The sequence below is a fragment of the Homarus americanus genome, unplaced genomic scaffold (assembly GCF_018991925.1).
Source record: "Homarus americanus isolate GMGI-L3 unplaced genomic scaffold, GMGI_Hamer_2.0 scaffold36188, whole genome shotgun sequence".
Classification (NCBI taxonomy): domain Eukaryota; kingdom Metazoa; phylum Arthropoda; class Malacostraca; order Decapoda; family Nephropidae; genus Homarus; species Homarus americanus.
The window spans coordinates 5,042,623-5,114,711 of record NW_024718183.1 but is presented as its reverse complement, the minus strand read 5'-3'; the positions used below and the strand labels follow the sequence as shown (position 1 = coordinate 5,114,711).

General features: G+C 41.0%; 3 protein-coding genes across 3 annotated transcripts; all 3 read left to right on the top strand.

Moving 5' to 3' along the window:
• The first annotated feature begins 21,507 nt into the window (after positions 1-21,507).
• LOC121859282 (axoneme-associated protein mst101(2)-like) lies at positions 21,508-28,335 on the top strand. The gene is made up of 4 exons (XM_042356057.1): positions 21,508-21,611; positions 22,177-22,307; positions 22,556-22,894; positions 27,947-28,335. The coding sequence occupies exons 1-4, from the start codon at positions 21,570-21,572 to the stop codon at positions 28,119-28,121; spliced, it is 687 nt and encodes a 228-aa protein (XP_042211991.1). The 5' UTR covers positions 21,508-21,569; the 3' UTR covers positions 28,122-28,335.
• A 5,752-nt stretch (positions 28,336-34,087) lies between these two features.
• LOC121859281 (nucleolin-like) lies at positions 34,088-36,736 on the top strand. The gene is made up of 4 exons (XM_042356056.1): positions 34,088-34,193; positions 35,021-35,151; positions 35,400-35,735; positions 36,360-36,736. The coding sequence occupies exons 1-4, from the start codon at positions 34,152-34,154 to the stop codon at positions 36,538-36,540; spliced, it is 690 nt and encodes a 229-aa protein (XP_042211990.1). The 5' UTR covers positions 34,088-34,151; the 3' UTR covers positions 36,541-36,736.
• Positions 36,737-40,481: 3,745 nt separating this feature from the next.
• Positions 40,482-59,978, top strand: LOC121859280. The gene is made up of 8 exons (XM_042356055.1): positions 40,482-40,525; positions 41,019-41,099; positions 46,380-46,533; positions 49,374-49,536; positions 53,063-53,238; positions 54,576-54,713; positions 55,680-55,871; positions 59,268-59,978. The coding sequence occupies exons 2-8, from the start codon at positions 41,020-41,022 to the stop codon at positions 59,391-59,393; spliced, it is 1,029 nt and encodes a 342-aa protein (XP_042211989.1). The 5' UTR covers positions 40,482-40,525; position 41,019; the 3' UTR covers positions 59,394-59,978.
• The last annotated feature ends 12,111 nt before the right edge of the window (positions 59,979-72,089 follow it).

The window sequence follows — 72,089 nt, the reverse complement described above, 5'->3', positions numbered from 1 at the left end:
ATCAACCTACACATCATCATCACACCTACACATCATCATCACACACCCTACACATCATCACACCCTACACATCATCACACACCTACACATCATCACACACTCACATCATCACACACTCTACACACATCATCACACACCCTACATCATCACACACTACACATCATCACACACCCCTACATCATCACACCTCTACACATCATCCACACCCTACACATCATCACACTCTACACATCATCACACACCCTACATCATCAACACTCTACATCATCACACACCCTACACATCATCACACACTCTACACATCATCACACACCCTACACATCATCACCCTACATCATCACACACTCTACATCATCACACCCTACATCATCACACACTCTACATCATCACACACTCTACACATCATCACACACTCATCATCACACACTCTACATCATCACACCTACACATCATCACACCCTACACATCATCACACACCCTACACACATCATCACACACCCTACACATCATCACACACCCTACATATCACACACCCTACACATCATCACACCTACATCACCACATACCCTACACATCATCACACACTACACACATCATCACACACCCTACACATCATCACACCCTACACATCATCACACACTCTACATCCACCACACCCTACACATCATCACACTCTACATCATCACACACCCTACACATCATCACACACTCTACACGCCCTCAATGGGAGATGGCCTGGATGGCTCTCGGCTACCGCTGCCGCCCTTTTGTTGGGAATAATCCCAACTTGTGAATGTACTCAGTAGAATATATTTTTCTTTTGAGTACATTCTGCTGCCACCTCAACCCCACGCCCCGCCCCCAAACCCCGCCGCCAACCCCTCCCACCTTCCTCAACCTAGCCTCCAACACGCCCCACCCCACCCACACCCACACACACACACACACACACCCCACCCCCAGCCTGCTCCTCCCCAACCCAGCCCCAATCCTGTCCCCACCTCGCCCTCCCTCCTATCTTGGGTCATCACCTTACAGCAGGCGTCACCTGACACGAAGCATCACCATAAATCATCCCCTGACACGAAGCATCATCATAAATCATCCCCTGACACGAGGCATCACCATAAGTCATCACCTGACACGAGGCATCACCATAAGTCATCACCTGACACGAGGCATCACCATAAGTCATCTCCTGACACGAAGCATCACCATAAATCATCACCTGACACGAGGCATCACCATAAGGGCAGGTCGAGTTGGTAGTAGTTAGTAGGCAGCTATCAAATAGGGAGGTACTACCGCCTGGGAAGATATTGGCAGCATAATGTGTTGTCTAATGGTAGACCCTGCTGCCATATGTGACCAAGTCCCAGGTTGATGATCTGACTTTCTGCCTCATTTACACACAATTGCAGGGTCTCAATTGTTTCTCTTACCATTGACAACACAACATACATATATTGTTTCTCACTTTTGATCTTTTTTTTTCATTTTTGTATTTATAGTTCTTTATTATTAATATTATTAATATTATTAATATTATAATTATTATTATTATTATTATTATTATTATTAATAATATTATTAATATTATTAATATTATAATTATTATTATTATTATTATTATTATTATTATTATTATTAATATTATTAATATTATAATTATTATTATTATTATTAATATTATTATTATTATTATTATTATTATTATTATTATTATTATTATTATTATTATTATTATTATTATTATTATTATTATTATTATTATTATTATTACATTTTGGCCCCCCAGGCCCCGATGTGGGTCAGTGACCTGTGCCCGGGTGGGCTAACCCCTGAAAAAAAAAAATACAGGTATAATCATCCACAGGAATTGAATAAGTGGGTGTGTAGTCTTGGCTGGCTGGCGTGGGCGTGGGCGTGGGCGGTGCAGGGCGTGGGCGTAGTCACCATTACCTACGAGCGGTACACGGCCGTCACCTCGCCCCTCAGTAATCAACTCTCCACACGGCTCGGCCTGTTGCTGGCTGGTAAGTACCTACACACCGTGTACCTCCACACCGTGTACTTCCACACCGTGTGTACCCTGACCGTACCACACGTGCACCACACTGTGTACCTCCACACCGTGCACTCCACACCGTGTACTCCACACCGTGTACCTCCACACCGTGTATCTCCCACACCGTGTACCTCCACACCGTGTATCTCCACACCGTGCAATTCCACACTGCGTACTCTGACAATCGTGTGTACCTCCACACCGTACTTCCCACACGTGTAATTTTTCCACAATGTACCACTGTGTACTTCCACATCCGTGTACTTCACACCGTGTACTCTCCACACTGTGTACCTCCACACCGTGTACCTCCACACCGTGTACCTCCACACCGTGTATCTCCACACTGTGCCTCCACAACGTGTACCCACACTGTATCTCCACACCGTGTACCCACACCGTGTAATTCCATACTGTGTAATTTCACGACGTACCTCCACACCGTATCTCCACACCGTGCAATTCCACACCATGTTCCCCACACCGTGTATTCTTTATGTTCACTACTCACTGAGCCATTGATAATACCATTGGTATTGCATAACGTAGCCTAGCTAACTTGGCCTTCACGTTCGGTTCTCCGGCCCTCTTACTCGGCCCCACCCGGCCTCTTACCGCCCCTCACCCGGCCCTCCTACCTGCCTCCCTGGCCTTCTTAACTGGCCCTCATACCTTCCCCACCTGCCCCTCTTTACTCAGCCCCACCTGGCCATCTTGCCTCCGCCCCACCTGGGCTATCTTGCCTGCTCCCCACCTGGCCCCTCTTACCTGCTCCCTACCTGGCCTCTTACCCGCCCCCACTCTAGCCCTCTTACCTGTCCCATCTGACCCCTTACCTTCCTCTCTCTTACCTAGCCCACTTCACCTGTCTCCACCCGGCCCACTTCATCTGCCCTCTTACTCCGCCCCACTGACCCTTACCTCCCTGTTCCAGCCTCTACCTGCCCTGACCTGGCCCACTTACCCGGCCCTCTTATCTGGCCCACCTGACCCTCTTACCTTCCCTACCTAGCCCACTTACCTGCCCCACCTGGCCCACTTACCTGGCCCTCTAACCTTCCCCACCTGGCCCTCTTACCTGCCCCACATGGCCCTCTTACCTTCCCCACCTGGCCCTCTTACTTGGTGGGTCGTGATGGTACTAACACCAGCTTGTATACAGGGTGGTCGTGGGTGTGTGGGGGCGTGGTGGGGGTGCTGGTGGCTGGTGGACTGCCTCACTCTATCCTGCAGCTCACGTGTCGCCCGGCTGCCCACACACGGAACGACGACTTCTTGGTGGCCCTTGTGTATGTTGTGTGCCCCTGTGGCCTCCTCTCATATACTACCCTAGGTAAGTGGCGAGTTGTGGTGGTAAGTGGTGTAGGTGTGGTGGTAAGTGGTGTAGGTGTGGTGGTAAGTGGTGTAGGTGTGGTGGTAAGTGGTGTAGGTGTGGTGGTAAGTGGCGAGTTGTGGTGTAGGTCTGGTGGTAAGTGGTAGGTGTGGTGGGTAAGTGGCAGGCCTGGTGGTAAGTGTAGGCCTGGTGGGTGTGGTGTGGTGTGGTGGGTGGTGTAGGTGTGGTGTGTGGTGCAAAGTGTGTGTGGTGGGGTGGTGTAGGTGTGGTGGCGAGTTGTGGTGGGTGGTGTGTGGCCTGTGTGGTGTAGGTGTGGTGGGGTAAGTGGTGTAGGTGTGGTGGTAAGTGTGTAGGTGTGTGTTAAGTGGTGTAGGCCTGTGGGTGGTGTAGGTGGGTGTGTGTGGTGGTGTGTGTAAGTAGTGCAGGCTCTGGTGGTAAGTGGTGTAGGTGTGTGGGTGGTGTAGGTGTGGTGGTAAGGGTGTAGGCCTGGTGGTAAGTGGTGTAGGCCTAGTGTGCGGTAGGTCTGGTGGTAAGTGTGCAGGCTTAGTGGCAAGTGGTGTAGGTCTAGTGGGTAAGTGGTGGTGGTAAGCGGTAAGTGTGTGGTGGTAAGTGGTGTAGGTCTGGTGGTAAGTGGGGTAGGTCTAGTGTGTGGTGTAGGTCTGTGTGGGGTGGTGTAGGTCTGGTGGTGCAAGTGGCCTAGTGGTAAGTGGTGTAGGCCTAGTGGGTAAGTGGTGTAGGTCTGGTGGTATGGTGTGTGTGGTGGGTAAGTGGTGTAGGTGTGGTGGTAAGTGGTGTAGGTGTGGTGGTATGGGTGGTGGTGTGGTGGTAAGTGGCGAGTTGTGGTGGTAAGCGGTGTAAGTGTGGTGGTAAGTGTTGTAGGTGTGGTGGTGAGTGGCGAGGTGTGGTGGTAAGTGGCGAGGAGCGGTTTTAAGTGGCAAGGTGTGGTGGTAAGTGGGATGGCTAACGTGTCCTGTGTAATAACAAGATCAATAGGACACCGTCAAAGTAATAGGACACCATCACCGTAATAGGACACCATCAAAGTAATAGGATACCATCACAATAATAGGACACCATCACAGTAATAGGACACCATCAAAGTATTAGGATACCATCACAATAATAGGACACCATCACAGTAATAGGACACCATCAAAGTATTAGGATACCATCACACATTAGGACACCATCACCGTAATAGGACACCATCAAAGTAATAGGATACCATCACAATAATAGGACACCATCACAGTAATAGGACACCATCAAAGTATTAGGATACCATCACAATAATAGGACACCATCACAGTAATAGGACACCATCAAAGTATTAGGATACCATCACAATAATAGGACACCATCACAGTAATAGGACACCATCAAAGTATTAGGATACCATCACAATAATAGGACACCATCACAGTAATAGGACACCATCACAGTAATAGGACACCATCACAATACAATAATAGGACATCAGCATGCAATAGGACACCACAGTAATAGGACACCATCACTATAATAGGACACCATCAAAGTATTAGGATACCATCACAATAATAGACACTAGCACAGTAATAGACACCATCACAGTAATAGGACACCATATCACTATGATAGGAAACCATCACTAAAATAGGACACCATCACTATAATAGGACACCAAAGTATTAGGATACTATTACAGTAATAGGGACACCATCACAGTAATAGGACACCATCACAGTATTAGGGACACTATCACAGTAATAGGACACCATCACTATAATAGACACCACTATAATAGGACACCATCACTATAATAGACACCATTTCCAGTAATAGGGACACCATCACTATAATAGGACACCATCTCAGTAATAGGACACCATCACTATAATAGACACCATCTCTTTAATAGGACACCATCACTATAATAGGACACCATTACAGTAATAGGGACACCATATCAAAGTATTAGGATTTATTACAGTAATAGGACACCATCACAGTAATAGGGACACCATCACTATAATAGGACACCATCACTATAATAGACACCATCACTATAATAGGACACCATCTCAGTAATAGGACACCATCACTAAAATAGGACACCATCACTATAATAGGACACCAAAGTATTAGGATACCATTACAGTAATAGGACACCATCACAGTAATAGGACACCATCACAGTAATAGGACACCATCACAGTAATAGGACACCATCACTATAATAGGACACCATCACTATAATAGGACACCATCACTATAATAGGACACCATCTCAGTAATAGGACACCATCACTATAATAGGACACCATTACAGTAATAGGACACCATCAAAGTATTAGGACCACCATTACAGTAATAGGACACCATCACAGTAATAGGACACCATCACAGTAATACGACACCATCACTATAATAGGACACCATCACTATAATAGGACACCATCAGTAATGGACACCATCACTATAATGGGACACCATTACGATAGGACACCACCATCAAAAGTGTTAGGATGCCATACAGTAATAGGACACACCATCACAGTAATAGGCTCATCACAGTAATACGACACCATCACAGTAATAGGACACCATCACTATAATAGGACACCATCACACTTCTCAATAGGACACCATCACTATAATAGGACACCATCTCAAAAGTAATAGGGACTACATCACTATAATAGGACACATCAGTAATAGGACACCATCATTATAATAGGACCCCATCATATAATGGTTTTACCATCTCAGTAATGGACTGTCCACTATAATAGGACACCATCTCAGTAATAGGACACCATCACAGTAATAGGACACCATCACTATGGTGGACCCATCACTATAATAGGACACCATCACTATAATAGGACACATCACTATAATGAGGACACTACATCCGATAGGACACCATTACTATGATAGGACGTATCTCAGTAATAGGACACCATCACTATAATAGGACCCATCACTATAATGGGACACACCACTATAATGGGACATCATGCAGTAATAGGACACCATCACTATAATACTGGGACCCATCACTGTAATAGGATACCATCACAGTAATAGAGACACGTCGTAGTAGGACACATTACTATAATAGGACACCACTATAATAGGACACATCACAGTAATAGGACACCATCACTATAATAGGACACCATCATTATAATAGGACACTGCATCACAGTAATAGGACACCGTCGTAGTAATGGGACACCATTACTATAATAGGACACCATCACACTATAATAGGACATCATCACTATAATAGGACACCATCACAGTAATAGGACGACACCATCACTATAATGGGACACCATCACGGTAATAGGACACCATCACTATAATAGGACACCATCGTTATAATAGGACACCATCACAGTAATAATAGGACACCATCACAGTAATAGGACACCATCACTATAATAGGACACCATCACAGTAATAGGACACCATCACTATAATAGGACACCATCTCAGTAATAGGACACCATCACTATAATAGGACCCATCACTATAATAGGACACCATCACAGTAATAGGACACCGTCGTAGTAATAGGACACCATTACTATAATAGGACACCATCACTATAATAGGACACCATCACAGTAATAGGACACCATCACTATAATAGGACACCATCATTATAATAGGACACCATCACAGTAATAGGACACCATCATAGTAATAGGACACCATCACTATAATAGGACACCATCACTATAATAGGACACCATCATAGTAATAGGACACCATCACTATAATAGGACACCATCACAGTAATAGACACTATCAATATAATAGACATTATCACAATAGGACACCATCACAGTAATACACCTTCACAGTAATAGGACACCATCGCTATAATAGGACACCATCATTATAATAGGACACCATCACAGTAATAGGACACCGTCATTATAATAGGACACCATCATTATAATAGGACACCATCATTATAATAGGACACCATCACTATAATAGGACACCATCACAGTAATAGGACACCGTCGTAGTAATATGACACCATCACTATAATAGGACACCATCATTATAATAGGACACCATCATTATAATAGGACACCATCACAGTAATAGGACACCGTCGTAGTAATATGACACCATCACAGTAATAGGACACCGTCGTAGTAATATGACACCATCACTATAATAGGACACCATCATTATAATAGGACACCATCATTATAATAGGACACCATCACAGTAATAGGACACCGTCGTAGTAATATGACACCATCACAGTAATAGGACACCATCATTATAATAGGACACCATCACAGTAATAGGACACCGTCGTAGTAATATGACACCATCACAGTTATAGGACACCATCACAGTAATAGGACACCGTCGTAGTAATATGACACCATCACAGTAATAGGACACCGTCGTAGTAATAGGACACCTTCACAGTAATAGGACACCATCATTATAATAGGACTCCATCGCAGTAATAGGACACCATCCCAGTAATAGGACACCATCACGGTATTGAATTGAAACAGTTTATTTAGCCATAAAAACACAGATACAGAGTGGATAATAATAACAATATTAACATGGCTGAGCCAGTTGAGAACCTGAGCTCTCTTTGAGGCACCTGATATATACTATACATTTATCTCAAGGAAGTATTATGTAACATTTAGTAACATCTGGAATAGTACAATAGCATGGTGGTAATAAGAACATCTCATAATGTTACCACGGTTATCACTTCAATATTTATTTATTTTATTTATTTATTATTATTTTTAATTTTTAGTTCATTTTATTTTTCAATTATAAGTATATACATAAATTACAGTGGAATTGAAAGATATAAGTATAATTAATGGAGGAGCAGTACAACCTGGGTCGTACAGTAATAAGGTTGAACAAGAGGACAGAGCTGTCAGGATTATGTCTAGTTGGCAAATATGTTTATTGCAATGGTAATTACTTATTTATTTACATGGTAATTTCCTATAAAACGGTTTTGATGGTACAATAAAAGCAGGTACTGTAAATATACTAGGTGTTACAAGAAATATTAATACTTCGACAATAGATATTCTTTAAGAGATGATTTAAAGGAAGGGAGCGTAGTCTTTGCTGGGATGGGTGGGGGTAAGTTGTTCCACACCTTCACACTGTGATATTTTATGAAGGTCTGGGACTGAGAGGAGCGCATGGGGGGTGGTCTTAGTAGCTCTGGGTGCCTTAAGTTGTATCTCTGATTATTCCGGAACTGGAAATAATTATTGTCAAGCAAGTGCTTGATATATTTGTAAACAAAGGGCTTGTGTTTTTGAAGAGCCAGAGGCCCCCCATAGTGTGTGACAGTGTATCAGGTGTTGGAAAACAAGATCATGATAGATTGCTTTCGGTGCTGTGAGAGTGAGTGACTGTCGAGTGATAGGACACCATCACAGAAATAAGACACCATCACAATAATAAGACACCATCACAGAGTAATAGGACACCATCACAGTAATAAGACACCATCACAATAATAAGACACCTTCACAGAGTAATAGGACACCATCACAGAGTCATAGGACACCATCACAGTAATAAGACACCATCACAATAATAAGACACCATCACAGAGTAATAGGACACCATCACAGTAATAAGACACCATCACAGTAATAAGACACCATCACAGAGTAATAGGACACCATCACAGTAATAGGACACCATCACAGTAATAAGACACCATCACAGAGTAAAAGGACACCATCACAGTAATAGGACACCATCACAGTAATAGGACACCACCACAATAATAAGACACCATCACAGAGTAAAAGGACACCATCACAGTAATAGGACACCATCACAGTAATAAGACACCATCACAATAATAAGACACCATCACAGAGTAAAAGGACACCATCACAGTAATAGGACACCATCACAGTAATAAGACACCATCACAATAATAAGACACCTTCACAGAGTAAAAGGACACCATCACAGTAATAGGACACCATCACAGTAATAGGACACCACCACAATAATAAGACACCATCACAGAGTAAAAGGACACCATCACAGTAATAGGACACCATCACAGTAATAAGACACCATCACAATAATAAGACACCATCACAGAGTAAAAGGACACCATCACAGTAATAGGACACCATCACAGTAATAAGACACCATCACAATAATAAGACACCTTCACAGAGTAAAAGGACACCATCACAGTAATAGGACACCATCACAGTAATAAGACACCATCACAATAATAAGACACCATCACAGAGTAAAAGGACACCATCACAGTAATAGGACACCACCACATAATCACAAACTATGACTGAACACATCAACTTCAGCATCTTCGGACATCATTATCACATTAATAGCACATCATCATTGCCAAGCACATTCACCTTTCAGTATTCATCTGGTTTCGGACAATAGCAGCCGCCAAGAGTCAGGGTCGCGTGGATACTTCATCTGTGGAGCACGACGCGGGCGGGGAGGTAGTTTCGGGCGTGGGCGTGGAATTGTGCAGGCGTGTGAGGTGTCCCTGTCACGTCGAGGTGGAGTTGGTGACCATCGCCCGCACCTCCACCGCCTTCTGTCCCTCCTGTGTCACCGACGGCTGGTGGACACTCCCTGCCCAGCCAGACTTGCAGGTCAGCTAATATCTGTCATCTCTCTTGTCCATCAGCTGGCATGTGTTGAGAACGTCAGAGCTGATGATAGGATACAAACTATTTATGACCAAATTAGACAAATGCTTATCAGGGAGTACCTAGAATGGTCGTTCACTCTTAGCTCTCCATATCTACAGATGATCCCACAAGTTTGAAGTATTTTTGTAAATTAGTGGTTTTCCCACCAAGTGATAACTGAAGATGACACCTCATGCCCAAACTGGAGGCTGAAGCTGTGCAGTATTAAGGAGGTGACACATAACCGCCGGCGCTATTGCCTGTGGAGTCACGACATTGAGCCAGAGGAGGGTCTTGTTCTGACCTGCCAGACCCATGATGTATCACGGTGCCCGAGGCCTGGCACGCAGTAACCTCATCTACGGTGTTGTTACTTGATTGAGTTTTGTGGGCGGATAGACTGAGAGGCAGTTTGGTTGTTTTTATTATTTAGCTTCTGTTCAAAAGTTTTTGAGGCAGACAATGTAAAGTTGGTGAAATTGGCGGGAAACACACACACACACACACACACACACACACTGACAGGATATAAGGGAGAAAAAGTATTTTAAAGTATCCCATTACTGCACGGCAGACGTTGGTGTGTTCAGCGGGGCAGTGGACGAAGCCGGTACTTGTCGAGAAGTCACACTCGACCCCCTTGCCCCAGGAGTCCGACACAAGCGACTTGGCCCGCACGCTGATCCTGGCCCAGTGTGGCACCGAGATGGATGGGTCGCTATGCCCTACACCCTCAAACCACCAGGAGAGGGAGGACACCTTCACCCGGGGCGGTGTTTACATAGGCTCCCTCGAGTCTCACATGCGGGTAAGACAATTACTCATACACACAGTTCTTATTAATGCACTTCTGTTTCGTTTTTTATGGTTCCAGTCTTCCCTGTGTTGTAGTTACAATATTCGTAATACCACAAAATTTCCACAATATTTTCAGCACTTAAGAAATGGTTACATTAAGAAACTTATAAGTACTTACGTGCAAGTAAAGCATATATATATATATATATATATATATATATATATATATATATATATATATATATATATATATATATATATATATATATATATATATATATATATATATATATATATATATATATATATATTTCACAATGAAAACATGGATAGATAAATCTTGATAAAATCACACGGGAAAATGGAAACAGCTTTCATGTGAATAATGCTAAAATATATATATATATATATATATCATCCGTATCCGTAGAGCTTGATTTGAAGTATATATATATATATATATATATATATATATATATATATATATATATATATATATATATATATATATATATATACTACAAACAATGTGCATGCCGCAGTGCCAGTTTTTATTTTTGTGGCGACTGTTGTGTAATGGTCGGCATCCTCGACTCGCAAGCAAGCAGACACTAGTTCTATCCCCGGGCAGGGTGAAACGATGGGCAAGTTTCTTTACGCCATTTGTCTCTGTCTGCCCAGCAGTAATTGCGGATGTTAATCGATTTCCGGATCGTGTTCCGTGGGTAATGGTTAGCCAGTGCAGTTGGCGAGTTGTCCGGTCTTCTCGGACTATTCCTTGACACTGGGTCATGCAAATCGTTAACTTACGGTGTGGTTGTTGTGTTGGCGACAGCTTCTACACCTCAAACACATTCATACCTAGGTTGCCCTTGGGCTGGCCATCCTCGATTTCGAGGGGCTTCCATTATTATTATTATTACTATTTGTATTTCGTAATTTCACATTATGATATAAGTCATCGCTAATTTTCTTAGCAGACGAGTGATTACAAGAATTCTTCACTCGTTTTTGTTATATCATATTCGCCAGTATCAGCCGTTTGGGCAGTCTATCCAGTGTTAGTACAGGAGGAAACCGGGGGCCCGGAAACCAGTGTCAAGACCTGACTGAATTACTCAGAATAGGCAAACTGTACTCCAAGCCTTATCAATAAATTGACGTATTAGTGCGAGTTTAGCTCGTTACCGCTGTACCACCAATAACATAATGTAAACTCTGTTGTACTGTAAAATATGTCTAACAAGATTCATATTGGTAATAAAACATATAATTTAATTTGTTATTGTATCAGTGTATTATATTATGGGGTAACACAACATTCTCATCCGCATGTCAAGACCAAAGAATTATGTTACAATGTTACATCAGACAGACAGACATAAACTCACACACAGATAGATAGATAATTATTATTCATTAAAGTCGTCATATAACTTTATGATTGGTTCAACATGTAATGTACTGTACATAGGCAGTGGAGGGTACTATGTATGAGGAAGAACAGTGGTGGTGCCGGCGGCTGTTTACATGATAATCACGTGATTGTTACTTTTGTGTTTCAGACACATCAAGCCTTCTGCAGCGGTATGAATGTGCGGAGCCAGGGATGCCAGACAGGGGAGGTGGAGGCCAGCCCGCCGGTAATAGAGTGGCGTTTACATCCCTCTGCCTCCCGTGAGGACCATTTCCAGCCTCCTGTCGTCGCACACGTCGAGGTACAATGTAATGGGCTGATGGAGGATGTTGAGCCCCATCCCCAGGCCTTGGGGCTGAGGGAGGCGGTAGATCTCCGTCCCCAGCCCCCGGAGTTAGCTGGCTTGGTTGGGGACGTGTGTGTGAGAGACGCCAGGGCGCGCCTCACAGGACGTACTCGTGTGGAGGCCGCCAGAGCACTGCCCGCCTTCTTCATGAGCCTAGTGCAGGTGCTGTTGTGGCTACCTCTGCCGATAATGTCACTCACGCTGTACCTGACGCACACGGAGCCTGTGTGGGCGTGGCGGGCGTTACTCACCACGCTGGCCCTCACCAACCTGGCACCCGCCCTCGCCCCAGCGATCTACGTCATGACTGCCAGATAGACTCCTCGCTCACCGTGGAAGAGAGAGACCTGCTGTATCCATCACCTAACATCTAGTTTGATCACATCACGTCACTGTTTTAATGGCAACAATCGCCTTTTGTATGATTAATGGCAGAAGTACGAAGAAAACGATTAATGGCAGGTAGTAGGTAGTAGGCAGCTGCCAAACAGGGAGGTACTACCGCCTGGGAAGATATTGGAAGTATAATGTGTTGTCTAATGGGAGACCCTGCTGCCATATGGCATCACAAAATTGTGACCAAGTTCCAGGTTGCTGATCTGACTTTCTGCCTCATTTACACACAATTGCAGGGTCTCAATTGTCTCTCTTACTATTGACAACACAACATACATATATCGTTTGTCACTAATGATCTATTTTCAATTTTGTATTTATTATTATTATTATTATTATTATTATTATTATTATTAGCATTATTAGTATTATACATTTTAATTTAATATATATTTTTTTATGAATTTTTATTATTATTATTATTATTATTATTATTATTATTATTATTATTATTATTATATTTTTGTCCCCAGGCCCTGATGTGGGTCATTGACTTGTGCCCTGGTGGGCTAATCCCGTAAAACAAAAAAATGTTTTATGTATGATTAATGGCAGCCTACGCCCATGAGAGCCGGCCAGTCGACCGTTGTAAAAGAAACATGAGAACTGACCGGGATATTTATAGTGTCAAACCAGATGACCCAAATTCGTCACCCTCTCAAGAGAAACCAGATACCGGCGGCCTATGCCAAGCGCCATGGATATGGCCCCGCCCAGCGACTGACTAACTACGCCCATGTCGTGAACTAGCCAATCAGTGGGAAAAAGAGGCTAAAAGAACCTTTGAAAAACGGGTTCTGATTGGACACTCAGAATGTGCTTGTGAACAATGTTAGATGTATGGACTCAGTTTAGCATTTGGTGTTATATTGTGTGGCGGTTTCTGGATGGTCCTGCAGTGATCGTACTAGGGGACGGTAAGGTGGATTTAATGTTTTTCTGTAGTCGTACGGGTGTATAGTGAGTTCCCTCCCTCCATGGTGTCTCTTGTTAGAAATAGGACGAACACATATCACGTCTTTGCTGAATAAATTTTACTTGGAAAATATCTCTTTCCATTTCCTTTCCTAATACATTAACCTAAAAAAAAGCTCCCCCAGTAACAGGTGGATGGATACAAGTGAACCACCTTTAATTAACTCCAGTGCCACCCCTCCCCCCGGCTGAATAAAGTAGAACACGACTTTTAATATGCAGCAATACGACGAAAACGATTAATGGCAACAATCGCAATTGACCCCCAAAAGTCCCCTGATAAACCTTTATTACCGCTTTAAAGGGTCGGGGTGTCTCTCAGCTTCTGGGTTCATTCTTCTAGACCAGTGATTCTGAACCTTTTTTAGTCGGCATGCCCCTTGGTCTTGCTGCCAGACGGTCACGTTTCCTCTCTCAATGGTCACTTGGTCATTTTTATTTTTATTTCTGCACTAAGCTACGTGTATTATCAAAGATACAAGATACAACAACTCTAAAACATTTATTCAGAATCCACAGAAAATTAATTTTTTTTTATACAAATTGAATTCCTTCCACAGACGCTCAGCACAACTCATAATTATCAAAACTTAGTCCTAAAGAGACGACAACTGCTGCTGCTTGCTAGCCTCCAACACTTTCATTGTAGTTGACGTCTTTGAGAGATCATCCTCACGCTGTGTTCAACTTTCAACTCGTTCCTTTGGTCTTTATTGCTAAAAGTACAGAAGATCCCGGGGGATAGGTACAGTTCCCCTCACTGGTGCATTTACAGTACAAGGGCTCGTCAGGTTTTGTGTAGTGGTCAGCGCTGTGTTTGTTCCCATTCGACAGAAGGAAACTCGCAATGGTAAACATTATATGGAATCAAGTGAAAACAATATTAAAACAAACATCTCAAAGGAAATGATTTGTGGAATATTTATATCCTGATGAGGCTTCACGTAAACAGCACCACCGATTCAGAACCACTGTTTAGCCGCGTGTTTACTTGGTTTATTGTTGTTTCATTGAGGATTTAATTGCATTATTTGGATGACTTACGGAGCAAAATTAATCTCCATATATCTCTCGTAATGTTATCGTAGTGAGAGATGCTCAGTGTCTCTGGGTTAGATAGACAGACACACTGACATATATTTATTATTAGCATTATTATGATCTTAACATAAACAGTTTATAATATATCTACAGAGTTTTCTACTAAGTGACGTGTGTGAGTCAGGAGGAGTAAGGGATGATGATAATAACTATGACGATGATGATGATGATGGTGATGATGATGATTGTGACTATAATGATGGTGGTGATGAGATGATGATGATGATGATGATGACTATGACGATGATGATGATGACTATAATGATGGTGGTGATGACTATAATGATGGTGGTGATGAGATGATATGATGATGATGATGGTGATGATGATGATGATGATATGATGATGATGATGGTGATGATGATGATTATGACTATAATGATGGTGGTGATGAGATGATGATGGTGGTGATGAGATGATGATGATGATGATGATGGTGATGATGATGATGATATGATGATGATGTGATGATGATGATGATGATATGATGATGATGATGGTGGATGATGATGATTATGACTATAATGATGATGGTGATGATGATGATGATGATATGATGATGATGATGGTGATGATGATGATTATGACTATAATGATGGTGGTGATGAGATGATGATGGTGGTGATGATGATGATGATGGTGATGATGATATGATATGATATGATGATGATGATGGTGATGATGATTATGACTATAATGATGAGGATATGATATGATGATGATGATGACTAATGATGATGATGAGATGATATGATGATGATGATGACTATAATGATGGTGGTGATGGTGATGAGATGATATGATGATGATGATGACTATAATGATGGTGGTGATGAGATGATGATGATGATGATATGATGATGATGAGATGATGATGATGAGATGATGATGTGATGATGATATGATGATGATATAATGATGATGACTCTGATGATGATATGATGATGATGGTGATTATGAGAAGATGACTATGATGATAGTTGATGACTATAATGATGATGATGATGATGACGATGATGATGATGGTGTTGAGATAATGATGATGATGATGATATGATGATGACTATGATGATATGATGATGATGATGACGATGACTATGAAGATGATATGATGGATGATAATAATGAGATGTTGATAATGACAATGAAGTTTATATGATGGATGATGATGATGATGATGATGATGACGACTATGAAGATGATATGATGGATGATAATGTCGATAATGATGATAATAATGATGAATGTAATTTACATATCTATAATCTTTAATCTCCCCCCCCCCAAAAAAAAAGAATACTAATATTAATCAATGTTACCCAAATATAACTTGACCTGAGCTTACTCTCTTTTCTTACAATACTAAGAGGTGGAGTACCTCACTCGTGAGAGAGATGCTTCTCTCATAGCCGTTCCTCGATGTGGTCTGATGACAACATGGAGGTCAGCTATTCACAAGAGTGTGGCCGCAGAAGAGCTCCCCCTCCAACCCACATAACTAAGAATTCTCTCAAACAGGAGACGAACACTGCCCCGGGGAACTCTTAAACCGCAACATTCACTTTTACTGAGGAATTATACATGTGCTCAGAATGAACACGCACAAACTGCGCTTTTGAATTCGATACGCGTGCCAGACATCTTCTGTCAACAAGAGAGACTCTTGGAGTGGGAGGAAGAGCCTCCCATCTTCTGGAACTATACGTCATACAGAAAAGGTAATGGAAGAGGCGTCGCTCTTTACGTCCATTAGCGTCTGTCTCAGACAGATTGTGCTAAACAGTGGGGTGAAGCTTGGCACAACTTAGGTAGTTTGTTTTCCCTCTATACCCCTTCTGTGAGGCTCCTAGATGTGGATAAGGCAGTTGCCCAAAAGAGCCTCATTACGGGGGATTTTATACCCTGACACTTAATGAGAAGTCTACACCGACCCCCTTGGGAAGCGACCATTTCCCGATTTGCATTTCTTATGAAATCGGCGTGCCGGATGCAGCTCCGAAATGTCAATTTAATTACAGGGAGGCAGATTGGGGGTTATTCATAAGGGAAGCCGCCGTTGACTGCCCGGATGCAGACAGAAACACTAAAATTAAACACTTAGATTACTCAATTATTAATGTGACCAGAGAATAAATTCCGAAGTTTTTACTACTCATGGTTGGCCTGAAGTTCCATGGTGGACCGAAGATTGCAAACAAGCGATTCGAGAACGCAATAGAAGGTACAGAATTATTCAACTGAACCCCTACCCAGAGTAATCTGGTAAAATGTAAAAAAGCCAGGGCTCAAGCGCGAAGAATCGTCAAGAAAGGCAAACGCAAATCCTGGCAAGAATCCGTCTAAACTGTCAACAAAGAAACTCCTTCCTCTGAAGTGTGGTCGGGCGAGGGGACAGAAGATGAGTGTTTCTATCCCTCAACTTTGAGTGAGGGACGGATTCCGGACAATTCCCAAGACATTGCTACCTGTTTAGCCCACCAGTTCGTGAAAGTTAGCAGCTCCCCTGAATAGGAGAGAGAGAGAGCTGGTGGGGGCAGGACTATAACCGTGAGTTTTCTGAAGACGAACTCGATCATGCTTTGAAATTCTATGATGGTATCAGTCCTGGACCGAATGGGATCACATACGACATGTTGGAGCACATGAGCAGGGCTGACCTGTTCAGGGTGCAAGGAGTCTTCAACGAGTTATGGGCGTCGAGGGTGCATGTCGTACCTATTCCTAAAAGGTGTGGCTACCCTACGAACCAAAGTTCGTTGAGACCTATAGCGTTCACGAATTGTCTGTCTAAAGTCATGGAAATAATGACAAAACGTAGGCTAATGATCTTTTTTAGAAAACAATAACTTACCAATGATAAAAAATGTGGCTTCCGTCCTGATTGAGCACACTACAGTAGATCATTAGAAAAGCCTACTACATCACTTGGTGAACTAGTATTATCATCGTTTCAAACCAAGCAGGACTCGAACCCACAACATATTTGTGAGAGATACGCACCTTAACGCTGTGCTACCAAGCAATATCCCCTAATGTTAGGTAAGGTTAGGCTAGGCAAGGTTAGGATGGTGTTAGGTTATGGGACTAATCTTCAGGTGACCAACCTCCTTAACCCTCCCCTCCTCCCCCCAAAAAAACGCACTGGCAACTATAGCACTATACTCAGACAAGCATCCGGAATTACGACTTAGGAGAGAACGAGGAAAATGTGAGGACAGAGGGAGTCCTGAAGCCAGTGTGATATAAAATAATCCTACACGTAAAATACACACATATACGGAGAAGAGATTGGTGATTAAAGCTGGAGAAAAATACGAAGAAACGGTTCATGATTACAGCAGGAGTACACACAGGAAGACAGATAACAATATCAAAAGAGTAACATCCAGGAGACTCGGAAAGCGAGGCAGATAGCCGAGGTGAAGAGCGGACGTGTTACAAGATAGGATCCAAGATAAGAACTAACGGGACTTGCGCCACCAGATGTTTATTCACTTTTCTACTACAAATATTAATACACCATAAAGACACAGAGAGCCTCCCACCCTCGTCTTACTACTAGGTCTAAAATGACGAGTCTCTATAGTGTCTCAAGCAGGGGTGTAGCCTTCTGTTTCACTGTTAGATCAATAAATATCGCAGAGAAACTTCTTGGCATACATTGCAGGCATGACTTACGTGTGTGTGTGTGTGTGTGTGTGTGTGTGTGTGTGGTTGGTTGATGAAAATACTGTACTATTGTGCACATTAAACAAGTTTGCTTCTTTCATAAATGTTATTGTTGTCCTTATTTGTTTTAATCCAGCTGTTGTTTTGATTCCTCCAAAATTCAGCATTGCCATTTTGACATGATAACTCTACAGTATACCCCCAGGCCCTGATGTGGGTCAGTGACCTGTGCCCGGGTGGGCTAATTCCCGTAAAAAAACAAAACAAAAAAAACAGAGCCCAGCTGTCTAAAGTATTTATGGGTGTCAACAATCTGTTAACACTGGCTTACAAAAGAATATAGAGAAACTGTAGGTGATCATCTCGTAAAATACAACAGGTACATTTGATCGCTGTGTCTCGGTGTTACCATCACGAAGATGCTCCAGAGCTTGAATGTTTCATGTACAGTGTGGCATTTATATCTGACACATTTATTAGTTCCTAAAAAGTTAATGAACAGCATAAATGCTATGTGTAGCACATTGTTGAAAAAGCACAGTGATCCGAGATTATGCTGTGATATAACACAGTTTAGTTCCTAAAAATTACATCTGACAAATGAGCCGCATTAGAATTGTTGCATTCCGGACCGAGGATCAGTATACTTTATGCAATGTGTCTTGATCAATAGTGCTAATGATTGTAGTGATGTTTGCCTTCAATTCGCCGATACATGTGGGGCGTGTCTTAAAAACCTCGCTCTTCAGAAATCCCAAAGAGAAAAAACCTGGGGACGTCAAATCTGGGGAGCGAGGTGGCTCGTGGCTCCATCATGCTCCTTCACCCTCCATCTTCCCCCACCCCCCCTCAACCCTCACCTCCCTTCCTCCCTTCACGCTCCCCTTTTCCTAAACCCCGCTTCACCTTACACCCCACTTCACTTGTCTACCTCCATCATGGCCCATTTGTCAGATGTGTTATGTCACAGCGTAATTTCGGATCACTGTGGTTTCCAACCATGTGCCATTCATAGCATTAACGTTGTTCATTAACTTTTTATAGCAAAAAAATTGCCACACCCTGAAGTTGAGAACATACAGCATATACTGCTTCATGTTTGGCGATCCATTTAGTTTCAATAACTCTCTTCATCGTCTTCCCTTGTACTAACTGATGGAAGTTGAAACGGAGAAAAATTCGGACAGTTGCTCGACAGTGATGGCAACAGCCCAAATCAGTGACTGGTTGGCTGGTACATTAAATGAAGGCAGCCTTTGTATTTATATCAGTGATTCACCTTTGAACATAACTGTAAACCCCAGCCGTCCTGACCACGAAGGTTCATGACAAGAAGGCCGTCTTCTTGCAGCTTGTTAATGATTTGTTCTGTTAGAGCATCAGCTGGCTTCCCTTCCAACACCATAAAATCAAGAAAGAATTCCTTTCCTTTCGCCTCCCCAAGATTGACGTGGACGGACATATTTTAGAATCCAGGCTACCCATGAGTTGTAGGAATTTATTTTGAAATGTGGGTGAGAAGTGTGTGAGTGTACTACTACTACTACTACTTTGCTGTCACTCGGAATCGAGTATGAAGATCATCCAGCTATAATACAATGATATGAGTTATTAGGAATGTCTCCTAGGTTGGTGAGTTTTGAGGTGACTAAAGAGGCCGATACGGAACCGGCAGAGTCGTTCACAGATGTTGCACATGTGGAGAGCTCCATCTAGTGCGGGAGGGGCAGCGGCAACATCTTTCCGGCGCTGGCGCTTGTCTGCCTCGGTTTGCAGTCGGGCTAACTCGAAAGTAATGACACCTTCTCGTGTGGTGACTGTTGGGCGAGGCACAGTCTGGGTCGTTGTCTCACTCTCCCACCCTACACTTTTTTACATTTATCCTCTTCGCCAATGATCGGCTCGTTAGCCGTTTGGGCGATCGGTCACGTCTTTGTCACGCACTGTTGGCAAATACTGGGCATGCACCGGCTCCTGAATGTAACCTGAACCCGCTCTAGTGTTGGTCAAGTCTTGTCTTGAAAGAGCTCACACTCGGTGCCGTCACAACACTTTCTGGTAGATTGTTCCAAGAGTTTACAACTCTCACTCCAAAAAAGTTTGCCCTCACAATTTTCTGGACTTGCGGCTTCTTCAATCTTGAGCTGTGACCCCTTGTGGGGCGAGCGTCCGCCAGCTCCAAGTAAGGACACTCGACTGAGTAGTGCCCCTTGAGATGCTTATACACCTCAACTAGGTCATCCCTTGCCCGTATGTAATATAAGCTAGGCAAGTTCAGGCGCTCCAATCTCTCAGGGTAGCTGAGGTGCCGAAGTGCAGGCACCAGTCTGGTGGCCCTCCTTTGAACATTTTCAACCAACTGACAGTCCCTTGCAATGGCCCGAGAACTTCAGCTCATTGTCAACATACACACCTAGGTCCTTACATCTCACATTTTGCCTCTCACGTTGTCTACCTGTACACAAAAAGTAATTCATATAAAATTATTGTTTTATTACCCCAACTTTCTTGTCTTTGTCTTAAAAATAAACAAGTATGACGATAAAATTATTTGGTGGAAAGGAAGTTGTTCTAATAAGACCTTTAAGGGTGTGATATCCAGCTTAGCGAATAGGAATTTAAGCGCAACTGACGACTGGGACATTTTCGGCCTGCCACGTGTCTTATCCAGAGAGTACAGTATATAAATTCCGTTGGAGAGCAGGCGTCAGCAGTAGTCAGCGAGGACGGGGGAGTGAACACAGTCGGACGAGACCAACATGAAGCCGCCACCTATGAAGTTACTTCTGCTACTCGCACTGGTTAGTTATCCCTCGTGTATTTTGCTTTTTCTCGAGGAATTTCAGATCATGTGAATATTACCTCTCTGTTTCTTGACCTAAAGATTAACCACCCTAATGCTAGCCTAACCTAACGTAACCAAACCAAACCTAACCTAACCTAAAGCTAAACTAACCTAACCTAACCAAACATAGGGTTAGAGAGAAAACATTTCGCCATGGACTTAGATAAAATTCTTCGGTGACGAAAGTTCCGGAGTAAAGTGCTCTCTCTCTCACCCAGTGTTTCCTTTGCTGCCATGTTACCATTTTTCAATTTGAACCCCAAACATTAATTAATTATATTATTAAATTTCATTACTCACTTCTTACACAATAGTTGTACATTTATTTAAATAATATAAATACTTAAATTTTAATTATAAATATAAAATCATGTAACATAATAATGTCAATTAATATACTGTACAATGACCCTAAATAGTGTTTATGTACTCTTACTGTTAGTACATGGGTACATGTACTGTACGATTACCTGTATGAATACCTGTGGTTTTGGATATGAATTAATTTAATTAATTACCAGGTCCATCTGGTGTGTTCAGACCCTGCCAAGGACGCTCTGCCTGACGGAGAAAGAAACGCGCTGGCACTCCGGGACGACGACCCTGATGGAGCAGCCATCCCAGCACTCGCTGCCAAGACCAACCAGGACAGGTGAGTATGTTACCTGGCTCTATGAAAGTTTTCAGTAGATCGTGATTCATCTTGGTGTTAAGTAGGTGTGTGTTTCTGAGCGTGAGAACTCTGATTCACATGATTTCGGGGAAAAATAAGCTTTCTCATCTTTACTTGGAAAAATGTTTATCTAATAATTTTTATAAGAAACAGTTACCCAGATTAACTTAGACAAGTTGTTTATCTGTACATTTTGTTAATAAAATTGTTCATATCTTCACCATCAGTGCCGAACTGCCTCCCGGGGTAGAGACCAACACTGCCTTGAGTCCAGACAAAAGAGGATTCTTTTCCAAGCTGAAATCCTTCTTTCGCCGCAAGGGAAGAAAAAAGGGAAGAAAAGGAAAAAAAATTAAATACAACACAGATGATGAAGATGGCAGTGAGGAAGAAAGCCACGAAAATTATGAAAAAAGAAGCGAAGACGACTTGAATCCTGAGAACAGTGAGGCTGATGAAGCTAGCACTGAGGCTGATGAGGGCACTGAGGCTGATGAAGCTAGCACTGAGGCTGATGAGGGCACTGAGGCTGACCAGGGCAGTGAAGAGGATTTAGCTGAGAATCAGTAAGTTGCAGTTACCTGTAAAAGATCTTTGTAGATAAGTTAAGTAATTCTACCATTAATTATTCGCAGTTTTCCGAATGTTGTTGTACAAAATAGTACTTACGGTGAATTTTGTAAATCCTGTGAGAACAGAAAAAATATTATCACTGGAAATAATTTAAAGGCAAAAATTACTAATATTTTTAAAATTCAAATTTCATAAACCTTCATCTGGCTGAATTAAGGGAAATTTACGTGTTCAGAGATGCTCAGAACGCACCACAGTTCATCAAAAAACGCCCAACCTCCCTTAGCTTCAATATTGACCTTAAATATGTTCCCTGGTCCGTGTACTGTACATATAATGATCATCTAACAAGGGTGCTGGTAAAGGGGTGGTTTGTGAGACATAACTTCCACCACTTTGGTTATCAGTTTGTGAGAACGAAGATTGTGAGTCCTCAACATCTGTTTTGAGGATTTCTGCTTCGTCGTTCAGTATGGCTACTTGTTGTGTTAAACTCAATAATTGATTTATCCATTGATATGTATGTATGTATGTATGTAGATCAGGAAAAAGGAGAGCCAAGATGTGTGGTTGTAGCATGCGCTTCTGCGTCACCACATAAATCATCTCACGAGCAGCCATCTTCCAGCTCATCATACTTATCATCATCATCAAAACCCCTATACCCCCTATAGTCGTATGGCGACGGACGAGTGGTGACGGGGACAGGCAGAGATGACTGCCGGGAGTCTCTAGTCACAACTCTGCACATGGGCGGCATAAATAAGATGGTCGTTTATACACTGGGATCTAGGCAGCAGTGTAATCCGGTTCTGTCTGTGTGACTGAGCAGCCCTCTCGAGGAGCCACTCTGCTCACCCCACATGGGGAGGGGGCTAGAAAAGGTGCCCTAAACATAGCCTGCCTAAAGAACAAGCATAATCACAGATCCAAACAAAAACAAACGATGCCACCTCTTATGGTCACTGCATGGAATTTCAGGACCCTCCTGGATACTGTCACAAATGAGCATCCTGAAAGAAGAACTGCCCCTGTGGTAAAAGAGGTGGTTAGGTATAACATCAACATAGCAGCCATTAGTGAGTCCCGGCTCCCAGACGAGGGTCAACTCACAGAATGGGGGCCTGGCTATACCTTCTTCTGGAAGGGTAAGCCTGCTCAGGAGATAAACTGCATTTATGGAGTTGGCTTTGCTATCTGCCAACTCATCCTACAGAGGCTAACTGAAATGCTTATTGGGATCAGCGAGGAGCGTCTCACGAGGCTACCAGTCCCACTAAATCACTCTCGTCATGCCTTTTTCATCAGTGCATACACTCCAACACTGGATGCAGAGAATGACATCAAGGAGGCCTTTTACATCGACCTCGACAGAGTGCTAACCTGTATCCCCAGAGAAGATAAGGTTGTGCTCCTTGGTGACTTCAATGCCAGAATTGGCAGAGATGCTGACATTTGGCAGGAAACCATAGGGAGAAATGGACTTGGCAAGTGTAATTCCAATGGCCTACTCCTCCTTAGCAAGTATGTTGCACACAACCGCACTATCACCAATACCTTGTTTAGGCAGGCCGACAAGTTCAAGGGTTCGTGGCAACACCCACGATCCAAACATTGGCATCTCATTGACTACATCATTGTCAGAGAAAGAGATCACTGAGATGTCCTCATCATCTGAACCATGCTTGGATCAGACCTCTGCGACACTGAGCATCGGCTCATCAGAACCGAGCTCTCACTTCACATCGCCCCAAAACGGCGAAGGCAGCAAGCCCCTAGAAGAGGTTTTAACACTAAGCATCTGGCGAATCTAGCGGCAGCACATGCTTTTAGAGAGCAGCTCGAACATGGGCTGATAAACAACCCAACAACGAACAACCCAAATCCCAGTGCCAAATGGGATATTCTCAACACTGTCATGACAAAATCCTGCAGAGAGACCCTCGGCCAGCTCGAAGGAATACACCAGGACTGGTTTGATAAATATGACCTGGCAATCAATACACTCACCAATGATAAACGTGCTCCATTTACTGGCTGGCAGAACAACCCTCAGTCTTGGACCAAAGCTGATACCTTCCGCAAGAAGAAAGCTGTGGTCCAGCAGGAACTTCGCAATGTAAAGAAACACAAAAATTTGCAGGTGAGCACAAGATGCTCGAATTTTTCAATTCTACCAAAACATTCTATGGGTCAATCACTAGAGGCGTAGCCCCCTCCACTCATCCAACGGTAACTTCATAATCAAGGACAATGAAGACCTCCTTCAGCACTGGGAAGAGCACTACCATTCACTGCTCAACTGAAACACTGATGTGGATGTCCTGACTACCCAGCAGGTCCCTCAGCATCCAGAGCTGACCTACCTCAGCTATCCTCCATCTCTGGATGAGGTAGCTACTGCTATCAAACAGTTGAAAAATAACAAAGCCTCAGGGCCTAATTGAGTCCCAGCCGAGGTGTATAAAGCAGAAGGACCTCTGCTTACCACCCATCTCCACTCTCTCTTAGGGAATTTATTGGAAAAGGAGGAAATCCCCAAGCTCTTAAAGACGCCTCCATCGTCAATATTTATAAGAACAAGGTAGACCAGTCAGACTGTGGCAACTACAGCAGGATCTTTCTTCTGTCCATAGGTGGCAAAATTATTGCCCGAGTCCTCCTAAACAGACGTCTTCCTGAGGCGGAAAACTTCCTCCCAGGATCTTAATGTAGCCTTAGCTTAGACCATCACGTGGCACCATTAACATGATCTTTACTTCCCGCCAGATGCAGGATAAGTGCAGAGCACAGCGCCGTGACTTGTATATGACTTTCATCAACCTAACCAAGGCCTTTGACTCGGTCAACAGGGAAGCCCTCTGGTGGACTCTCAGCCGTTTTGGCTGGTCCCTAAAAATTCATTGCTATGGTGAGGCAACTCCACGATGGCATGAACGGCAGTGTCCTGCACAATGGCACCCAGTCTGAGTTCTTCCCCATCCAAACAGGGGTTAAACAAGGGTGTGTACTGGCACCAACTCTCTTTTTCATTTTTTGGCTACCTTCCTTACTCGTGCCAGTGCCAATTTAGCTGGCGGGGTGGACTTCAAGTACCGGGTGAAGGGCCTTTTCAATATAAGATGACTCCAGGCAAGAACAAAGGTGTCGACAGCTTCCATTACTGAACTTCAGTATGCAGACGACTTCACTCTTGTTGCTCACACTGAACGCAACCTACAGGAGATCCTGAACACCTACACAGATGCGTATGCACAGTTCAGTCTTAGGGTGAATGTACGTAAGATTCAGATTCTCTTTAAACCTGCCCCTGGTTCAGACACACCTCCACCATCCATCCAGCTTAACGGTACTACCCTCTGTAATGTTGCCCACTTTCGGCTTCTCGGCTCTCACCTGTCCACCACCATGGACATCGATGAAGAGATTCAGTATCTGATCAGAAGTGCATCTCAAGCCTTTGGTAGACTCCGAAACCGTGTCTTCAGCTGTACGGGTCTGAAATTATCTACAAAGTTACACGTATATCGAGTAGTGGTCCTCCTCAGCCTGCTATATGGCAGCGAGACATGGGTCACATACAGGAGGCACATCAAGGCACTTGAAACCTTTCACCAACGTAGTCTACGTTCCATCCTCTGAGATTGCTGGGAAGACGAGAGAACAAATGCCAGTTTTCTTGCTGACACCAACTGAAGGAGCATCAAGGCTACAATTATCCATGAACAACTACGCTGGACTGGCCATGTTACCCGCATGGATGAGAGTAGACTGCCAAAGCAGTTACTTTACAGTAAATGTAATGCTGGCAGGCAACTGAAAAGGTACAAGGATAGTCTTAAGACAAACCTGAAGAAATGCCAAATCGTCCCCACCCCTCGACTGCAAACCGAGGTAGACAAGCGCCAACGCCGGAAGGGGCTCCCGCACTCGGTGTAGCCCTCCCCGTGTGCAACATCTGTGAACAACTCTCCCGGTCCTGTATCGGCTTCTTTTGTCACTTCAAAACTCACCAATGATGGTGACATCTCAAATAAGTCATACCATTGTATTATAGCTGGATGATCGTCATACTCGATTCATAGTGACAGCAAATAGTAGTAGTATGTATGTATTTTTTGCTATGCCATAACTTATCAACTTGAAATACGTTAAAGATGAATATACAGTAATAATGAAGGCACATATGGCACAACAAAAAACAAATTGGCAACTCAGCACAACTTAGTCCTTAATATTTATTGCTTAAAAATTAATATTACTTCAATACACAACAAACAATGTTAAATGCAAAACTTACAAACTCAAATAAGGACAAAATTGTGTCATGAGTTTAATCACAGCCTCTTACTTCATCACAACAGTTCAGGAGTGAAGGTTTGGAATTATACACATCTCGAAAAGTTAAATAGAATTTAATAATAAAAGTTTACCAGAATAAGTGTACAGGTTACATAATGAACGGATAAATTAAATCAAGGGAATAAAGAATGAACATAATCCTTAATAAACCATTAATATATGCACAGTAAATAAACCATAAACTGCTTTACCACACTTCTATTGATTGCACTTTACACAAAATAAATAATAATAGAGCAGCACTAAATAGATAATACTCTAGTAAACCCTATTTGAGAAGGTATCCACCACTGACAAACTGAGACGTCCTCCTACTTGTAAGGCTAGCCAGTGACATACCCCAGGGGACTACATGCCTAACACTAATATTAAACAACTCCCACATTAAGCTGCAAAAATACAAACATACATACAGACAATTTTTAATGTAACATGTACCAGCCCTGCTCACACATAATTATACAAAATATTTTATTTACATAAGTTGAGGGTAACATGCCTCAAAAAATATTTAACTATGCCCAATGCAACGCACCGCTATACATTACGCCAAGCATAACAGTATGTATGTATGTATGTATGTATGTATGTATGTATGTATGTATGTATGTAAAAGACAAGGATTAATCACAGTAGATGCATAAAAAGCAAATTGTTTGCTGACATGGATTTTCATGTTGCAGGCAATACGCTTCTAAGTCCAGGGACAACGTGAAGTGCAAAAAGTGCAAAAAGGCGGAGAAGGTGTGCAGAAAGTCGAAGAGGTGCCGAGGCTCTAAAAAGAAGTGCAAAAAGTTGAAGAAAAAGTGTAAAAAGAACAAGAAGAAGTGCAAAAAGTCGAAGTGTCAAGGCCTTTAAGAAGTACAATTAAGGCTCCTCCAACAAGAAGTGCCAAGGCTTCAGCATTTGGGGAAAAAAAATCCCAAACGAAGAAAAAATACCAACTGTTAAAAGGGAATAACCTATTACAAGTGTCTGGGTGATTTAAATGATGAGTTATAATATAATTCGTCACAAGGATGAATTAACTGATCAATATTTGTCTTTTTCTCAATAGACTATTAGCATATGATATATTGTGTATTTTTATACCCACCAAGATTTTCTAAAGATCGTACTGGAGGTCTGAGAACATCATTATCTTTAACTCATTCATAGTTAGGGGAAAAATCTGCTTATTTGCTGCAACTGAGGATAAAACCTGGAAATTGGTAGTACCTTGCTGTATTAAAAACTTTTGAACCCTAAAGGTCAATGTCAATTAGGGTATCAAGGTCAGATGTTAAAAACATCCCTAGAACAACTTCCCGGAGGTCTAGAAGGCTGATTTTGGTGTCAAAGTGATCTTTGTAATAAAGCTGAGCCTTACTCTAAGGCACATGCAACCCACCAGGTCAGCTGGCCATACATACCGGGTCATAAGGTGACTGCTGGATCTGCTTACTCTTAGAAGGGCATTAAGCATAAACTATTTTGTGTAACCTATCATATGAATCGCCATGAGGTGACAAAGGGGATTGTGGTGTTGCTAATAACCTAAACTAAACAGTGACCTTGAATAATGACCAAGGTCACGGTAAAAATCTGTTGTGTTGTTCCTGCCCCAAATGTATATCATGGTGGCACATAGATATTGTTTAATTATGTTTTTATTGAACGTATATTTATATGAGGGAACATTGATACAACCAATCAAGCGTAGGTGCATCATTACAGTAATTGCTAAAATTGTTAGGATTCTATAACATGACACACACTATAGAAAACCTAATCTGCATCAAGCAGGAGGCGTTCATGAAGTATTAGTCCTCATTTATTGTAAGAGCAAGTGTACAAACAAGTGCAGAATGCAGACTTCCTGCAGGTGCACAAGCTACATGTTTTATTTTTACATCTGCACTGCCGAGGTGGTGCAAGACGTGGTTCGGATGTCCACCGAGGGCTCCATGAGCAAGTAATTAAGTCCTCCCATTCGTAATCTTCGAGAGACGGCGTTTTCAGTAGAGGAATGTCACGTATGGCCCAGCTGAAGGCTTGATATGGGGAACAGAGCATCTTGGATAGCTTCCATTTGTTTCTTTAGCCTTCTCGTTAAGTAATGGAAGAAAAGCCTTGGTCGCTGGAAGCTTTTCTTCACTGCATGCTCTCTGAATTTCTAGGTTGTGTAGCGTAATATCCCGCCCATGACACATCTTTGCAGGACCTGTGAAATTGGGATTGTATTATGGTTCAACCATTCTTGTTCCTCTTTAAATGCATTTTCAAAGACTGGCAGATTATCACACAGACACCTTTTCTGTATGTGTTTGTAGCTTTCATTGTCTGTATCTGTTTATTCTCTATACTTGTTGGATAAGTGTGCAGGAGAAGCCACACTCTTCAGTACCAAAATAGGTGATTCTTCTGGGAGTATGTTATACAGGATACAAAAGACGCTATGCACAACGCCGCCCCCTGTCTGTGTTCCCCCCACACTGTCAATCAATCGTTTAAGTACTTCACGATTGGAAGTGGCGTCTACTAACACTACCACCTAATTAAGGTTGCCTCATTTAAGGTTTGTGATTACGTCTGGCTGTCATTAGCAGATGAAAGGAAGTCGAGTCCTTTTTTTTTTTTTTTTTTTAATCCTCTTCACCACTGATATGCTCGTTAGCCGCTTGGACGATCGGTCACGTCTTTGTTACGCACTGTTGGCAAGTACTGGACATGCACCGGCTCCTGAATGTACCTGAACCTGCTCCAGTGTTGGTCAAGTCTTGTCTTGAAAGAGCTCACACTCGGTGCCGTCACAACACTTTCTGGTAAATTGTTCCAAGAGTTCACAACTCTCACTCCGAAAAAGTTTGCCCTCACAGTTTACTGGACTTGCGGTTTTTTCAATCTTGAGCTGTGACCCCTTGTGGGGCGAGCGTCAGCCAGCTCCAAGTAAGGACACTCGACTGAGTAGTGCCCCTTGAGATGCTTATACACCTCAACTAGGTCACCCCTTGCCCGTCTGTTGTATAAGCTAGGCAAGTTCAGGCGCTCCAATCTCTCAGGGTAGCTGAGGTGCCGAAGGGCAGGCACCAGTCTGGTGGCCCTCCTTTGAACGTTTTCAACCAACTGACAGTCCCTAGCATATCTCGGGGACCAGACGGGGTGACAGTACTCCAGATGAGGAAGCACTTCACTCTTGCAGATCGTTACAAGGGACGGACCGTCTAGATATCTGAACGACCTTCTTATAAGACCCAATTATTTATATGCGTGATTTACCTTCTTCTCGCAATGGCCCGATAACTTCAGCTCATTGTCAACATACACACCTAGGTCCTTCTCACATTCAGTCTCAAATAGTGCAGTTTCTTCATCCCGTTGGGACATATGATACGCCTCCTTACCGTTGGTACGCCCCAGGTGCATCCTCTTACACTTCGTGACATTGAATCTCAGCAGCCATTCCTTCGACCATTCTTGGAGCTCTTCACAGTCCGCTTGGTTTCTTTATTTCCCGAAATAACTTAGCGTCATCGGCAAATATTTGTATGGAAGAGTGTACAATGTCAGGCATGTCATTTATGAAACAAACAAACAACAGCTGGCCCAATACACTGCCCTGTGGTACCCCGCTTGTTCCAGGTACGGATGATGATTTCGTGCCATTAATCACCACACACTTCTTGCGGTCATGTAGAAAGTCTTCTATCCACGCTAGGACATTTCCCCGAATTCCGTACCCTTCCAGTTTGATTTTCAGCCTTTCGTGGTGAACACTGTCGAAAGCCTTCGTAAAATCTAGGTAAATATTGTCGATATTACCACCCCGTTTCAGAATATGGGTCCAAATATCTAATACCTTGAGCAATTGTGTTAAGCAGGAGCGCCCTGGTATAAAACCGTGTTGGCAATCCTTTACAAGGTTGTTTCATAGTAGATGTTCCATCGCGGCATCTCTGATAATACTCTCAAGTACTTTACATATTATTCTGGTCAGGCTCACCGGTCTATAGTTGTTCGTTGAGTGACAATCGCCCTTCTTGAAGATAGGACTCACATAAGCCACTTTCCAATCACTGGGGCCCTTTTGTTCATCCAGGCAGGATCTTCAGGGGCTCGGCAAGCTCGTTGCTCAACTCTCTTAGCACTCTAGGATGCACCATGTCAGGGTCGGGACTCTTATGGACCTTTAGCTTTGACCGTTTATTTCTAATACCCTCTTCTGTGAACACAATGTGGGTCAGTGCTGTGTCGAACAGTCTGTCCTCAAACGCAGGGAGGTTAATAGCATCCTCTCTTGTGAACACCTAGGAAAAGAAGCTGACTGATACAACATCCGTTTTAACAATATGTACTACACGTTACATGATAATACTTATCTGCAACTTTCTTAAGACACTGTCTCTCACACTCTACCTATCATACATTACATCCTTAACTTTGCCTCTCACATTCTACCTCGTACTGTACTGCGCACATCATTGTCATTCCTAAAAATCCCCTTTAATCCATATTACACTACATAACATTCAAATCCACGGCGCTTGTAGAATCTCAAAGAACGGCAAACATTGATAAAGGATAACTCACCTATTCAATGTTACTGAATCATGTGTTGTATTGTACCCAGGTACGGTTATATTATGTTAATTGTATGTATTCATAGCATTAAGGAGAACTCAGGGTATCCATAAGATGATCGGAAAAGTCCAGTTGAGCCGGACTGGTGTACTGTAGGACTAAGTGTGGATCATGGTTTGAAGGTCATACTATTTACATCTGTGAACGTGTAGCGAACATAACTTCCACAGATATCATATGAAAATACATGAGAACAATGATCTGGAAAAAGGATAAATGTATCAGAACTATGTGAAGTGTTGGAAGTGACCTAGAAACTATGCTTCAAAAAGAATATCTTGTATACCCACGCCATGAAAATACGATGCTAGGCTTTGTTTGGGTTGGCGCCTAGGCCGCCTCGGGTGTGCCGCGTTGGTATTATAACCCAATGAATTTACCCACGAACTAGCAAACTAGAACCTTACTTTAGTGTGTAATTTATGATTAAAATATGTGTTTATAAGGCATGAGTTACAATATACAGGAAAGGGTTCAGGTGAGAACCGTAAGAAATAAAAGGAAAAATTAAAGATTGGAAACTGTAGGCCTACACTGTGGTGGACGGCGGGCACTGCCCTCAGTACCCTCCGTTCTACCGTCATCTCAGGTCAGTGTCTCCTATCAGGCTATATCCCGCCCTGTAAAAAAGGATTATATAGAAGTTATTACAGTTTAAAACTTTGCCTGATGTATAAGTGTAATAGTAATGTGTTAGGGTGTGTGATAACCGCCCGTCAGGCATTATTTCTCAGCACCCTCCGTCCTACCGTCATCTCAGGTCCCATGTGGTCGGAGTGCCTTGCTGCACGGCAGCCATTATCCCTGTGAGCGTCCCACCAGGTGGTGACTACTCCCAGCTATGCCAATCCACTGTGAACCTGTGGATTCCCAGCACCCCACCCCAAATGAGTAGTAACAAATAAGGAGACCGTGAGAAACTCTGCGGTCGTCACTTGGAGCGACCTATAATACCAGGCGTAGAAATAGTACTGGTATGTCTCTTGGTGAAGCCCTCGTCTTTACCCACTGAGGACGGTGTGTGAACGAGGTGCCTGTTGTGTATACCTAAAAATTACAAGGAGTCCCATACCTGCAGGTGTGGAGTGAACAGGTGTGTTGAGATTGTGCTACTATGTATGATAACCGACGGTGCTATATTCCATACAGGTGGAGCAGTCTGATGTGTTAAGGGGTAGTGTAAGAAGGAATGACCGAGGTAAGGAGGTCACAGATTGTTATGCAATAAGTATGTGGATGACACGCCATTAGTGTAAGACGTCTGGTGCCGAGCGGGGTAACCAACATTTTCATTGTTCTTCTGAGGAAGGTCAATTCATTTGTATGTTTTTTTACCAGTATGCTTTATAAGGAATAAATTAATTAAGACATGTTATGGTTTCACCCTTCTTTCCCCTTATCGATCTGGTCAATGAAAAACCTAACCCAATGCCTAGTCCACTCTGCCCGCTACCTAACGAGTTACATACTGTCCAGAGGGGGTCTGGTGGCAGCGACCCTTAGAAATTAAGATTAGAGTTAAGTATTCCCCCTTAGAACTAGTGACCCCAGTCTGGCAGTATAGTACACTCTACTCTCACACACTCTGTCTCTTACACTCCAAGGGCGGATCCACGGGGGTCCTGGGGTTCCGGACGCCCCCCCCCCCTTTTCACCAGAAAATTACAATACTTTTTCTTAAATGCAGTAGTGTACTCAAGCATTTTGCATAGTAAAAAGTATTTACAATTAACTTCAGAAGATCTCCTAATAACAAGTGCACATGGTTTCAAAATGGCCTCAAAAGGCCCATGATATTGGTCAGATTTAAAAACAAATTCTGGACCCCCTCCCCCCTAAAAAAATACCCAGTTGGGTGGGCTCGCTGCGCTGGCCATATGTCCCACCCACAACTTTTTGGACCCCCCCTGTTCCCCCCACCCGCCTTTGGATATTACTTGATCCACACCTGCACTCTACCTCAAACACTGTGTACCTGTTAACAAAAAACAATTCTTATAAAATGACTGTCTTATAACGTGCATCTTCTTGTCTTGAAAAACAAGTATGACGTCAAGATTATAAGATGGAACGGAAATTGATCTAATAAGACCTTTACGGGTGTGATATCCAGCTTAGCGAATAGGAATTGAAGCTCAACTGACAACTGGGACATCTTTGGCCTGCCACGTGTCTTATCCAGATGGTATTATACAAATTCCGTTGGAGAGCAGGCGTCAGCAGTAGTCAGCGAGGACGGGGGAGTGAACACAGGTGGACGAGGCCAACATGAAGCCGCCACCTATGAAGTTACTTCTGCTACTCGCACTGGTTAGTTATCCCTCGTGTATTTTGCTTTTTCTCGAGGAATTTCAGATCATGTGAATATTACCTCTCTGTTTCTTGACCTAAAGATTAACCACCTTAATGCTTACCTAACCTAACCTAACGTAACCAAACCTAACCTAACCTAAAGCTAAACTAACCTAACCTAACTTAACCTATCTCACTCGGGTAGCTTTATGGTATTTAATCATCAGCTACAATAACAGTTGGGCAAAACGATACTCCTACACTCTATACTCCGTTTTCCCCCCCCTTGGACACGAGTCATAATGACGTTATTATAACGTGTCATAACTGCTGGCATCAATGACGGGAGAAGAACGTGAGTTAGTTGTTGTGGTGGGGAATGAGGCGTCTCAAACTGATGTCTCTCTCTGTCTCTTTACGGCGGTGTGGCAGACGCGAGACCAAGCTTATCTTCACAGTCTCATACTACACATTGCCATGGACTTAGATAAAATTCTTCGGTGACGAAAGTTCCGGAGTAAAGTGCTCTCTCTCTCACCCAGTGTTTCCTTTGCTGCCATGTTACCATTTTTCAATTTGAACCCCAAACATTAATTAATTATATTATTAAATTTCATTACTCACTTCTTACACAATAGTTGTACATTTATTTAAATAATATAAATACTTAAATTTTAATTATAAATATAAAATCATGTAACATAATAATGTCAATTAATATACTGTACAATGACCCTAAATAGTGTTTATGTACTCTTACTGTTAGTACATGGGTACATGTACTGTACGATTACCTGTATGAATACCTGTGGTTTTGTATATGAATTAATTTAATTAATTACCAGGTCCATCTGGTGTGTTCAGACCCTGCCAAGGACGCTCTGCCTGACGGAGAAAGAAACGCGCTGGCACTCCGGGACGACGACCCTGATGGAGCAGCCATCCCAGCACTCGCTGCCAAGACCAACCAGGACAGGTGAGTATGTTACCTGGCTCTATGAAAGTTTTCAGTAGATCGTGATTCATCTTGGTGTTAAGTAGGTGTGTGTTTCTGAGCGTGAGAACTCTGATTCACATGATTTCGGGGAAAAATAAGCTTTCTCATCTTTACTTGGAAAAATGTTTATCTAATAATTTTTATAAGAAACACTTACCCAGATTAACTTAGACAAGTTGTTTATCTGTACATTTTGTTTATAAAATTGTTCATATCTTCACCATCAGTGCCGAACTGCCTCCCGGGGTAGAGACCAACACTGCCTTGAGTCCAAACAAGAGAGGATTCTTTTCCAAGCGGAAATCCTTCTTTGGCGGCAAGGGAAAAAAAGGAAAAAAAGGAAAAAAAGTTAAATACAACACAGATGATGAAGATGGCAGTGAGGAAGAAAGCCACGAAAATTATGAAAAAAGAAGCGAAGACGACTTGAATCCTGAGGACAGTGAGGCTGATGAAGCTAGCACTGAGGCTGATGAGGGCACTGAGGCTGATGAAGCTAGCACTGAGGCTGATGAGGGCACTGAGGCTGACCAGGGCAGTGAAGAGGATTTCGCTGAGATTCAGTAAGTTGCAGTTACCTGTAAAAGATCTTTGTAGATAAGTTAAGTAATTCTACCTTTAATTATTCGCAGTTTTCCGAATGTTGTTGTACAAAATAGTACTTACTGTGAATTTTGTAAATCCTGTGAGAACAGAAAAAATATTATCACTGGAAATAGTTTAAAGGCAAAAATTACTAATATTTTTAAAATACAAATTTCATAAACCTTCATCTGGCTGAATTAAGGGAAATTTACATGTTCAGAAATGCTCAGAACGCACCACAGTTCATCAAAAAACGCCCAACCTCCCTTAGCTTCAATATTGACCTTAAATATTTTCCCTGGTCCGTGTACTGTACATATAATGATCATCTAACAAGGGTGCTGGTAAAGGGGTGGTTTGTGAGACATAACTTCCACCACTTTGGTTATCAGTTTGTGAGAACGAGGATTGTGAGTCCCCAACATCTGTTTTGAGGATTTCTGCTTCGTCGTTCAGTATGGCTACTTGTTGTGTTAAACTCAATAATTGATTTATCCATTGATATGTATGTATGTATGTATGTATGTATGTAATAGACAAGGATTAATCACGGTAGACAAATAAGAAAAAACTTGTTCCTAACAGTGTTTTTCATATTACAGGCAAATCGCTTCAAAAATCTGGGGCGACGTAAAGTGCCGAGGCTATAAAAAGAAGTGCAGAAAGTCGGAGGAGACGTGCAGAAAGTCGAGGACGTGCCGAGGCTCTAAAAGGAAGTGCAAAAAATTGAAGAAGAAGTGTAACAAGAACAAGAAGGCGTGTCAAAAGTTGAAGACGTGCTAAGGCTCCTAAGAAGTACAATTAAGGCTCCTCTAACAAGAAGTGCCAAAGGAAAAAAAAATAAGAGAAATGTTAACAGGGAATAACCTATTACAAGTGTCTGGGTGATTTAAATGATGAGTTATAATATAATTCGTCACAAGGATGAATTAACTGATCAATATTTGTCTTTTTTTCAATAGACTATTAGCATATGATATATTGTGTATTTTTATACCCACCAAGATTTTCTAAAGATCGTACTGGAGGTCTGAGAACATCATTATCTTTAACTCATTCATAGTTAGGGGAAAAATCTGCTTATTTGCTGCAACTGAGGATAAAACCTGGAAATTGGTAGTACCTTGCTGTATTAAAAACTTTTGAACCCTAAAGGTCAAGGTCAATTAGGGTATCAAGGTCAGATGTTAAAACCATCCCTAGAACAACTTCCCGGAGGTCTAGAAGGCTGATTTTGGTGTCAAAGTGATCTTTGTAATAAAGCTGAGCCTTACTCTAAGGCACATGCAACCCACCAGGTCAGCTGGTCATACATACGGGGTCATAAGGTGACTGCTGGCATTTGTTATAATTTTGTTTATAACTTAATAATAATAATAATAATAATAATAATAATAGTAATAGTAATAATAATAATAATAATAATAATAATATTTATGATGATATTGTTACGAACCCCTTTTGCCGCTTGAGGTCATCGTATACACTATACAAAAGCAGCACATATATCGCATGTTAAATATATAGGCATGCTACGCATGGTACTTTACTTACATATTCATTGGTCTCAGTTACGGAACACATCGGCTATGAGAAACAGTGTCCTGGGTTCACATTAATTTCTTAGATCACCTGCAGCGCCTAGATGGCGCTAGGATTCTCTAGGCATCTAAGGCGAGGTGTATAAAGACCAGTGAGGGTCTGGGGGGGAGTTGCCCGTTTCTGCTCAGTAAGATAATTGGTGTTCAAGTATTAAGAAATTGTTGAGCAATTATGAAGTGATAAGAGAATTGTACACTGGTAGTGTGCTGACTGTAGAAGTCCTGTTGTGAGGACGTACCCTGTGAATAGTTTCTGTGAAGATTTAGTGATACAATTCATACGTGTGATCCTGTGACCTGGTGGAGATCTGCCTGCCTGCTGTTTTGTCTGTACACTGATACCGATCGTCGGGAAATTACCAGAGACTGGCGGGACAGCTAGTGGTAATTAGAAGACACTTGTGAAATATCTACTGCTTCTGTAAATATGACCTTGTCGCTGGTAAGTGGTGAAAGGGGTTCATTAACAAAGTAATTTGAAAACATCGACGTAGGATGGCATGCACTTCTGAGCGTATTCAGCAAAATTTCAACAGAGGCCCACTCATACGCTATAGGCTACAACTTCAGCTGGGGCTTTGACAGTTTCTCTCAAATGATTAATAAGTTTCTTAAATACAAAAATGACAAATAAATATAACTTAAGTGGTGAATAGGTATCTCGTAATCTCCTGGGAGAATGATCAGTGAATTTTGGGTTTTGCTTAGCAGTTAGGAATATATATCTTACAGCTACACATACACGTTACATTGTAAATTAAAATTTGCATATTTCATATCATGATGACGTTTAGGGACGTCTACAGACGGGCAAAGGGCGACCTAGCTGAGGTGTATAAGCATCTCAAGGGGCACTACTCAGTTGAGTGTCCTTACTTGGAGCTGGCGGACGCTCGCCCCACAAGGGGTCACAGCTCAAGATTGAAGAAGCCGCAAGTCCAGAAAACCGTGAAGGCAAACTTTTTCGGAGTGAGAGTTGTAAACTCTTGGAACAATCTACCAGAGAGTGTTGTGACGGCACCGAGTGTGAGCTCTTTCAAGACCAGACTTGACCAACACTGGAGCAGGTTCAGGTACATTCAGGAGCCGGTGCATGCCCAGTACTGCCAACAGTGCGTGACAGAGACGTGACCGATCGCCCGGGCGGCTAACGAGCCGATCAATGGCGAAGAGGATAAAAGTAAAGAAGTATAGAAAATGGACATTGTCCTCTTACAAGAGAAAACACAACACTTTTAGTGGGTTACTTAAGAAATGTCATAGCTTTAGTGACTATAGAGCGTAATATGAATCAGCTGACGTAAGTTAACTGAAATGCACTATTGAGATCAGTACAGGGATAACCTATCAGAGTGTTCTGACGGCCAGTGCATTCCCAGTACTAAAGAAACAGTGCATAACAGAGACCTGAGCGGCCGCCTAAGTGGCTAACGTGGTGATCAGTGACGAGGAGGATAAAAGTAAACTATAGTCAAGTCATCTCACTGAGGTTACTGTTGAGATGGGTCCATTCCCACAGTACAATGAAGTTATTTTAGAAAATATGATTTATTGCGAGAATTAATTTTATTCTTGAGTATATACCAAGGAAAGACTATCCACATTGGACATTCCTTGAAATATACTGTAAGAACAATATGTTAAATAATACAACGAACTAGTAAAAAATATATTCTCGATAAAGTCCAACCAAACCTACTGTAACCTAACCATAAATTAGATGAATCCGTTGTTTTAAGATTTTATAAGTAAATAAGCTTCAGTTTTACTATAAAAAAAATATTTAATAGATCTGTTAGTGGTATTATTTTAACATCGAACTAGCTAATCCCCAAGACAAAATTATCAAGTAAGTTGTCATGAAATGTGATTATTATGTAGGTAATTATTATTTATCTAGATATACAGCCTAGTTGAAAGTCCCGTCCAAAGTTTCCTGCACTATACCGTTACCCTTATTTTATATCTTCGTATATAGAAAACAGAAATGTGAAGTTTTGGCAAGAGTACCCCAGGGACCTTCTTGCACCTCCTCAGTTTAGCCCTTTAATTCCTATGTTCAGGTCTATTTTTGCATCCCCCAGCTTAAGATATTTTGAAACGGTGGATAATTGTCAGTAAGACCAACCATGAAACATTATATTGTAATGTATATAGGAAGATAGAGAGAAAAAAAGGGGTCAAATTATGATAGTAGCCAGTTTTCGATTTTTCCATAAAAAATAAGTTTTTCCTCTGGTACTTGTGATTTCATATTTTTATTTTCAAAGGTTTGTTTGGTGCTCTTTCTAGCATTTTGACCCACATTTTCCCCTTACTTGAAAGCCCAGCCCACTTTGAACAACCAATATTGTTGGTAATTGCGAGTCATATCGGTGAAAATACTTGAAAACTATAAATTTGCGACGGAAATGTAATAGATTAAAGTTTTTTTTTTCTCATTCTCCCCAATAAATGAAAATATGAAGTTCCGTTTTGACCTAAGACGAATCTTAGCAAAAGAGGCAGTGTATGAGAACAGAGCTACCAGAAAGAGCTGTTTGATTTGTACATTTTATATAGATTTTCTTGCCACTATAATAAGTGTTTTAAAAGAGGCAACATTAACTAGAATCTAATAGAACCTGACCTAACCGACCAAAGAAACCTACCTAACCTTAGCTAACTTCCTAGCCAAGGAATGGACTCATCATATTAAGCAGAAACTACTTATTTTGATATCTAGTACCAATGAAAGCATCTTTGTTGAAGCGTCACAGTGTAATTTTATATTTATTTTTTTGTAGATGTGAGAGTGTGTTTGGACAGAGTGGGTCGGTTGTACCCAAACAGTGCAGACATCAACACATTTTATCTTTTACTTTTATCCTCTTCACCACTGATCGTCTCGTTAGCTGCTTGGGTGATCGGTCACGTCTCTGTCACACACTGTTGGTAGGTACTGGGCATGCACCGGCTCCTGAATGTACCTGAACCTGCGCCAGTGTTGGTCAAGTCTTGTCTTGAAAGAGCTCACACTCGGTGCCGTCACAACACTTTCTGGTAGATTGTTCCAAGAGTTCACAACTCTCACTCCGAAAAAGTTTGCCCTCACAGTTTTCTTGACGTGCGGCTTCTTCAGCCTTGAGCTGTGACCCCGTTGTGGGGCGAGCGTCCGCCAGCTCCAGGTAAGGGCACTTGACAGAGTAGTGTATAGTTTCTGGCATATCATTTATGAAGCAAACAAACAACAACGGGCCCAATACACTGCCCTGTGGTACCCCTCTTGTCACGGGTACACATGACGATTTCGTACCATTTATCACCACACACTGCTTGTGGGCATGCAGAAAGTCTCCAATCCATTCTAGGCTATTTCCCCTGAATCCCGTGCTCTTCCAATTTAATTATCAACCTTTCATGGGGGTACACTGTCGAAAGGCTTGGCAAAATCTAGGTACAGTACTGTATATTCCATACATAACTATTAATGTAAATGCTGTAAATAAAGTGATGTTAAACAATATATAATAATAAAAGTATTGTAAAAAAAAAGAGATCTTAATTAATACACTTTTATGGTGAATGTGGGCTAATTTCCGTTAAAAAAAATGCAGGTGTTCGTAACTCAGGGACTGCCTGTACTGATTTTGATGAAAACTCTGATATTTCTTTTTACAGAATGGATCCTGAAGTTGCTGCCACCATTGAAGAGCTTGAGGCAGAAATTAAGAGAAATCAGGAAGAAAACAAAGAAAAGTGGTAAGCCGTGTGTTCTTATATAGGCATGGTTAGAAATGAAATCATACTGAGAGCAGGCACATTGAGCATTTGACAAATGATGGTTGGGTGAAAAAAGATTCGAGGGTAAGTATTAAGTGTGGAAGAGACAGATAAAGATAGTGATGCTAAGTTGGGTAAGTATTGTACCGTATATTGTACTGTAAAAGATTTTGCCAAACCTATTTTGCATTTTGTAATTTTCTTTAGATTTTGAATACTTTCTTGCCTTCTTCCTACAGAGGTGGATTTTATCATGGTTCCATCACTAGAGTGTGCATTACAGTACAGTACAGCACAGTGGAAGAAAGTTATGAAATGTAGCTTTATTTCACTGACAAATCAATTTAGTACCTAGTTAGAGTTTTCATAATGTACAGCAGTACCATTATATTGTTTGGAATATTTTCCTTATACAGTACATACTAAAAGAAGATATTTTCATGATATGCGAACACCGGATTACTAACTGTTAGCCAATCCCCAAGTGTTTGGTCTACCTCCTCAATGAGTGTGTGCACTCAGCATCCCTTAGAAAATCTTTTTTACATTTGACCATAGAAAATGTTCTGATTAAGGTTGAGCCACCATTTTATTCCCCAAAAGGTCTTGAAACATTAATCTAAATATTGTTCCCAATAAATATTTACTGAAGTAGTGAAAACTCAATGTTTCTTCACAAAGTCATGAGGTGAAGACAATATTTAGTTATTTATGGATTTATGGTCTGATGTTTGTAGTAATAGTCAACAAGATTACTTAATACTCATATGAGATGAAACATGTCGTTGTTACTACAGTACATAGTGGTAGTATGAGCAACAGATTAGCCACTGACATGGCTTGACACCTCCAGAAATTGAGGAAGTAAGTACAGTACAGTACAGTACAGTATAGTACAGTACAGTACAGTATAGTCAAGTACAGTACAGTACAGTACAGTATAGTACAGTACAGTACAGTATAGTCTAGTACAGTACAGTACAGTATTGTGTTACTCAGAGCATGATGCCTTGGATGATGATTTTGACATAGTTGAGGCAGAAGAAACACTTCAAGATGGTGTACAGTCTATCTTAGTTTATTATAAATCTGATTGTTGATTTTGATTTTCTTTTTGACAGTTTTGGTTGGGACTGTATATATTACTTCTTCTTTTTTATAACCAAAACCTCAACTTATACTCACTCCTAAACTGTGCTTTTTACTTTTATCCTCAGCTTGTTAGCTGCTTGGGTGGTTGGTCATGTCTCTGTTACACACTCTTGGCAAGTACTGAGCATGCACAGGCTCCAGAATGTATCTGTAACTGTGCCAATGTTGGTCAAGTTTGGTCTTGAATGAGCTCATACTCGGTGCCGTCACAACACTGTGACAGATCGTTCTAAGAGTTTACAATTCTCATTCCAAAAAAGTTTGTCCCGAAAATTTTCTGAACGTGTCAGTTCTTCAACCGTGACCTGTGATTCCATATGGGGCAGGCATGTGCCAGCACCAGATATGGACACTCAACATGGTAATGCCCTCTGAGATGTTTATAAACTTCAGTTAAGTCAGCCATTGCCCACTTATAGTATAAGCAAGGCAATTGCAGGAATTCTAATCTCTCTGGGTAACTGAGGTGCTGTAGTGCAGACACCAGTCTGGTGGCCCTCCATTAGACATCTCTAACATGTCTCCAATTTACAAAAATACAGTACGTATTGGTTGTAGCATCACCTTCCTTATTCGGCCGTTTTTTTAAACACTCGGGGCAGCAAGTCTGAAGAGCAATCCCGAATGTCGGGTTACTGTTTAGTAACACGAACACCCCAACACGAGAGGGTTGGTACGCCTTATCCAAGGTAAATGTAAACAAACCAGGTCAATGTGTGTGCCAAAATTGAAACAGAAACATGAGTTGTGGAGATAAAAGTTCCTCTTCAAGAAAGAAGGCAAACATCACCATCAATTATGCCAGCGTCTGCACCAGCAGGAACACTTAGATCAACTGATCCAACATCAGGATCACCCGTGCCACCACCACCAATAGCAGCAACAACATCCAGTTATGGGGGGAAGAGAAGGAAACAGGTGAACAAGAGGAATGAATGCTTCATTGCCATTATTAAGGACAGAACACAAGAACTGTATGGTGCTCTATTGGAGGCTTTAAAGGCCTTCACTAGTATGTACAATATATTATCAGCCCAATCTGTGCGTAATGTATTTAGAGCAAGCATTAGAGTTGTTGACCAGTGGCATATGTCAAGAGTGCAGCCATAATTCCACCTCTGTCTTTGGGCAATTTAGTTAAATTATGGAGACTTTGCCATCAGTGTCATAATTGATAATGTATAATCTGTTTTTTTCTATCTTTGTTTACTGTTTTTTGCACTTAATGGAGATGTGAAATCATATTTTATATGTTCTAACATTTGCTGTGATTTTTTTGTTCTTTTAGGTCTTGTGAAAACAAAAAGATTTAACATATTTTTGCTAGAATTTCATATACAATACTTGTACAGTAATATCTCCATTAGCTGGAATCTCTCAACCCCGGAACTCGCCGATAGCCGGAATTGAAATTTTCTCGGAAAATCGTCCCCAAAGCCGGAATTTTCTAAAAAAATTCCGGCTTTGGGGGCAATTTTCTGATAAAATTTCAATTCCAGCTATCGGAGAGTTTCGAGTTTGAGGGATTCCGGCTTACGGAGATATTACTGTGTTTTTTAATGACAGTCCGAGAAAGCTAACACGTTAGTTATTCCGTGCATCTAAAACACCTTACAATAGATGCCTTTAGTGTGCATTGATAAGCCATGCCTTTCCTTAAACCTATAATACCAACCTGATGTACCTGCAAAATCCGGAATTTCTTGGTCTTCCGGTAATCTCCTTGCCTCATTGATAATCATTTTCATAGAAACACTTACTGTATACTGTACCTAAATTCCTTTGATTTACCACCCAACTTCTTACCTCCTCCTCAAGTTCTCGCCATTTTGGGTTTGGACAATGAAGGTTATGCTTATGCATTCCAGTGGTCTTAAGTTTATTTTCTTGTTTTAGCCATTTACGTATAATTTTTTCTGTCGGTGGTGGCCCATACATCCTTTCTGCAGCTCTGTTACCATGGTCCTTTTGCATAGTTTATTACCTTCAGTTTGTAGCTAATAGTATAGCTTGATTATTTACCTCCTGTAGTCATAGTGCTCTTAAAATGAGGGGAAAACACCGTTGACTTCACATATTAGCACTGTTGTAAAGACACGAAATGGCAACTGAGTACTGTACTAGTGTTCGTTTCACGTTGATAGATGCAATTAAGTGTTACTGTCGATGTTGCTCACTGTTATCATAATAATTTTAAGTATGGCAGTTATGATATTAAAAGATAATAACGCTTGTAAGAGTTCAGAAAAGTTTACTGCTTAGCTCCAAAGAATTGGGTGCTGTGCAGACGATAAACATCTCAAGTTATCCAACTTTAATACAGTATTTACAATACCGGGTAATTCCTTTTTTAATTACCCTAATTAAAAGTAATAATAATAACAACAACAATAATAATAATAATAATAATAATAATAATAATAATAATAACAATAATAATAAGAATAATAAGAATAAGAATAATAATAATAATAATAATAATAATAATAATAATACAGGTACTCCTTTACTTACGACCGCCCGGACATACGACCGCTGCAGTCATATAAAATATTTTTCAAATTACGTATTTATGAGTCCCGACGTTAGTGATTGGGCTGTGTACTGACAAAATTTTCGTTTGTAATTCCCTTTAAAATGGCTGGCAAGCTTAAAAGTGAGAGTTCTCGCGGTGCTGAGAAGAAAAAGAGACACCCATAATAGATTTTCTATGTATTATTTTCGCCTTTTCGACTTACTACCTGGTCGTCGGTCCCTAACCCCATCATAGGTTGAGGACTGACTGTAATAATAATTAATAATAATACAGTATATCCTGACCCTACTGTAGTGGGATTTTAAACATTGTTCTGTAAGTATGGTATGCACATGGCATGTGTTCCAACTTACGTACAAATCCGACATTAGAACATCCTCAGGAACACGAATTTTTTGGCTCCCTAGGCCCCGTTGTGAGTCGATGACCTATGCTCGGGTGGGCTATTCCCTGTAAAACAAAAAATAAAAAATAAATAAAATAAAATAAATTAAGGGCCCTAGCTGTACCAAGTCAGCAATACTTCTAGGAGGGCGCAGTGCCTCAGAGATGTAACTATATGTTTAGTAGAGAATGTGAGCAAACTTAATCGAGAAATATGTATTGTCACTCTACACCCTGAGTCCTCGCCAACATTAGTTGCAATACTTGTGGACTCTGGCAAGAGCACCCTTAGAGTTTCTAAGGGATTGACCTAGGAGGTATGCTTAAGTGCATTCCATAGTGAAACCTTTCACCATAACTAGCCATCTCCTTTTGATATAAATGTTAGTTTTATTTTGTTAATAAATTTAAATAGTGTAATATGATATTTACATAATCCTGTGATATCTTAAGAATTATACCGCTTAAGAGAAAGAATAGAAAGTGACTTGTAACACAGAGAATCTCGAAATTAATTTTTTCTCCGCAATCACTAACATACTGTAGTTGATGATTAAGGGGTGGTGGTGGTGGCAATCTACCAGTGATTGATAATGGAGAGGATATAACCTCCAAAGTAAGTTTTGTTAGATTAAATGCCTAAGTGACTGGCAAGAACTGTAAACCAAAGAACCCAACAACATGCATACATTGAGGTTGCAAAATCTGTAAACATAAGCTAATACAGTAAATCACTTTACAAAACCAAAGTTTATCAATTAGTACAAAATGTTTCAGCATGCAGTATCTAATTTATTAAATCTGTAAAAAGTAATAGACAAGGAATAAATTTCATTGTTGTATTGTCTTTTTCAGCCATTTCTGAATTGTACTTTGTTTTGTTTTCTTGTTTGTCCAGTTAACATGAATTTACACAGTGGAAGACTTTTTAGGAACCTAATTATTTCTCAGTTAAGTGGGGACTACTTGTACTTATTTACAAATAATTTAGAACTGGAGATATTTTACTGGGGAGTGGGGGAAAGAAGCACTCTACTGTATTGATCAGTTGATGTACTGCTCGGTAGATAGTTGTATATTTTTCTTTATATATTATATTTGTGAGTTAATCAATTATAGACCACTACTGTATATAGAATAACAGTACTGTACTGTACAGCCATCACTAACTAGAATAACAATTACAGGAAATATAATTGGTTCAAGGATGCTACGGATATAAATTTCTGGGAATTTAAATACAAGAATAAGGAAATCATCACCTGGTTTGAGGTTTATGAAGATGATACTACTTGGGATCATTTGGCAGACAAACTGGGACTGATTTACCAGGAAATAAAGGTAAATATGCTGTACACTATATAGTTCTGAGTTTAAATTCAGAAGATAATGGATCTTGATAAAATCACAGAGGGAAAAGGAAGCAATAGAGAACCTTAGCTTTCGTTTTTATTCAAGACATCTTCTGAGGCAACCAGTTTAGAAGTGTATAAATCTTCATGTGTCACAGAAAGACTTCTGATTGAAGCAAGTTTGATTAGAGAAATGTATTCTTTAAACCTTAGTGATGGTCAGTACAAAACTGATACTATGTTACACAAATTTATTTGTCAGTGGCCCAAGGTTAAAAATGCTTTGAAAGCATGTAAGGTAGATGTATGGTAGATGATTAGTGGGTCTCATATTTTTTACCTGACATGACATGACATGACTAGTTATGTCGCTCATTCTTATAATCTCTTCTTATGTTTGCTGTGTGGTTGGTGTGTTGATTAGTGGATGCCATGTTTTTTTGACCTGACCTCATGTTTAGTAAGGTCACCCTGTGTACATAAGCTTTCTTTCAGTCTTTGTAATTCAGTTGCCTCAGAAGATGTCTTGAATAAAAACGAAAGCTAAGGTTCTCCATTGCTTCCCTTTTCCCTCTGTGATTTTATCAAGATTTATCTCATCCACGTTTCCGTTGTGGATCTACATGAAAGTTAATGGATGTAAGTATAAATGTAGAACTAAGCTTGTTCACTAATTCTTGTACAGTACTGTAATTTTTATATCAATTGGGAACCTCAACTAACTTACCATAGCTAATGATAATCTCTGTTTTATTACAATACATTAATACTACATTTGAATTTGCTCAGCATATCCTCAAAGACATCTGGGAGTATGGTGACATTAGTAAACACACACACACAGTATAGTCTGGATTTACGCGGTCAATTGAACCCGTGGAGTACTGCGTAAAGCCAGAAACAAGTCAATTAATCCCATATTTTTTGTTATTTCGTTTACGCGTTTCTTGTTTTATGCGGACCTCCACGGGTTTAATTGACCGCGTAAACTGAGACTATACTGTAAATAAAAATGTTTTCTAATTATTTATATGTTTAGCAATAATATCATTGGCAACTTTACAGAGGGCCAGCATTGTGCATGATGCCTAGTAATTATTTTTAACTACAGGTGCTCCTCTACTTAAGAACATTCAACTTACAAACTTTCAGAGATACAAACATCATCACTGAGGGGGGGGGGGGTTACCTGCCAGAACAGGTGTTTAATGTGGATGAGACTGGATTATTTTGAAGAAAATTCCAGATAGAACAAACATTACCTAAGAGGAGAAGAGTGAGCCAGATTTTAAGGCTGTATTAAAGGGTATAGCTGTACTAAATATCCATAATCTTTTAATTTTTTACAATATGTTTGGTTTCTACAAGAGTAAAGTTGGACTTACAAACAATTGGATTTACAAACAAGCTTTAGGAACGTAACTCGTTCGTAAGTAGAGGAGCACCTGTACTTTATTTCTAAATTACTGTAGATCACACTGAAGGCTTAATATTCATTTGCCTTAAGTATTTTTGCACCAATTATTTAATGATTTATAATAGATGCTTTGTCAGACGCCACTGATATAATTTAAGAAAATCGAGAGAATTTTCTGAAAATGTCTTGAATGTAGATGAAAGTTAAAGTATTTTTGGGGGGACCTGACCTGACTCAATGTCAGGTGGAGGTAGGGTGAGGGATTAGTGGTCTCATATTACTGACCTTCTGATTGAATGCCAGGTCATCTTTTCTTGGGTGGGGGATTAGTGGGTCTCAAAACACAAACACATTCCAACCCCACTCACACACCCCCAGCAAGGGAATTAAGACAGCAAACATAAGGAGTGAAGGTCTTATTGTATGACACATTTGTGTGTGTGTGTGACTGTATGGTAGCGAGTAAAATATCAGCTGTTGAGGAGCACTTGGCAACACTCATTTCCACTCCATCTCTCTAATCACCCACACCTTTCTGCTTTCTCACTCCATATTTTAAAATATTATGTAATGTAATGTTGAAGGGATACAACTTTGCTCATTTATACTTATTTCTCTCTAAAAGTACTTTAGCTTTCATGTTTATTCAAGACATCTGCAGGTCATGAGACCCTGTAATCCTCCACCCAAGAAAGGGTAATCTGACATTCCATTGTATCAGTTATATGAGACTACTTATCCCCTGTCGTACCTCCACCTGACATTGCATCAGGTCAGGTCAGTTACACAAGACCCACTAATCCCCCACAGCTCCATGGGAGTGGAAAATACCAGTCTTTGCTGTAACACACAGCTTCATACATGCCCATATCTTAGAGATTATTAATTTTTAAATATACCGTACAGTATTTATTTAACCAAACTTGTAGATGAACTATTCTAGATTATTATAATAAAGAAATGAAGTTTCTAACTTAATTAGAACTGTATTTATGTATTCTAGTAGTTTAGTTTCAAGGAAAACATCTCCAGGACCCAGAAACGTTCTGGGGAAGTGGGCTAGTGTGCGTCTGTGCAAGAGGTCTAGTTTAGACACTCGGAAACTTTTCCCAGTAACCGGAAGAGGTTTCGGTGATGAAGAATTTTTCATGGTTTGGGAAGGTCGTGTCGTTACCCGATAATCTCTCGTTCCCAAAAGTGCTCTGCACCAATTGTTCTGGCTAACGGGGATATCACTGTATGTGGGTGTTCTGCATGCCTCATCCGTGCAACCACGGTCCGCCACTGGTAATCAGCCAACCTAGTACTGTACATCCATAAGTCAGCTTTTATAAAAATTTTCTGACCCGCCAACATGTAACCCACCATCCCTGTCTAATAATGTGCACTACAGTATTATTTTTATTTATTAGAACTGTTGGAAGCACAATGGAGGATATCCCACTAGAGCTGTACTGGGGAGACTTGAAGAAAAGGCTGAAAAGAAAGATATGACTCTAAGAGAGGTGTTGGAGGTTCTGGAAGAGCTTGGTCAACATGATGTCTTGGATTGTGTACCATGGGAAGAAGGCATGAGTGAGTATAAATGATTTGTACCTGAAAAAAAAGTTAAAGAATGATGTTAACATCAAGGTTGTAAATGACACATGTATGTAATCTCTTAGAGTGGTCTTGAATTGCTTGTCCATCTTATATCAGGAAATGTAGCTGAAACTTTTACATAATTGATAGTGTAAAATATCCTATGAATTATTGTTTTGTCTGTCTCTTGATATTGTGGCTTTTGTGGAGGCATTGATGATGGATTATGGATTCTGTGTAAGGGTTCATGTACTTTTGAAATTTAACCCTTCCAGTCAGAGGCCATACCTGGTACAGCCTTGTGAAATACTGCTCCGTGTCATTGGTGGAATGCTCTGATATCTCACTAGTTGTATTACCACCTTTTTTTTCTTTTGTCCACGTGTGTTGGGGTGAGTAAGGAGGTGGTGTGGGGGGATAACTATTGTTGTGGTGAGAGAGGTGAGTAGAGATGGTTATGATGGTAGTGTGTTAGGGGTGATTGTAGTGGTGTGTGGGAGTGACTGTTGTGATATATAATAATGTGTTTATATGTGACTGACAATTCATGTGCCAAGAATTGGAGGGAAATAATTTTATGAAAAGGGGAGATTTTGGTTGGCTCACAGTATGTTGTTTCTAATTTCATTCCATGAACAAAAGATAATTGTACATATTGAGTCGTAGTACCAGGACTGCTTGTTGAAGGGCCAGACAAACTATCACTTATGCTGGAAGGGCCAGGAACACTGGGAGAGGCATCAGGAGGCACCACACTATCACCACGTGGTACAATCTCCTTGCACTTTATATATTCTCACACCCCTCCACCCTCGCCAGCAACACGAGACATGGTTCAAAACTCTCACAACACTGTTATTAATAAATTAAATCACTGTGATGCACGAGAAATCAGCACAAGCTGCAAGAAAATTATTTAAAAATATGTTTCAAAGTTATATACTGTACTGGGTCCTTTAAACACAAAAGGGAGACTGGTGTGGTGACCTAGGAGTAGTACAGTCTACAGTACATAGTTGCCAACTCGTGCTGACATTGCCAAATGTGCATCTTGCATGTCTAGCATTCATACACAAACAAAATATTATTTTATTTTAATTTTTTACTTTATTCAGTACACAAATTTGTGTGTGAAAACCCCAAAGCAATAATTTAGATTATACACAATTTTGCGTATAAAAACCCTAAGAGTGTAAATGAATAAAATTGAGGGTGCATGAGCCAGGGGAATGCAGATAATGAGATGGATGAGTGAATTTGAAAGCTGTAGTCCATAGAAAGATAGAATCTGGGATTGGTAATGGCTCTCTGAAAATTGTGATAGTGCATTAGTTTTGAACATTTAGTCCTCATATTTCTGCTGTAAAAGTATATAGCAAAATGTTTCAGATGTGAATTAAATCTCTGACTATGCAGTATTCTTTTCTCATTCTCCAAATACACATACGATTTGCAAATCTACTTTCATGAATTCCCATATTTTCTATTTTCTCTTTTAATCATCTTTTCTTGTGCTTTTTTCTGTTTTGCAAAGATGACAAATTTTATTAATGACATCCTGATCAGCAGTAGTTGTGCACCATCACATGTAGGATGAAAATATACAACATGATTTACTGCAATCAGTTGCTGAAGGAAATTATTGCTAAGCATTCTGTCTCTTGAATGGTTCTGACTGGTAGGAGTTGGACTGAATCTATATAGTAGGAGACATTGAGATTGTTTCAAATTTTCTGAGGCCTTTGCTGTATGTTTAGTGTCCAGAAGATTTTTTTCTCTGAGCAGCACTACAGCACCACAAGGATGTAGTTCTCGTAAATCATTAATATATGATGATAACTGTAGGGATTAGTCTCAGTATCTCCGTTGCCTTTCATAGCTGTTATTCCTTCATAAAGGTCACCTACCCTCTCCTTCATAAGTGCATAGGTGATTTATTGGTCTGTTAGGATAGACATGAAAACTCAAGTGGTCGTTGAGCCATTTTGGCTGGAGTGTCAGCAAGGAACTGTTAGATAATCAATTTATATGAAAGAAATATAAGCAACACAACCTTCTCGCCATGGGCTGAGGGGGTTTGAATGAACTCCTCTCTGTCTCTGAAAAGTAACATTGTAAGTTTTCAGTTTTTTACCAAATGTGCCGTTGATGGCCTGGGCAGACAGCCGCGCTTCCTTTCACACATAATTCTCTGGCTGGGTGCAAAAAGGACCAGTGTCCAAAAGAACCAATTTTGACTTTGGCCCGTTGTAACATTACCTTAAGTGAAGTACTTTTTAGTGCAATATGACCCAGTCTCGGTTTTGTGAGTAGTGAAGGACCTCGTGGGTCTCTCTTTATAGATCAGAAGGCAGCCAACTCTTGTACAGAACCTTAAAGAGAGATGACTCAGAGTGATGGTGATAATTATGATGAACCACAGGAGATAGAGATTCAATATAATGTCTAGTAGCTAATAGAAACTCGTTAGTGCTTAAATATCACAGGTTATTGAGTATTTAATCATGTTCTAACTTAAATTTTTATTTTTATTTTTTTTATGAAAATATAATTTTTTTTTCATTTCCTATATCATGAATACTTACAACATTCAAGAACATAATCATTGTTACAGAGTATTAGTTGCAAAAATGACCAATGTGTACAGTTGTATTCAAAACTGCATCTCACCTTATTGCAAAATGACCCAAAGTCATTTGAATGATACTCGTACAGCACTTCCCGTCTGCACTAGGGACCTCCTATTAACACGCAAAGTTCTCCACTACTGGGGCTTCCATCTGCATTTGTTTTGTAAACAAATATATAAAGGCTGATTTTATAATAGAAATTGAAATCTTTCCTTGCCTTTCCTGAAAAATTGGATTTCTTGACTTTCGCCTTTTTTGCACTCAGCCTGAGAATTTAACTAATGCTTTTAAACTCGTTTTTCCACATTTTAAGACTAAAGATAATTGGTGCTGCGGTGAAATCTGGCAGCTCTACTTGCTGAAAATGTTTACTGGCTCGAAGTCAGTCAGTGTGACAGCCTGATCAACCAATGTTGCTATTATGATTTGATTTATTTTTATCCTGAGGGTATAATAACAGCAGTACAATATATACCTTAGAACAATCACCAAAACATGGCATTCTGTTTTACTGTGTATAATTTATGATATATATTATGTGTGTACTTTTAATACCAAAATCCATCTCAGAAATGAAATTGAAAACCCCCATGAAAATACTTTAACATTTAAACTGGCACCATCATTAGTGGAAGTTAGCTGTAGGGACAGCAGCTATCATCAGTGGACATTTCATATTCCCTGTGTTCCAGTTCTGACGAGGGCGGAGTTGGGAATCGTAGCCGCTCGCTGAGGGTCAAGTTAATTATAGTTGCTTGTTTTAGACAATATTACTGTCGCTGTGGAATTAATTATCAAAGAGGTTAATCCAGAACACAAATAATGTTTTTTTTCTGGTGTATAAATAAACACATTATGTATACAGTATATTTTGTTTTGTTGGTCCACAGAATTGTTCAAGAAGGGTACCCAAAAAATTGAAGTCTTGACACAGGGTTCAGCTGATGAGGGAGAGCCCACGAGTCCCAGGGTGTCACCATCCCCAAGAGAAAATCCGTCACGCATAATACTAGATGCTAAGATCTTGATGGTGTTTGCTTCAGATGCTAGAACTGAGGCTATGAGGGTATGTTTTAATCTGTTTTTTAATTTACATTAACTAGTGCTGAAATTAAAACCCCCAGTTATAAAACCTCCTGACAAATTTACCCGGTACTTACCTATAACCCACAAATCGCTACAGTACTAACTCTTTAGCTGCAGTAATTAGAATAAAGAAATTGCCAAATTTCGTTAAATTTTAAAATGTCATAAAGTATATCAATGCAAACTAAACCAGCAACCACTGTATGTAGGGAGAAGCCGTGTTGTCGGCATATGTGAAAGTCATTATTGGAACTTGCTGAATTGTTTTATCAACAGTGCTATTACAGTTGATCAAACAAAACTTGAAGCTTACATAAGGAAATTCATGATCAACTTATAGTGTTGCCAGCATCATGAGTCTTTGTCATAAACGTTTTTATGTGTATCTACGGTAATCACATAATAATTTTTCTGCTTCATGTGTATCCCAGTTGTTTGATGTTAGAAAGTTTAGCTGATATAGATGATATATGTAGTTTTTCTTATTTTCCTCATGAACAGTTTTATCTAGTGTCTCTCTGGTGGAGGTAAATTTCACCAGTTGGCATTCGTTGCTTGTCCACCATCTACTCTGCACATTTATCTTGATTTGAGGAAGTTCAGTTATGTGGCTATTGAACAAGCTTAAAAGATCTCATTGTGGAATTTACATTGTTACCAGCCATATTTGTGGCTCTGATTTCTCACCCAAGGTTTGAATTACCTATAGAGAATGGCCACTCGCTCTGAGCCTCAGTATTGATATTGTCACCACGGAAGACTTACAAGCTATAACTTAACATACCCATCACCTCACCCTACCCCACCATGCCTCTCTCACTGCTATGAAAGATATCAAAGAATAAAATAGAGGTTAAACATCACAACATTTTAATTTTTAATTTTAAATTTGGTATCAATGGAAAGGTTATACTATTATAGGATGCAATGAAAGTTTAAAGATAAGTCATCTACATTATAGTGGATTACATTTATACAGGCCAGCAGATAATAAGATCTGCCATTCCTGTAGCCAGTCATGGGGAACTAATGAGAGCCTAGGATCTAAACCCCTATTTCTCATGAGCCCAAAGTAATTTAATTTTTTTTGTAGTATCACTTTTTTTTTTCTTGGAACCTAATCACTGCTGTACATAAAGTGAAGGTTTCCTGTGAGAGGGAGTTACCCTGACCTAGTATTGGGAATGAAGGAGTAGATATAACACTCACCTCCTGTAGGACCCACTTTCACTAATTTATGTATCATGCTGAGTCAAAGTGATGTTTATTAGATATATCCACATTTCCATAGTAACTTTTTGTGTGTTACTGTTGCAGGTTGTACATCAGCTGAGGAATCCACTTACCTCGAGAGGAAAAGTTGGTGTGTTGTTGTTGACTGATCCAGATAATTACATAGTTGCTCGTCAGCTGACCATTGAAGGTTGCAACAGTATCCACAAGTGGTTTAAGCAGGTGAGGAGTTCAACAATACTTACAGGTTTCATTTTGTTTGCTTCTGGACACTTGATGGCCTTTTTGAAAATGTTGTTTGTTAATTAGGTTTTATCCTCTCTCTTTTTTCTTCACATTACTGGATTATGGTGATTAGTGTATTTTGTGTTTCAGTAATGCAGTTGAAATTGTTTATAGTGCAGTTAATGAAAAAAGTCTAATTTTTATATTAGGTATAGTAGTTAAAACAACTATCTGTGCATACTTTGTTGGAAACAATATGAGACCATGGACGATAGATACAGTATTGGTAAATGAGAGCTGTCACTAGTCACACGTAAAATTTTGGAGCATATCGACCCCCACCTGCACAGATACAAATAGTTGTTTTAACTACTGTACATATTAGTACCAGTAGTAAGTTGTTGTGGTTCATATAAATGTTTGTAAAGGTCTTAACCTTTTTAGGAGTCAGTTTCTGAATGTTTTTTTTTCTTATTTTTCTCAAATAAAATTTTAAAATTATTTTACAAGTTTCATGTTTGTAAATCAAAGGCACAGTGTGGTGAAGAAATGATCTAAAAGAACAGAGGACTGGAGGTAGTATGAGTGGCTAGTGGTGTGATGGGTCACACTGTAACTAGATACTGTATCGTGATTGTTGGAGTATTTTCTTTCTTTTGATAATAATTTGACACTAGATAGCACTCGGTTAAGACTTGTGTTTATTAATATTTTTTACCAGCCGCTTATATTATTAACACTGTACAGCATTAGGATATGGGTCTGTTCCTGTAAAGATGTGTCTGAAATTTTTATGTGAAATTTGGGTGGGCGCTGGATAATTTTATCACCATGTAGTTCCTCATCTTGGTCTCAAGAAGGATTAAATTCCTTAATAAGATCTTCATTGCTGATATGGTGATCTGAAATGATTTCATACATGTATTGACTTGCAAGAGTGAATTTTTTTTTTTTTTTTTACAGGTGAATTTCGTGGTTCCCGTCCTGTCTCCAAAGTTCTTACTACAGATTCAAAATCGGGATGATGACAACACTAACAAGGAAGAGAAACTGTACAATCGTTTTGTGTACCGCTTGTTGCTGGATCATTATGTCAGCCGAGGCAGCAAAAACTTGAAGTGCCGACCGCTCTATCCTGTGGAATTTAGCCGTCAAGTGAGTATGGCCTTAGTCTCTTTTAGGTGATTTTGCCTGAGTTTGTATATGTCATGATGATCAAATTCAATATGGATTTTTTTTTTATTATTTCCCTTCAATGAAAATAGAGTAATTATCAGACTAAAGCAACTAAAGCAAAAGTGTTGTTGGAGAAGATTGCTGAGAAAGTCTTAGATAAAACTGTTGTTATGGTACATTCCCTTACCTTTCTTATATACACTGCTCAGTCTCTCACATATTACCTTGATCTTTAGAACTGTGAAAAGTTTATAGTCATGCGTGCAGTTTATTACAGGATATGGTAATTTACCAAGACTAGAGTTCACTTTTGGAAAGTTTCTTGGTAAATCCCCCTCTGAATTTTGACTCTTTAAGTAATTTCTACTTAAGGACCTTGCTAATACAGTACTTAACACCTCTTAGAACTTGCTTCCCTTATCAGGTAGCATAGTTCTTCTGGTTGCAGGAAAGGATTCTCCTTTGGATGAAGTATCACCCCTTAAAGTGAAATACTTAATACTAGCAGCTCTTTCTTGTTCAGAGATTACAAGGAGGAGCTTCCAAAGGAAAGGTTTGCTCATGAGAAAGGAATAGGGGAGGACAATAACCACAAAAAACAATGTTCAATGATCAATCACAAAGAAACAAATTCTGTTTCTAACAACCAGAATTTTAGGACATTCCCATCAGTGACTCTTCCTTGCTGGAGGGCAGACTCCACCAGTTCTGTCAATAATGGGCTCTGACTTTTCAGATGAAACAATATTAGTCCAATCTGTTTACCAGGAGTATAGATCCAAACAAGAATTGGATGTATACATCCATTACATCTGTTCTTTGGACTTTTTTGTTTTAGAGTGCATACAGTGGTTCTTATGCCCTAAGGACCATTGGTGTGGCCAGAGCACTCCTAGTTCACCCACTTTTAAATGGGTAGTTACTTTACAGTTGAGGAATGAAGATGATTGACTGCATTAACAGTAGTGCTGCCTTCTTGTATACAGTACTATTAACCCTTTCACAGTGGGAGGTTACTCTAAGCTGAATAAAATCATCTGGCGGTAGCCAGAATAAAATAGCAAGTGCGGTAAACGTGTTGAAAGGGTTGAACTTTGTACTATACAGTTTATTTTTTTTCAGTCTGCCTGTAATAGGCTATCAGACCTTTGGGACCTACCTTTACTCTTCTAGAAAGTTTGAGAAACTGTGGATTATACAAAACTTACATTGGTTAGATCAGTTCATTCTTGCTCAGCCTCTCAAAATATTAACTCATCTCTCAGGTCACGGGTTTCTTCACAAGAAGTTATGGACAGTATCCACAGATGTGAAGGACATTTATTGACTCCTTCTAGGTTTCCAGATTACTTAAAAGTTCTTGTCTGCTTCTTTTTTTATCATCATCCTCTTCCTTGTTCTTCACTGCTTCTTCCATCTTATTCCCCTCAGTCTTCTCTCCTCCCTCATCCTTAATAAAATAAAACAACTCTTATCATTATTTGTAAAATTGCCATTGGCTGTATTGATTGTTCTAACTGGTGATTGAAATTTGGGAAAAGCGAATAAAGTGGTAAAGTGATAGTATATGAATGTGAAATAACACGATTATCATTCACAATGATGATGAGGCATGTGATTATTCCACTCTTCAAAACATTGCTTGTATGGGAGTAGAGAACAGTGATATCCCTGTTAGCCAGAATGATTGGTGCATAGCTATTAGGGGATGAGGGATTTCCAAGTAATGAGATGAGTCATCAGAAAAAATCCCACATCCCCCCAAAAATTTTGGGTACCGGGAAAGGTTATCAAGAGTCTAAGCTATGTATCTCGCACAGACAGACACTGTCGCACATCCCTGGAATGTTTTCGGGTTCTGTGGAATGTTTTCCGAGAGTCTAAACTACGCATCTTGCATGGACAGATACAGAGCTGTATTTATTTATGTAAACACCACTGTACACATACAATATAGTGTAAATAAAATACATTTTTACACAATATAAATCAACAAAATAATATCTATAGAGTAGTGTACTCACCAGCAGATGCTGTCACTTTGAGCTTGTGATGCAGACAGGTCAAATGATGATATGATGATGCAGGATGACTTGCTTTGTCCTGTACCATCTGCTGTGACAGGCTGTACTGTCACTGTTCTTTCCCTCCAGGAAGGACAGAGGCAAATCAGGAGTGACACCTCCTAACACTACTTTGACACTCTATTCTTGGCTGATTGTGTCCTGGTACAGTATTGTATGGTGCCCCCTCCCCATTATTATGATTGCCTGGTCCCATTGACTGTTCGACACCTCATGACGGAGTGCCCCAGTCTCGGAGATCTTTGTAGTAAGCATCTCTTCCAGTGCCGGGGGAGGGACGGGTCTTACTGTCTGTCTTTGGTGCTGGGGGAGGAAGAGGGTAGTGTGGGAGGGGACGTCCTCTCCTTCATGGAGGAAGCCGGCCTTCTACCCAAACTCTGAGGTTTATCTATTAATGTTTTAATGCTTTTTACAAAGTTCTGTGTTATTTATTAATTATGTTTTTTTACCTTGCATTATTTGATTTTAGTCCTTTGAGCCTTTATTTTAATTTGGCAACATAAGACCTAAGCTGTTGCAATGCCACACTCAATCAATCGACAGTGTTGTATGTTAAACAAATGTTTTAACACTGTATTCTTGGTTGAGTGTGTCCTGGTACAATAATGTACAATACTGTACTACACAATGGAAGTTTATGTACAAACAGGAGCAAACGAGGGATCAACCTTGTAGAACGGCTGCAGACAATGGATGCATCGGGCCTATCACAGGCATCCCATGTGGTTACATGACAGTATTAGCCAATCAAAGCATTACCCAAGTGGTCTTCATACCCAGCACTGGAGGACCTGGGAGCATGATGCAATCTATCATGACTCTCCGGGAACCTTTGTCCCAAGGGCCGGTGTAGAAAAGTTTGGGAAGATTTTCTTGTCATTTTCTCAAAAAAAAAAAAAAAAAAAAATTGGGCATTTCATCATCCTCAGAAAATTTTCCCAGGCCCGGAATTGAAAATTTGGAAAGAGTTTCTGGAATTTTCTCAGAATTTTCCAGAATTACCCAGTATTTTATCCTTGAAATTTGCTCCATGTCCCATAAAAAAAAAATTGAGAGATTTACATTAATTTTCTTTTAATTTTCTCAGAAAATGTGCATTATTTTCAATCTCAGATATTTGTTCACAGAATCGGAATGGAGAGAGCTTTTCCAGGTATTGGAGAGTTCTGGTTAACATGGATTTGGCTACTGTTTACTGTAACTGGAAAAAAAGAGTTGAGTAATGGTGAATATATTGCCAGTCTGGCTGTTCAAAAAGAAAAAAGGCTAAAGGAGAAATTCTGTGTTGCAGGTGCTGCAGAGTGAGCTGGTCAAGGATAATGGTCTCTTGATGATGCTTTGGAAGTGTTCCTCAGAAGAGTCAGTTGAAGAGTTTGCTAAGATAATAACCAATGAAGTACGCCAAAGAAGAAGGTGAAGACTCATTGGGGCCGTGTTAGGGCCAGTACAGTATAGTATGTGTCTAGATAGTTGTACAGTATAATATAACAGAGACTATATGAAGATTTTATTGTATATCAATATTTAAATATAATATTGGTGTGTTATCTATACCCTTTATAAACATTATCATCATATGACAGTTGTATCGGTCCGTAGCTCTTGCTCAGTTTGTTACTAGGCTGTCCTGTATCTAGATAATTTGTACAGTACAGCAAAGTTTGTTGTATGATATCTTCACCAAGAATGTTACTATATTTTGCCTATTTTGTTATCATGATAATATTAATGATTAGAAACTCAGCTACAGTGAGTCTTCATTGTTTGTTGGGGATACACTCCACAGAACTATGACACACAGCAAAATGATAAAGAATGGCCTTCATGAGTCCATTGATTTTCATGTAATGCCTGGAAGATGTGTTCCAACAATCAACGTAAGACTGTATTTTACCTAATTTTCCTCATTATTATTACAATATAATACAGTAATATGTTACAAAATGCATCAATATTGTACCTCACCTTCTACACCTAAGTTTGACATAAAGGCTTATAGATCTGTCTCCCCTTTCACTAAAACTTCCATGATAATACTTGTACCTCACTAGTTGGGAATCAACCCTGGACCTCTGCGTGTTGTCCTTGTGGCACGGTGGTAGCGATCCATATAATATATATATATATATATATATATATATATATATATACCCGCTAACGCCTATAACGTGTGCCTTGCCAGTGAACTTTCCTTAAATTTAACGGTCCGCGAGCTATTTTAGATCGCACCACCACCCCACCCTGCCTGACTGCCTGTTTAGTCAAAATTATACAAATTACCGCCAAATAGTTTCATTGCTGAATTTTATAATTTGGATCATTTTGAATATAAACAAATTTTTTTGATTAAATACAATTTTTAGATAAAATGTTTAATCTATATATTTATTTTGTCAAAATATATATATTATATTCAAAATATTCTGGTCTAATCCAGCAACAATTATATTATCCTAACTTTAGTTTGGGTATATTAATTTGTGGTTATCCACATCTCCGTGGTGGGGGGGGGGAGGAAGACCATCTGTTACCGTAAGAATTATTTTTTAACTGAAGATATTTGTTTAGCTCATAAAATTTACAAATGGTCAGATATTTACATTGTGAATTTATATTTGATCATTTGAATATAAAAACATATTTTTGCATTAAACATACAATTTTTAGATAAAATGTTTAATCTGAGTAAGTATGTTATCTTTCAAAATATACATTTATATTTCAAAATATTCCTGGTCTTAGGAATCCAGCAATGTCAATTATATTATCCTAACTTTAATCTGAGGTATTATTTAATACTAAATGTTAAACTTAATGGAGGATGGTGGGGGTGGGGGAGGTTGGGACTGACCGCGGGTTGGAAGAGGGGAGGCAGGTGGGTACTTTGATTGACAGATAGTGTCGAAGAATATATTTTTTTTTTATTAACTGTAGATATTTGTTTTAGCTCATAAAATTCATACAAATTATCGAGAATATAATTTAATTGCTGAATTTTATAATTTGGTGATCATTTGAATATAAACAACATATTTTTGCATTAAACATACAATTTTAGATAAAATGTTTAATCTGAGTAAGAATTTGTGAAAATATATAATTTATATTCAAAATATTCCTGGTTTACGAATCCAGCAATGTCAATTATATTTTCTAACTTTAGTTTGAGGTTATCCACATCTCCTGGGACGGTTGGTGGGGTGGGGGAGGGAGGACCGACCGACCATCTGTTAGTTGTGTGTGTCATGTGAATGATTTCTTATGGTATATTGATGTTTTTTACTACAACATGTTTTGTCAAAGTGAGTTGGGGTTTGAATTAACCGTTCTGTTATTCATTAACACGTTTACTTAACGGGACCCTCTGTTCAATTGACGTTATATATTATATATATATATATATATATATATATATATATATATATATATATATATATATATATATATATATATATATATATATATATATATATATATATATATAGTACTCGATTTACAGAGTTCTTGAACCCACGGTACCGCAAGTGAACAACAGAACATATGGGATTAATTCCAATAGAGACCGGCCGACTCAAACTCCACTTTTTCCGACACAATACTGTACCTATGTTAGTAAAAATAACATCTTAATTTTATGATGGTATGCTCACACAATTAATATTTAAAGAAGAAATACAGTGCCAGAGATGTCATTCAGGTGGACTCACCTCTTCCCAGCTCACTGGCCCCTATCTCTCTGAGAAATGATTGGGTGAAACACTAGATTTTAATGTATAGTAATAAATAATACCTCAGACTAAAGTTAGGATAATTGACATTTCTGGATTCCTTGCAGGCCAGGGAATATTTTGAATGTAAACTTCATATATTTTGCACAAAAGATAAAATATTTGCAAGAATTCCAGCAATGTAAATTATATTCTGACCGGGTAATTTGTATGAATTTTATGAGCTAAATAAAAATTATACTTCACCCGCGTATATGAGTAGATGCACCGCGTTGAAATTCAAATTACCCACACTAAGCGTAATCGGGGGGCAGGGGGCAGTCCGCCCAGGCGCTCTACTTTGGGGCTGACACTTTTGGGTGCTCATCACCCATATCTGCAGCTACTGGAGACGTTAATCCATCCCTTTGTATCAGCGGCAAGTTAATCCTTGTCGTGTCTGACCTAACACCTGACCCACATCATCACGGCCACGTCATGAGCTACACCCTTGCTATGCGCCCCCCCCTACCGCCACACACACAACCTGTAACCTGTTGAGGATTAAGGAAACTTATAAAGTTTAAGTATGTTTGGTGTGTATTTAAAGCATACTATATTTGAGTATGTGAAAGTACAGTAATATTATAATGGTACACAAACTATTTAATATATATATATATATATATAAGAGTGAGTCACTGTGCAATATGTATTTTTTGTGGGGGCGGCAAAATCAAGGGCCGCCCCGGGCGGCAAACTCAACGGCCGCCCCGGGCGGCACAGACTCTAGCTACGCCACTGGTACCGCGTAAATGTAGAATCGCGTAAATCGGGATATTACTGTATATATATATATAGATGCAAGTAAATCACTGTGGGTGCGCGTGATCCAGGTATATGCTGATAACCACAAGGAAAGAAGAAAACACGAAGTTCCCAAGCGCTTTTGTGTAATTCATATCTTCAGTGGTGAGTACAGACTAAGGAGAAGTACAAAACAAGGTGTATATATACAGAGGAGGGTGAGATCAGGTCCACAATGGTCAGGTATTAGGTAATGACCCTACTAATCTTTAAATAGCACCGCAGCACTCCAGTAGTCAGGTCAGAGGGTAAGCTGACCCAACCTTCTCACCTGGTTACAAATCTTCTTAATTATGAAATTATCCAGTTTGTACATACCATTACTCAAATTCATGTTGACTGATTCGGTATGTTTAATGAGACTGGATTCTATAATGTTACTATTGTCAATTGACAGTCCATTGGTTCTAATGCCTTCTTCATGTTTCATATTAATTTCTGCACTGTATTTTTATCAATATGTGAACTAAATTTTAGAATGACCAATAATTTTCATGCAAAAATGCAAAAATATTCAAGAGACCAACAAGATGGATGTTCACCCCACTGTAAACAAAGTTAAACCAAGAAGCGTTGGTGGGTGATTCAATCAACTGTATGGCACACAAAACTTATTCCCTGTATTGTATATGTTATCAATATGTTAATTAAATTGGAATAACCAATAATTTTAATACTAAAAATGTGAAAATATTCAAGAGCACAACTTTCTTGATATTTATACTCCATTGGAAACGAATATAAACATAGAACCAATTACTGTATTGTCAGACTAGCTGTTCAGCTGAAGTGCACAACCAAGTGTGTTTCTCGTAAGGCTTTCGTTAATCGAAGCTTTGTTCGTTAAAAGAATTGAAAATCCTTATGGGAGCTAATTCATTAATTGGACTGTTCGTTAATCGAGGGACCACTTTATATATATATACATTATATATATATATATATATATATATATATATATATATATATATATATATATATATATATATATATATATATATATATATATATATATATATATATATATATATATACACACACACAGTCATTCATGGTTATCCACGCCTAATTGGGACCCGCTGAGTGCGCGTGATAGCAAGCGCCTGAACCTGGGATTTGTTCAAACCCAGGTTCCAGGCACCCCAACCCAAAAAAAAAAAAAAAAAAAAAAGTTTCCCATTTCTAGAGCCATTTGAGACCCACTAAATATATATATATATATATATATATATATATATATATATATATATATATATATATATATATATATATATATATATATATATATATATATAATGTTATGGTAAATATCATAAACACACATAGGCATGGCTAGGTTTATTACAAAGTGATAAAAAGGCTATGCTCAATACTGAAGTCCACAAAACATGTAGCTATGCTTTCTTTATTTGAGTCGCCCATCATAGGAGTCTGTTTTCTCTCGCTTCAGGACGCCTAAGTCCTCCGTTTTCTCTCAATCTTAGAGTGCACCAAAGACTTCGTTATTCCTTATTAATGACACAATTTGAAATTGCAACTGGGGTTGCAATTGTTGAGGCAACTAGATATGTCTGATTACAGCAAATGTGTTATTGTCAATTTGTAGGTGAAAGATTTTATCCTCAATAGATGTAGGTGAACCAAGGGGTTAACATTACACCTGGAGGAAAATGCGTGATAACCAAATTCTCGGCCTGAAAAATGCGCTATAACGGCACATTATTGAGGATCAGGGGAAACTTGTTCGCAATGTTCTGCTTGTTAGCGTATTCCTTGAGGTGTTTGGAGAAGCAGCCAACCATATAACTCTGGCGCAACACCGTCGCTACCCAGGCGTTTTTGTTGAAGCACCAGATGACTGGGAGGTGCTCCTTAATAAACCACTTAAGTAATGAACCATAATTTCTTGGATTTTTTTTCGTCCCTGTCGGTGTCTTGAGGGTTCACTGTAACAGGTAAGGATTTCTGACTTCAAATTCCGCTCAGTCTTTCAAATGTTGCTATATAGTAAGGACATTTTCATTCCTACGTGAAGCACTAAGTGAAGCTATGAATGAATCAGTTTGCTTCATCATGGCGAAAGGAGAGAGGTGGAGATGTTTCCACTCGTTGCCTTGACTTTAACAGCGGAGGAAGACAGTGTTAATTACTAAGATTATGGACAACAAAACAGATAAATGATTTAAAAAGTGATGAATATTGGCTTCACGGTGAAGAAGAATGGAAAATTAAGCGAGGAGAGTTACTTAAAAGACGTTGGTGAGTGACAATGTGTGCGGCGACCAGGGAAACGAACACAGGTTGGTAGGACAAGTGGAACTGCGACCTCTACCTCGTTCACATTGACAGTTTGTTTTTTACTCACTAATTTTACTTTTCTCATAAGCTGGTGTAACTGAGACATGCACTGTGACGAATACTTCCGGAGAACTTTATTTTCTTAATTAGTTTATTGATAAATATTTAGTGGACATTACAGTGGTGGAGATAAATCGTTACTATGAAATAATTTATATGTGTAGCAGACGAAAATATATGTATTTCTGTTATGAAAATATTATTGACCCCTGTGAGTGTGGAACTGTGGCGAGCAGGTGTAACGAGAGAGTTGTACACAGGCTCTCTATTGCTCACCAAGGAAGGTTGTATTACAGTGACTAGAGACCGACAGTGACAAGTTGTGAAAAAGCCCCTGACAGTGTTGGAATATAATAATAGATAAGGCTGATGACAAAAGCGTTTCTCAGGGGCGTGGAAGACGAATGGAAGTGTGTGAGGTTAGCCTGGCTGACATCAACGGCTAAATTGCAGCACAAATCGTACATTTATTAAAAGGTACATTGTTGAACCTCTGGAGGGACGGAGGGGTTGCCATGTCTCTGCCTACACCACCAGGGGGCAGAAAAAACAACAACGAAGAATATTCAATGTTGATATTCCCTCTCTGTGTCCAGCCATGTTTTGACTGAAGCACAACACACAATGGAAACTATTGAATAGGTGGTGTAGTGCAAGACATTATGTGAATATTGTGTACACCGTCGTGTGTAAGCTGCTGGACAAACTTATCCCATGTGCAGTTTATAATTTGGAAAAGACATCGTTTTGTGTATTAGTGTGGGAGTCATGGAGTAAAAATACCACATCCCATAATTCGTTTGTTCGTATTTTTACCTGTAGTGCATTAGAAACTCATTTTCACTTGAAAGTTAATGGTATATAAAAAAGGTAGATTATACAAAACCAGTGGTGAATTCACAGAAAAATTAAATACATAGAAGAGGATAAACACATAATACATCGTGCGTCTGACAGCGTGATCAAGGAACATGTTATTTACCCAACATCAGGAGGGTTCCGCTGCCACACCCACATACGCTTGATCACGAGTGAGTATTCTATTTACTTATACAGATTAAATATAATAAGTAAAGTAACCTTTAATTTCCTAAAGCCTGCAGCACGGTGAGAGGGTACAGGCTTAATAACTATGCAACCGTAACGAGAGATAAACACCCCAGCTTATTTCACCTGAAGATTAACCACCCAACACTACCTGGAGTAGTTCAGGAGCGGATCCAGGAATATATCAAAGAGGGGGGGGGGGATCCAAGAAGTTGTGAGTGTGGTAGAACATGGCGAGCGCAGAACCCACCCAACTGGGGGTTTTTGGGGGGCTGAAATTAAATATAAATATATATTTTTTAATCTGACCAATATCATGGGCATTTTTTAGGCCATTTTGAAGCCACGTGCACTTGATATTAGGAGATATTCTGAAGTCAATAGTAAATACTGTTTACTCTGCAAAACACCTGAGAACAATACTGAATTAAAGAAAAAGCATTGTAATTTTCTGGTGAAAAGGGGGTCCAGACCCCAGGACCCCCATGGATCCGCGTCTGGAGTTGTTACTGTGGGTTAGGTTAACTTAGTTGAGGTTAGGTTAGCGATAGGGCGATTAAGTTAGATTGTTAGACTCTGGTTAGTTACCTAAGTTAGGTTTGGTTTGGTTGAGTTACTTTACCGTTTCGTTACATTTCGTTTGGTTAGGTTAGATAAGCGTTTGGGTGTCTAAACTTGAGGTGATCCGTGAGCATGAACTAAAACATGACACTCTCGCCTCCTGATGGTGACAACGTGTAACACCACCTCATGACACTCTCGCCTCCTGATGGTGACAACGTGTAACACCACCTCATGACACTCTCGCCTCCTGATGGTGACAACGTGTAACACCACCTCCTCCTACGGTGTGTTCCTCTTAGTGAGTCTCATGAACTATATCTCAAAGAGTTCTCGGTCAGCCTCTGTTACGCTTTATAGAGAGACGGGAGACACTTAACTCTCTACACATTATCGCCTCTCTCTCCAGCTCCTAGTATCTCTCCTAGTTCAGTGTTCCACATTAGTACAAGTTAAGAGGAAAAAAAATATCGTAAGATTTAGTGAGGGAAACGAGACGGCGAGTCAAGAATCATAGCAAAAAACTTAAGGTAATTTATTTATTTATTATTTAATGTTTTGTTTTTTTAAGTAATGTTAAGTGAGTGAGTCTAGTTAAGGGAGAGTCTTAGTCACTCCTCTAGTTACCACTCCACCTAATACTCCACCACCTAATACTCCACCTACCACCACCACTACTACCATTAATATTCAACCAAAATAAAGTGATCTATACCCGCCCTTAACCCTGATTTAGTGCCCTGACTTGCTCTTGTAAATCTTACCATGTTTTGTCCCTTTAATGGTACAGTGCCAGTGCCGGGGTGGTGTGACTCAATACATGGTCACAACTATGCCATGGATTTAGTGTGTGGGTGTTGTGTGTTGTGTTGTGTGTTGTATGTTGTATTGTGTTGTGTGTGTGTGTGTAGTAGTAGTAGTAGTAGTAGCAGTAGTAGTAGTAGTAGTAGCTCCAAACACCATTCAGCGAAAGACTGGGTTAATGAAACATGACTTCTAGGAATTATCAGACAGTAGAAAAGTGTTGACATTACTCTCTGGTGTATACGTGTGGGAGAGGGAGGTGTGTGTGTGGGAGAGGGAGGTGAGTGTGGGAGAGGGAGGAGAGTGTGGGAGAGGGAGTGAGGGGGAGAGTGCAGGTTAAGTTCAGGGATCAGTCGAGGGAGTTAACACCACTCTTACTGACCAAGTCTATGCATACAGACTAGCTCTCCGCCCCGCCCCGCCCCACAATTGCGCCCGCAACTCCGCCCCGCCCTACCACCCCGCCTCGCTACACCCTGCCCCGCCCCGTCTCACACCCCGCCCCGCTTCGATGCCCCAATACATGGCGCCAAACTCACAAGGATTTACACAATAAATTCCTTTGGTATATACTTGACCTGGAAGGAATAAGGTATAGTCTCACGTACAGTTGACGCCATGTTGGATTTAAATGGGGGGATTTTATACATAGAAATAGGATAGATCTCTCTCACCTTCAGTCCAAATAGGGAGTTTTAACTTACGATAGTTTTGAAAATTCTCGTAAGTGTTAAAGCTTAAATGAGGTAATTGGTTGAGGAATTATTGACCTTATGAACTTATGAGACAATTTAACTTACGATTTTGTTTATGTTTGGTCGTAACTTAATGAGATAATCACTAAGTTACAGTTTACATATGGGGCTTTGAGAATGGCCCTTTTTTTTTTGGTCGTAACTTGCATGAACCAATCAGATATACTGTAGTCTTTTGGAAGTGGGTACAGGGGCGATCTATAGGTCAAGTACAGCGAGGAGCGTACTGTATTCTGACCCACTGTGTTGAGGGAGAGGGGTGAGGGAGAGGGTGAGGGTGAGGGGTGAGGGAGAGGGGTGAGGGGGAGTGAGAGGTGAGGGGTGAGGGAGAGGGGTGAGGGTGAGGAGAGGGGTGAGGGAGAGGGGGTGAGGGAGAGGAGGTGAGGGAGGTGAGGGTGAGGGGGAGGGAGGGGTGAGGGAGGGGTGAGGTGGTGGAGGTGAGGGAGAGGGGGTGGGGAGGAGGGAGAGAGGGGAGGGTGAGGGAGGGGGTGGGGAGAGGTGAGGGGTGAGGGAGAGGGTGAGGGAGGGTGAGGGTGAGGGTGGGGGTGAGGAGGGTGGGGGGAGAGGGTGGGGGAGGTGAGGGTGAGGGAGAGGGGTGAGGGGGGGGTGAGGGGGAGAGGGGGGTGGGGAGGGTGGATAAGACGTAAAGAGGGAGAGGGAAGGAGGTGAGGAAGGAGGTGAGGGGAAGGAGGTGAGGAGAAGGAGGAGTGAGGAAGGAGGGTGAGGGAGGAGGAGTGAGGAAGGGAGGTGAGGAGGTGAGGGAGAAGGAGGAGTGAGGAGAAGGAGGTGAGGGGAAGGAGGAGTGAGGGAGAAGGAGTGAGAAGGAGGTGAGGGGGAAGGAGGGTGAGGGAGAAGGGAGGGTGAGGGAGAAGGAGGGTGAGGGAGAAGGGGAGGTGAGGGAGGAAAGGAGGAGTGAGGGGAAGGAGGTGAGGGGAAGGAGGTGAGGGGAAGGAGGAGGTGAGGGAGAGGAGGAATGAGGAGAGAGGGTGGGAGAGGAAGAGAAAGAGAGGTAAGGATATCAGTCTTCCTCTCCTTTTCTCTCTCTCTCTCTCTCTCTCTCTCTCTCTCTCTCTCCCACCGTTCCCACCTACACCCCACTTGGGCTCCAGCACGTAGTCTTCATCAAGCAGGTGTCAGATGAGCTCATATTAGCCTTCCCTCTCCCCCTATCCCCTCTCTCTCTCTCTCCCTCTCTCTCTCTCTCCCCCTCTCCCTCCCTCTCTCCCTCTCTCCCTCCCTCTCTCTCTTCCTCCTGGTCCTCCTCTCCCTCCCCGTCACCTAGTCACACCATCTCTCTCGTATTTCTCTATGTCTGTCTGTCTGTCTGTCTGTCTGTTTCTGTCTATGTCTGTCTGTCTGTCTGTCTGTCTGTCTGTTCTGTCTGTCTGTCTGTGTATGTCTGTCTGTCTGTCTGTCTGTCTGCTCTATGTCTGTCTGTCTGTCTATGTCTGTCTGTCTGTCTGTCTGTCTGTCTGTCTGTCTGTGTCTGTCTATGTCTGTCTCTACTGTCTGTCTGTCTGTATGTCTGTCTGTCTGTCTGTCTGTCTATGTCTGTCTGTCTGTCTGTCTGTCTGTCTGTCTGTCTGTCTGTCTGTCTGTCTGTGTCTGTCTGTATGTCAGTCTGTCTATGTCTGTCTGTCTGTCTGTCTGTCTGCTCTGTCTGTCTGTCTGTCTGTCTGTCTGTCTATGTGTCTGTCTTGTCTGTCTGTCTGTCTGTCTGTCTGTCTGTCTGTCTGTCTGTCTCTCTCACCAACAGCTTTACCGAGTTAAATATATTTCCCCTTCCTCTCTAGATCACCAGCGGAGAAATGAGGTTATTTCCCTTAGTTCGTCTATTTTCTTTCCCCAGTAATACATATTTTCCCTTCTAAATTTAATCATATAGGGACAAAAAAAATTCTCATCTTGTCCATTAATCCCTAGTTTCTTCCCTAAACAAACTAAATTTTCCCCACACCTTATGAATCCTAATGGAGGATTAGGATTTTTCCGTTTATTTCCCTACTTTCCTCCGTAACATACACTCATACTAAAGGGAAAAAAAGGAAATTTTCTCCTACATTTATTCCCCTCCCTATTTTCTTCCCTTAGGTATCGTTGCTAAGTGAACTAGGCGGGCGGAAGTGGCTTGGTGGGGGGTGGTGTGGTGGGCAGGAGTAGGCGCTCTCAGCTTCATGTGGGTGGGGAAGAGGGCGGACGAGTGGGTGGGCGGAGGGAGGAGGTGGAGGGCGGACTAGCGGGAGGAGGTGGAGGGCGGACGGGGGGTGGAGGGCGGACTGGGGAGGGTGGGGGGGGGTGGGCGCTGGGATGGAGGGGACTGCGGGAGTGAGGGCGGACTAGGGGAGAGGGGGCTGTTGGATGGAGGGCGGACTGGGGGGTGGAGGCGGATGGGGTGGAGGCGGACTGGGGGTGGGGGCGGCTGGTGATGGAGGGGCGGACTGGGGAGGTGGAGGGCGGACTAGCGGAGATGGAGGGGCGGACGGGAGGGTGGAGGGCGGACTAGCGGGAGGATGGAGGGGCGGACTAGTGGGAGGGTGGAGGGCGGACTAGCGGGAGGGTGGAGGGCGGACTAGCGGGAGGATGGAGGGGCGGACTAGCGGGAGGATGGAGGGGCGGACTAGCGGGAGGATGGAGGGGCGGACTAGCGGGAGGATGGAGGGGCGGACTAGCGGGAGGATGGAGGGGCGGACTAGCGGGAGGATGGAGGGCGGACTAGCAGGAGGTAGAGGGCGGACTAGCGGGGAGGATGGAGGGGCGGACTAGCGGAGGGTGGAGGGGCGGACTAGCGTGGAGGATGGAGGGCGGGACTAGGCAGGAGGGTGGAGGGGCGACTAGCGGGGAGGATGGGAGGCACTAGCGGGAGGATGAGGGGTGAAGGGGCGGAAGGCACAGCCTTTAACACTGGTAGAAGTTTTAGCAGATAGAGTAGAGAGGGTGGGAGAGGGAGGGGAGGTGACGAAGATCAAAACTCACCCACGAAACACTGGTACACGCTTCAACCTCACCGTGTGAATAATGGCCTAAGTTCTCTATTCAAAAAGTTGTTTAGAGGCTCAACTTTGTGGTCGGGGAGGGGGGGTGGGGGTGGGGGTGGTGGGGGTAATGGCCGGGGCTGAAGAGGGTACTGAGGTAGTGGGGGAGGAAGGAGCGAGGGATGTAGGGAGGAAAGTTAACTGTGTGTGTGTGTAATCGTCAAAAAGCTTCCATGTTCCCTGCAGTAATAGGTGTTTATACCTGCCGCATTGCAGATGATAATAATAATAATAATAATAATAATAATAATAATAATAATAATAATAATAATGGTAATACTATTAAAACTAGTACTACGACTATTACTTTTTTTTAATGGCCTCCAGCCTCCCCCAATAGCCATTCCTTCGCCGCCATTTTATTACCCTAATATTAAATATCCTAATACATAAGTAGCTATCCTGCTGTGTTGAGTTAGTTGAGCAGCAGATCTATGCGGCCTTCAGTGACTGTAGCCTCATAGTCAATATCTGCAGCAGTTGTCGGCTTTGGGGCCGATGCTCTCGTTCCCCTGAGGCAGAGCAAAGCCGACCGAAGGAGAGAGAAGGACAGTCGACATTTCATACTATTGGAGCAGCATTTATTAGTACTACATTTTCAGGTTGAGTAGACTCACTGCTATCATTTAGGATATCATCGGGCGGTTGGGTCCCGGCGATATCCACTGTGGCCTCCTGTGTCGGCTCCCTGCCATAAGGGTTGTGGAAATTGTGTCCCTTTCTGCACACCACACATGGTCGGTTGTTTCTCGCACACTCACAGCTAGTGCAATTTTGGTTCTGGCTAGCACAGACGCAACAATGTATGTTACCTGGCATAGTGTTCCGCACTTTGGGCGACAGTTACTTCCGACATCTGCTTTGGTCCCATACAGAAGAAGAAACTAGTTCTTATGACGGAAGGGTGGAGAGGTGACAGGCTGGTTTGCTGTGTCCGGGTAGTAGGGGCATACGTGCTCGCGTGGGTGTGTAGGCCGCCCCC

Coding starts and splice junctions, on each gene's coding strand:
- LOC121859282 (XM_042356057.1), top strand. CDS start 21,570: ATGAAGCCGCCACCTATGAAGTTACTTCTGCTACTCGCACTG. Junction 21,612..22,176: donor TACTTCTGCTACTCGCACTG/GTTAGTTATCCC, acceptor ATTAATTACCAG/GTCCATCTGGTGTGTTCAGA. Junction 22,895..27,946: donor GAGGATTTAGCTGAGAATCA/GTAAGTTGCAGT, acceptor TTCATGTTGCAG/GCAATACGCTTCTAAGTCCA.
- LOC121859281 (XM_042356056.1), top strand. CDS start 34,152: ATGAAGCCGCCACCTATGAAGTTACTTCTGCTACTCGCACTG. Junction 34,194..35,020: donor TACTTCTGCTACTCGCACTG/GTTAGTTATCCC, acceptor ATTAATTACCAG/GTCCATCTGGTGTGTTCAGA. Junction 35,736..36,359: donor GAGGATTTCGCTGAGATTCA/GTAAGTTGCAGT, acceptor TTCATATTACAG/GCAAATCGCTTCAAAAATCT.
- LOC121859280 (XM_042356055.1), top strand. CDS start 41,020: ATGGATCCTGAAGTTGCTGCCACCATTGAAGAGCTTGAGGCAGAAATT. Junction 49,537..53,062: donor ACCATGGGAAGAAGGCATGA/GTGAGTATAAAT, acceptor GTTGGTCCACAG/AATTGTTCAAGAAGGGTACC. Junction 55,872..59,267: donor CTGTGGAATTTAGCCGTCAA/GTGAGTATGGCC, acceptor TCTGTGTTGCAG/GTGCTGCAGAGTGAGCTGGT.